The 60948-nt window shown below is 44.7% G+C and overlaps 2 protein-coding genes across 5 annotated transcripts in view; one reads left to right on the top strand and one right to left on the bottom strand.

The window, feature by feature from the left end:
* The first annotated feature begins 400 nt into the window (after positions 1-400).
* timm23a (translocase of inner mitochondrial membrane 23 homolog a (yeast)) lies at positions 401-35304 on the top strand. Its single transcript, XM_067972681.1, has 7 exons — positions 401-636; positions 3739-3797; positions 8457-8550; positions 10768-10852; positions 18822-18880; positions 21800-21910; positions 33607-35304. Exons 1-7 carry the CDS (start codon positions 504-506, stop codon positions 33720-33722), a joined length of 657 nt encoding a protein of 218 aa, XP_067828782.1. The 5' UTR covers positions 401-503; the 3' UTR covers positions 33723-35304.
* Positions 35305-47319: 12015 nt separating this feature from the next.
* ncoa4 (nuclear receptor coactivator 4) overlaps positions 47320-60948 on the bottom strand; it is a 37981-nt gene continuing 24352 nt past the window's right edge. For all 4 annotated transcript variants that reach the window (XM_067972677.1, XM_067972679.1, XM_067972678.1 and 1 more), the window contains exons 7-12: positions 60108-60218; positions 55721-56995; positions 53166-53246; positions 51874-51969; positions 51196-51283; positions 47320-49667 (exon numbers count right to left, since the gene is read on the bottom strand). In XM_067972677.1, coding sequence (XP_067828778.1) covers positions 51230-51283; positions 51874-51969; positions 53166-53246; positions 55721-56995; positions 60108-60218 — 1617 coding nt within the window. In that variant the 3' untranslated portion in view covers positions 47320-49667; positions 51196-51229. The remainder of the gene's footprint in view (positions 49668-51195; positions 51284-51873; positions 51970-53165; positions 53247-55720; positions 56996-60107; positions 60219-60948) is intronic.

Genomic DNA, 60948 nt, shown 5'->3' with positions numbered 1-60948 from the left:
GAGGGACCGCGCGCCGTCTGCCGGTACAGTGAGCACCGCAGGGACCGGAGTGCAAAATCGGCACCGGCAATAAAATTATTATTGGATTGGTTTTAGTGGTTGAGGTTATCGAGATGACATTGGTTGCCCCAGTGTCCTCAGTGAAGGGACGCATTTGTACCTAAGCACCCTTTTTTATAAGCAGCTTAAACTAAAATAAAGTAATTAATTGTCTGTAAAGCACTTTGGGACATCCTGAGGTTGCAGAAAGACATTATATAAAAACAACTTCTCTCTGGCAGCTTCTGGCCTCAAGTGTTGACCTGGTCACGTGTCCTCACCACGCCCGGGGGGGGGGGGGTAAACGTCATCGTCACGTGACCCCGGCGTCGTAAAGCGCGTTGGCCGGGCGGCTGTAAAGTGTCGCGCGGAGGCTGGTTGCCATGGTTTGAGCGGTCGGTGAGTGCGGGCCCGGCGGGCGGTGACAGGGATCCGGTTTCGTCTTTGACTCGCTCCTCCGCGGAATGGACAACTCGGGAACCGGCGGCGGCCTACGCGCCGGCTTCGGCTTTTTCGGTGGTGGTGGTGGCGGCGGCGGTGGAGCCGGAAGCGGCTCAGTCCCTGATTATTCCCAGCCCGACCTTTCCCGTGTGCCCTGTGAGTATCAGCCCGGCCCGGCCCGGCCGAGTAGGCCGCAAAACCGCCGAGCAGAACAGCGCGGTACGGTGACCGTCGGGGGTGGGGCGGAGATGGCCGGTGTTGCAGAACAGCAACGCGCTTATATCACAAACCATGTTCCACTGCGTCTCCGGGAAAGGGAACAGTCTTGGTGAGGGAGGAAACCGAGCTCAGACTTAGCCTGAGGTAGCAGCCAGGGAGGGAGATGGAGTTATACTTTGAGGAGCAGAGGAGGCTTGGCCACCATGAAGCTGCAGTCGCAGTGAGACAGTTCTTGTGCCGATGTCCCCACACAGAAGACCATAAGCAGCAGCAGGAGGTGGTCATTCGGCCCCTCCAGTCTGCTCCGCCATTCAATCAGATCGTGGCTGATCTTCTCCCTGCCCTGATCCCCATATCCCTTGATTCCCCTAGAGTCCAGAAATCTTGGCCGTTGTGTAAATGCTCTACTCACTAATCCTAAAGGAATTTCACTGCAGTAGTGAAATGGAATTAAAAGTATTGTCGTATGTGATGGATTGAAAGGAATGCTGCAGTGGTTATGTCCTTGAGTTGGCTGTATTTTGGGAAAACACACGTGGTCAGTTCTTCAGGATTGGTTTCTCTCCTCCCCCCCCCCCCCCCCCATAGACAAGCACTGTAACTTATTCTTGGTACCCTTTTCTGTTCTAATTAACAGCAGGTTTATTTGGTTTACAGCAAGCTGGACGTTATGGGCCAGAATTTACTGTAGCTGGTGAATGAACAGTGCCTGCCGTTAGTTAGACTTGCCGTTACCTGTTTAATTTCCATGAGATCTTGTACTGCAAGTTGCTGTAAGTGGGTGATTGAAACGGCACGTCGTCCTCCACAGGGCACCTGGGATCTGTGAACAGGGCAAGCAACTGTGTACCTCCTTAACCAATCAGACTGAAGGACTGTTAAATGAACAGTGTAGAGTCTGAACCAGGAAGTGTAAGTTAGAATAGTGAATTCAATGTTAAATCAGGTACAGAAAGAGAGGGAAAGATAGATTGGATTAAGTGAGAGAAAGAAAAATTTAAAACATTTTATTAATTTTAAATTTAAGACAATATCTCCAACAATTAAAACCTGAAGGAATGAGACTCCGCACTTGTAATAGTTAATTTTCAGTGCCAGAGAGGTTGTTTGGCAGTAATTAACACTTATCATGTCGTTAAAAAGGGTAGACAGTGAGATGCCGTTTTCATGAAGCTGATGGTGGAGCGGCGCAACTCGGACGCAACATCTGGATTTTCACGTTTAACCTTGCATCTGCCCTCGCCTAAAGTTGCTGTGCCATTTGTGCGTAAATAACGGTGATTTCTGTTAGCCTCACCATTATTTTGATAGGAAAAGCTAGGCCTATAGATTTTACTATGTATACATCACAAGCAGTCTCTGAGAAATGTTTTTCAGGGCTTCTTACAAAAGGTCTGTCTGTCAGCCTGTACTTTCTAGGTCTGAGGAGACTCTTGCCCTATCTGCATCTTAAGTCTGAGGAGAATCTTATCCTACTCTGGTCCCAAGTTTGGGGAGACCTGCAGCATGTTTGAGACTGAAAGTATGTAAATAGCTGGCATACCTACACCAGTGGCTTTGGAAGGCCTGTATAGGCTAGCGAGCAGAAAGCTGTTTTCCCAAAAAAAGCATGCCCAGATCCTGCAAGCCTAGGTTTTGTTTGTTGTCAGTGATGATGCGTTTGATGATGTGCCTTGCCACCAGTAGTGGCAGGTTACTCTGCTGGTTTGCCATCATCAAACTGGCAATGTAAATGTAAGATAGGTAATGCTAATGCGTACCACCTTGACTGGCTGTGAACTTTTCTCCCAGATGTTATTGCTTGGAAGTCCACCCATTGTATACAGATGTACACACACAGTTAGCTAACATTACTGATGCAGATTGGGCTATGGGAAATCTGTGTCTCACTGTTTAATTTTGTCACTCCTTTCTGTGCTCCCAGTTATCACTGATTTGCACACCATCCATTATCCTTACGGTTGCCTCTATCTGCACCCTGAAAAACAAATTCTAGAAAGAATAGTTCCATTTTAAATCTCCTGATTTCCAAATGCACAAATCAGCCAGTTTGGGGAGGATCTGCTTTTTGCAGCATACTGCTTCATAATCATTGTCAATGATTATGAACATATGCATTTCAGAATTATGAACAATGACTATTTCAAATAGGATAGAGCTGTGGTTTATGCTTCCACTGAACTATCTAGGAAACTCGAAATGCATCACGTATACAATCGTGCCAGTGTCAATCGCATCGAGCAAGCTAGAACACTAATCTGAATTTGACTGTATAACCTCCCACAGTGCAGAAGAAAGTGCTCATTTGGTGCTGAGCCTACCATCTGCCCACTGTTTCAATTATGGTGACGTCTTTATCCCTGCTGGGTCGGCTGGCTGTTAAATCCTTTGAGTGCAGCTCTCAGCCTTGGTAATGGTGCTTTTCTTAAATAGCGCTTGCAGCAAATAATCTTTTACTACTGATCTGATTTAAAATGATGTCTAGATGAGAATTGGCAGAACTTTGTCTCTCTCAAAATTATTTTTCTTTTCTCCCCCTCTGTTTGGATCTCACACCTGCCATTCCAGGCTGATGCTTGGTCCTGACCTATTTCCAGTCCTTAGTGAACACTGGTCTTGAGCCAGGCCACAAGATAACCTTAGAGTGACTCATTCCCTGTGTTTTTTTATATATTTCTGGTGAATTTTGCTGCTTGCTAAGATGAGGTGCTGGGAATGGAACACATTTTAGCTGCTATAGAATACTCCCAGATCAAGTATAATATGGATTAGGTGCAGGAAAAAGCTCCCTTCGAATTGTGCCAACAATGTCTTTTAATCCTGACGTCTGAACAGTGTCCCCTGTTTCTCCTTTCAACAGCAGCTGTCCTTATTGAGATTGCCATAATGAGGATTTTTTTTGCTGTGGACTCTCGCCCACCCACCAGGACTGCCCCATACTCCTCTCTTAGGACAGTCGTAGACGGCACAGATGGGGGGGTGGCAAAAAAAATTGCGAAGGACATTAGTGATGCTAACTTTTACCCTTGCTCCTTTCAGTGACTGGAATGAGTCCTTTGTCTCCATACCTGAACCTTGATCCTAGGTATTTGATCCAGGTGAGTGGAAATTACTTATTATTTAAAATGCTCACAGCTCCATTTGGGTAGTTGGGATAAGACTGGTCATAATTGTTCATGGGAAACCTTTTAATTTTTTTTATTGCTGCAGGAAAAGTGTTCCATTCAAGTCAATCAACTAGGTATACAGCACAACTTAGGATATCTTGCAAGACTAATCCGGATGTTTGTGATTCATTATTTAGCATTTGATACTGACTTCCACTGTCCTTTTGAGACTTGGGTGTTCTCTATGCATTCTTTGCTACACTAATCTTTGCTGATACTTTTTCAAAGCTTGTACTCCTACAGTAGACACCAAGGGATACTCTTGTTTTTTTTCTCTTTTTTTAAAAAAAAAAATTAGGATTGGGTCTGGGTGACTCAGTAGGTTAGTGCAAGGTGGGGGTTTAAACTAGGGCCACGTACAGCTCCCAAGCTCTGGTAACCTGGCCCTTGAAGTCCAGACAGTCAATTCTATTTGTGTTTATATTTCTTATTCACTGGTTTGTCCTGTTGGAATCTTGTGAAGGTTTTGAAAGGGCTGTTCTTAGTGCTGTTGTCTCATTGATGGATAAATCCTAAATCAGATCTTGGTATCAGCAACTTGAGGTATATTCAAATTAGTGGGGGGCAAGGATTTAAACCAGATATGACCCCAAGGCTTCATTGAATGCATCTCTGTGGCTCATGAAGGTATGAGATTGGACAGTCCTGGCGAGCGCACTGTTCTTTCTCCTCTCTGCTATCTGTATGGGTCTGATGTGAAGTGAGTTGTGGGGTAGCTTTAACCTGGTTCCTAGTAGGCCAAAAATTGTCCAGAATTTAACGTTAAATAAGCTCCAAATTGTTTTTCATGAGATAACTGATGAGAAAAATAACATCCTGGAGCAGTGGGGTGCAGGCAATTATTGGGGAGCGTTACTCCATGTCTGACTTGAGTACTCGATAATGTAGTGAAGAAAGAGCCTTGCTGTACATCTGATCTTTGCTATACCTGAGCTGACAGAAAGGATTGGGAGGCAGAAATTGGTATGCGTTGTGCCAGTTTTTCAGGCGCAAAACGGGTGCAACGCTGACAAATTTAGCACTGGGACGGCCTGCACCTGATCTACGAGTGCATTCGGGCCACTGCTAAATTTGTGAGTTTTTTTTAAAGTATCCTTGGCTGCTGCCTAAAACAGGCATTAGGCCCCTTGCATATGTTAATGAGGTGCCTGACCCCTGTTTAATTAGGACCCCTCTGCCAAATTGGGATGCCCTGAATGGAGCAGGCGTTGGGCCTACTCTGCCCAGGTTTCTATTGCATAGTTTGTGGCTGCCACCAAAAAGGTAAGTTTGATTATGGAGACCCCCCCCCTGTCCTTCCAGGACTTGCCTGAGTGCCTGCGAGTCAAGCAGCCCGAAATTCATCCTGCTGAGATGGGCGAGCTGCCTCTGGGAGCGTGACAGATGTTAGCAGCTCACGCAAATGATTGAAATGAGGCTCAGGTCCCAATTTCAGGCCGGTCTCAGGCCTTACGGTTGGGTGTGAAAACAGACCATAACCAATTTCTACCCCTAGATCTTGTACTTTGCGGTTAAATTGTGCTTTCTGAATACTTGATGTTGGTAAAGGATACAAGAAGTGTCCCATTACCTTTTATGTAAGTCACCTTCAATTGCCATAAAGCTTCCCACAACTGAGGGGACTAGAAGGGGTAGATACTGAGGATTTTTCCTCTTGTGGGAGAGACTAGAACTAGGGGCCACAGTTTAAAAATAAAGGGTCTCCCATTTAAGACTGAGATGAGGAGAAATCTTTTCTGAGTCGTGAGTCTGTGGAACTCCCTTCCCCAGAGCGGTGGAGGCAGGGTCATTGAATATTTTTAAGGCTGAGTTAGATAGATTCCTGATTAACAAGGGAGTCAAAGGTTATAGTAGGTAGACGGGAAAGTAGGGTTGAGGTCGCAATCAGATCGGCCATGATCTTATCGAATAGCAGAGCAGGCTCGAGGGGCCGAATGGCCTACTGCTCTTAATTTGTAAGTTCGTATTGAGCATTGCTGGTGTCACGTTGTGGAAGCTCCCAGTTTCTGTTGAACAGTACACATTTAAAGTCTTTTATGTTTACAGATCTTGAATTAGAGCAATAGTTCATGGAAAGAGGAGGTTGTAAAAGTTAGATTTTTGCGACAGAGGATCCTGATGTATCTTTTTTTAAAGTTGAGTTTTTATAACAGAGAAATAATGTAAAGCCCCATCTCTGTAATGCACTATTACTGGATAACTTGATGTATAGTGATTGCTTATTGTAGCCAGACATACCATGCCACCTAGTGCCAGAAAATCAGGACTGCAACTACTGGCTATGTGTCAGTGTTTGGGTTAAGAGAGGAGAAGTGGCCATCTGGCTGGTTGCAGCCCATCCCATCATGACATCTAAAGTATATTTTGATTTAACTCAATTAATCAGGGCAAATTATTGGTTGTAGCATAACTTCTACCCCCTTGTATTCTGGTCCTCTATATATATATATATATATAAAGGCCAGCATTCCATTAGCCTTTTTGATTATTTTCTGTACCTGTCCATGACATTTTAATGATCTATGTACACTGACCCCTAAGTCTCTTTGGACTCCCCACTGTTTCGAGCTTTTCCCCATTTAGAAAGTACTCTGATCTATTCTTTTTAGGCCTAAAGTGGACGACCTCACACCTACCCACATTGAAATCGATTTGCCACAGTTTTGCCCGTTCACTTAATCTATTAATATCTCTGTAATTTTATGCTTTCATCTACACTGCTTACAATGCTGCTTATCTTTGTGTCATAGGCAAACTTGGATATGTGGCTCTCTATCCAGTCATCTAAGTGGTTAATAAATAGAGTGAATATTTGAGGCCCCAACACAGATCCCTGTGGGATACCACTTAGTTACATCCTGCCAATTTGAGTACCTGCTATTATCTCTACTGTCTCCTGCAGCTCAGCCAATTTCCTAACCAGTGTAGATTTACTAGAATGATACCTGGACTCCAAGGGTTAAATTATGAGAAGTGGTTACACAAACTAGGGTTGTATTCCCTGGAATTTGGAAGATTTAAGAGGTGATTTGATCAAAGTTTTCAAGATATGGAGAACTGATAGGGTAGATAGAATGGTTACAGCACAGGACGAGGCCATTCAACCCATCAAGCCCGTGCCAGCTCTCTGCAAGAGCAATCCAGCTAGTCTCACACTCCCGCCCTTTCCCCATAGCCCTGCAAATTTTTCCCCTTCAAATATTTATCCAGTTCCCTTTTGAAAGCCATGATTGAATCTGCCTCTACCACCCCCTCAGGCAGTGCATTCCAGATCATAACCACCCGCTGCGTTTTTAAAAAAAAGTTTTTCCTCATGTCACCTTTTGGTTCCTTTGCCAATCATTTGTGTCCTCTGGTTCTTGACCCTTCTGCCAGTGGGAACAGTTTCTCTCTCTACTCTGTCTAGACCCCTTATGATTTTGAACACCTCTATCAAATCTTCTCTCAACCTTCTCTGCTTATCCAGTCCATCCACATAACTGAAGTCCTTCATCCCTGGAATCATTCTAGTAAATCTTTTCTGCACCCTCTCTAAGGCCTTCATGTCCTTCCTAAAGTGCAGTGCCTAGAATTGGACACAATACTCCAGTTGTAGCCGAACCAGTGCTTTATAAAGGTTAATCATAACTTCCTTGCTTTTTTACTCTATGCCTCTATTTATAAAGCCCAGGATCCCTAAAGCAGGTATATGGAGTTAGTTCACAGATCAGCCATGGTCTCCTTGAATGGCAGAACGGGCTTGAGGGGCTAAATGGCCTATTCCTGTTCCTATCTTCAATGTTTTTGGCTCTATTACTTTAGCTGGTAGATAGTGCTAGATAATTATCATTGAGCAGAATTTTTTTTCCTTGGTATGAGTTCTAAATTTACTTCTTACTAATTTCCATTTCTGCTCCTCCTTTCTTGATGTACCTTTTAAAGCAATAATCTTGGTTAACTTTATCTATAACAAGTGATATCTTATACCCCTCAGGAGGTCCTTTATTTCCCCTCCCCTTAATAACTTTCATTTTCGATCGTACAGCTCGTGCTTCTCTAACCTTATAGCTAATCCCCTCTGCGCTTAGGATCAGTTTTGTTACTCTTTCTGTACCCTTTCTAATTTTGTGGGGTAACCAAAAGTATGGTCTCACCAGTGCATCGTAAATCCTTAACGTAACATAACTTCTGTAAACTTATTATATTGCTGTATATTCCAGCACTCTATTAGCTCTTTTAATTTGCTTTGACATTGCTGGACATGAAAACCAACGTCTGCTGTTACTGCCGGCTCACTTTCCAAGCCTCCTTGAGCTAATTGGTTCCTTTCATTGTAAGCTTATGTCCTATTGTTTTTTGACCAATGTGTAACACTTTGTTACATAACCATAATCAATCTAAATCTTTTTGTAAATCCCTTTCCACGCCACTTTCCCTATTTTTCTGTTGTCAGCAGATTTGTTCAGTTTGCGATTGGTTTTGATCTTGTAATATTGAAAGTGGTGGTGGGAGACATGAGTTAAATCTGTGGCATGTTCAACAGTTACGATTACTCTGGAGGTTTTGCTGTAAAGACTGCAGATTCTCATCTTTGCCCTGCTTCTCTTTCAGGACACGGAAGAGTTTATATTACCAACTGGAGCCAATAAGACTCGAGGAAGATTCGAGCTGGCTTTTTTTACGATTGGTGGCTGCTGTATGACTGGTATGTTTGGGTTTTTTTGTTATCAGATCAGTTATACCTGCCGAGTAGACAACAAGCAAAAGTCCCTTGGCTATCACTAGTGGACTTAGCAACTAGCACATGGATAAGTCCAGCCTGTAAGTTGTCACTGAGACTCCAAAGATGGCTGGGAGAAACATAAATGATGCACAGATACGGAAGAGGTTCAGTCTTCTGAAATTGGGTGTAATAATCATTGGGTTAGAGCAGAGAGAACTTTGCATCAAATCTGTACCATATCTAAACTGGAGTGCTTTAAAGGACAGTGTTGAGAGCTTTGGCCTGCAGCAGACCTGTGCTATGCTTGCCTGGGAACACATGACTGGTACTGACTTTACCTTGTATGATATCTCATCTAATCTTATTGACCTCCCAAAAAAATCCTGCTCTTTGGTAACCCGTGCAGATAACCATTTCACTACCATTCCTGCTCACAGCCTGCTGCATTATGGCAGGTTTGCTAGAAAAGGAAGGATCTTTGTGAGTGGAGGGAAATGTTGACCGCTCAGGGTAGAGGGTGGGATGAGATCTGCATCCTTCTCGGGTTAGGGACGGGTGGAATTTCCTTCTAAATAGGATGAACGTCCCAGTTTTCTGGTTAATTGTCAATAAAATTAATTTAACCTCGATCCAGTTTGCAGTGGAAATTGCACCATGCTTCTGAATGGTTTCTAATATCTATCCCTCCTCATCCTTCTCGACCTGTCTGCAGCCTTTGACACGGTTGACCACAGCATTCTCCTCCAGCTGGGTGGGACTGCGCTTGCCTGGTTCCATTCTTGTCTATCCAGTTGTAGCCAAAGAATCGCCTGCAATGGCTTCTCTTCCCACTCCTGCACCGTTACCTCTGAGGTCCCCCAAGCATCTATCCTTGGCCCTCTCCTACCTACTGCCCCTCGGCAACATCATCCGAAAACGCAACGTCAGATTCTACATATTTGCTGATGACACCCAGCTCTACCTCACCACCACCTCCCTCGACCTCTCTACTGTCTGATTTGTCACATTGCTTGTCTGACATCCAGTACTGGATGAGCAAAAAGTCCTCCAACTAAATATTGAGAAGACTGAAGCTGTTGTCTTTGGTCCCCGCCGCAAACTCCATTCCCTAGCCATCGACTCCCTCTTTCTCCCTGGCCATTGTCTGAGGCTGAACCAGACCTTTCACAACCTTGGCGTCCTATTTGACCCTGAGATGAGCTTCTGACCACATCTCCATTCCATCACCAAGACCGCCTACTTCTACCTCCGTAACATCACCTGTCTCTGTCTCTGCCCCTGCCTCTGCTCATCTGCTGCTGAAACCCTCATCCATGCCTTTGTTACCTCCAGACTTGACTATTCAAATGCCCTCCTGGCTGGCCTCCCATCTTCCGCCCTCCATAAACTTGAGCTCGTCCAGAACTCTACTGCCGTATCCTAACTTGCACCAAGTCCTGTTCTCCCATCACCCTTGTGCTCGCTGACCTACATTGGCTCCCAGTCCGGGAAGGCCTCGATTTTAAAGTATTCATCCTTGTTTTCAAATCTCTCCATGGCCTCGCCCCTCCCTAACTCTGTAACCTCTTTCAACCCTACAACCCTCCGTGATCTCTGTGCTCCTCCAATTCTTGCCTCTTGCACATCCCCAACTTTAATTGCTCCACCATTGGTCGCCATGCCTTCAGCTACCTAGGCCCTAAGCTCTGGAATACCCTTCCTAAACCTCTCCGCCTCTCTACCTCTCCTCCTTTAAGACACTCCTTAAAACCTACCTCTTTGACCAAGCTTTTGGTCACTTTTCCTAATACCTCATGTAGCTCGGTGTCAAAGTTTGATTGATAACGCTCCTATGAAGCGCTTTGGGACGTTTTACTACGATAAAGGCGCTATATAAATGCAAGTTGTTGTTTACTAGTTGACAAGCTCTTGTACAGAGCCCTTTTAGTTGATGTGGAAATGGGATACATTACAGCGGTCAAGTACATGAGTGCTCGTCACTGAATCTGACCATGCTTTAACTGACCTGATATTTGCAAGTGCTAAGAGGACAAATGTCCCATATGCCAATAACTCACTTTGGGCAGGGGTTACTCATTTAGCAGTATGACAACAGCTCCAAAATGTTTCTTTGGGAAAGAGAGTTTGACATTTGGTTTTAAAAAAACTTGGAAGTTGTCTCTGTGTATAATGGTTTACGGCTCTTCTTTGTATTATCAGGTGCTGCTATCGGTGCAGTAAACGGCTTGCGTCTGGGCTTGAAGGAGACTCAGGATATGGCTTGGTCAAAACCCAGAAATGTTCAGTGAGTACCCATTCATTTGCAACTGTTTGTTCTGTAATGGACAGGCTGCAAAGATATAGTCTGTAGCATTCATTGTGTTTGCCGATCAATGTAAAACCAACTTGGTACAGGCTGAACTTGCGCTGTGTAGATAAAGCTTGAAACCCTATTGTCTTTTCTCTAAAACTGGAAGAAGCACTTGTTTGTCAATCAGTGTTAAATTCAGAAATAGTTCTGGATGCTCCCCAGTGCATCCCCCTGCTGTCTTATAGCTAGGATGATTGGAGTGTTTTTTTTTTAAAAAAGGGATTCCTCTCCATATCTGCTCTACCACCCTCTTTACTAACCTGTGCCATGCAGCATCCTTGGCAAGAGGGCAAGTAGCCTGATCCCAAATAAAAGTGCCTCTGCTGCTGACTTGGAAAGTGGTTTTCTGTGTCTATTCTGATTCCCTCCAGTGTGGTAGAGCTTTCTACTGTGGTTTTTATGCAATGACTTTTTAGAGTGCTGTAGAGTCTGGGATACCCTCAATTTTTTTGGATATTTGTGACTCTTGGCAAAAAAAAAATTAAAAGGCCTTGGTCTGTTGATGGATTGGAAAATGAGCGTATTCCCCTCTTGTCTCCTGCGGGTCTAAGAGGGGACTGTTAAAGCATGTTCAACCACTAGATGGTGATAGACAATTGATCAGCAAAGAATGATGGATAGACTGTTCTGTGTCTCGGAGTGGGTGAGAAGGGCATCCTAAGAATGATTTTCATGTATTGCAAGGTCACAAATTCCACAAGCTAAGCGTCCGACTGTCTGTGAGGCAGGGGTGGGCCATCATCATTTTGTTGGAGCAAAATCCTAATGCTATGAAGCAAAATTCTATGTTACATTCTTTATCTGGCTTTGCTTGCAGCTTGCTCATGTGACGTGTCTGTTTTGATAAATACAACCATAAATGCACGCTCATTATCTTCCCTTTTCTTACCTCCGCCCAGTTAAGTTGCAAACTTAAGTGCAAAATAATTGGGCAATTAAAAACACTGACCATGTCGTTAGAAAGCTGGCGTCTATAAACCATTTTTTAAAGAACATATTTACATAGCATTTTATCAATAACTAACTGGATGTCTCAAGTACTTCACAACAATTAATTACTTCTGAAATGCAATCGCCAGCTGACGTACAGCAAAATCCTACAAATGGCAAATGAGATAAATGGGCATTTAATCTGTTTTCGATGATGTTGATTGAGGAAGGGATATTGGCCAGGACAACCAGAGAATTCCAGCTCTTCTTCCAGTAGTGCCGTGGAATCTTTAATGTCCACTTGAACCACAGAAACAGGCTAGCTTAGCCTCGGTTTAACATCTCGTGCTGAAAGGCAGCATCTCCAGCAACGCAGCACACTCTCACTACCGCACGGTATCAGCCTAGATTGTGTGATCCAAGTTCTGTTGAACCCACAACTTTCTGACTCAGGATCAAGTGCTGCTGTTAAACATTAGAAAATCTGTTTTAAAAAATTGAACATATCAGGTGCTCGTTTCTTCGATAGTTTTTGCTAAAACCTACAGTCTGACTCGGGCGTGTGTAGTGTCAACTGAGCCGAGCTGGCCATATTTATCCACATTTAAAATAACAAGTGTCTGATATTCATTTTTGTAGCCAGTGTAAAAATAGTAATTGAGGTGTTTAGCCTTTTTTTTAGTGCTTATGCGTATTCCAGTAGTTTAGTTGGGTATGGTACTGATGTCCTACACTGCATAGCGTTCTGGTTTCTCCACAGTGTACATACCCGAGAGCGTCCAGATACCTGAGTGAAGAAAAGACTGAGAATGAGCTCATTTGTATTGATATTCTGTAGACTATCTGTGAAGCTGAAAAGACCAGGAGCAATTTGCCTGCTTGCCCTCTTAGTTGTTTTGTGATGTGGGGGGCTTTGCGAGGGGTGGGGAGAGCTTTGTGTGTAATGTGGCAGTGATTCAAACTGGGAACAATAAACATACAAGGAAGGAGCGAATGAATTTTGAAAACTTTGGTTTCTGTCCAAAACAGAAGGAAGTTGTGGCAGAGCTTTTATCGGCCTGTTTTTGCCACTTGTTCTTGCAGTGTTGCTGAATTGGCAGTTTCTTTTTCAATCAGACCTGCATTTGATCGCTGACCCAGTTAGGCACAAGATGTTTAAATCATCCTTAAATTTAAAAATAAATTACATTAATTTTGCTGGTTCCAAATTCTGGAACCCAGAGAAAATTTTAGTCCTGACAGGTCACAAAGTTTGGAAATGTAAACAGTGAGGAGGATAGTAGAAGACTTCAGGAGGACATAGACTGGTGAAATGGGCAGACACATGGCGGATGAAATTTAACACTGAGAAGTGTGAGCTGATGCATTTTGGAAGGAAAAATGAGGAGAGGCAATAAATGTTACAATCTTAATGAGCGGGGGGGGGGGGGGTGCAGGAACAGAGACCTGGGGGTTCACATACACAAATCTTTGATGGTGACAGGATAAGTTGAAAAGTTACTGGATCCTGGGCTTTATAAATAAAGGCATAGAGTATGAAAGCAAGGAAGTTATAAAGCATTGGTCAGGCCTCAGCTAGAGTATTGTGTCCAATTCTGGGCACTACACTTTAGGCAGGCTGTCAAGGCCTTGGAAAGGGTACAGAGGAGACTTACTAGAATGGTACCAGGGATGAGACACTTCAATTATGTGGAGAAGCTGGGATTGTTCTCCTTTAGAGCAGAGAAGGTCAAGGGGAGATTTAAGAGGTGTTCAAAATCATATGGGGTTTTGATCGAGTAGATAGGGAGAAACTGCATCCACTGGCAGGAGGGTCGGTAACCAGAGGACACAGATTAAGATAATTGGCAAAAAAATCCATGGGGGAAATGAGTATTTTTTTGCCCTGTGAGTTGGTGCGATCTGGAATGCACTACCTGAAAGGGTGGTGGAAGCAGATTCAATAGTAACTTTCCAAAGGGAATCCGATATTTATTTGAAAAGGAGAAATTTGAGGGCTATGAGGTAAGAACAGGGGAGTGAGACTAACTGGATAGCTCTTTCAAAGAGCAGGCACGATGGGCGAAAGGCCACCTTCGGTGCTGTATGATTCTATAATTCACTGGAAAATAATGGGTAGTATGTGCTGCAGTGCTTAGTCCTGCCACTAGTGGCCTAATAAAGAAACTGGACTGTCATCCTTGAGTGGATCTTCCATATCCATCTGAGTAAATTTATACTTTCAGACTCTGCCTTGGTGAGTCTATAAAAAGCCATGACACAGCTAACCAATCAGGAAGGGCTGTTTTTCAATGTCCTGAGAACATTAATGGGCTGCGATGTACCTGGAATGCCTTGGAAGGTTCTGGTGGGTAGCATTTGGTTTTCATGGCAGCCCTCCATTGTGTTTTTAATGCTCTAAATATTTTTCAAGTCTAATTTGACAGAGTCAGTAGCCTGCCACGTTTGAAATCTAATTTTTTAAATACCCTCCATATTGTGCTATTCAAAAGTTGCTCTTTTATCTACACTGCACGTGGTGTAACTCCTGGCTAATGATGTCCCTCAATTTTTTATGATGCCAATAGGACCTCAATACAATGTTGAGGTACCAATGGGTGGGCTGGGTACCAATGCATGTTCTGCTCATTGGTAGTTGTTGAGTAGCCTAACCAGCAGTGCTTGAAGGGTCTGCTGCAGGCCACTGTTTATATGCCCTTCGTTGAAATTATTTTCAATCATAAAATTGCCCCTCCCTCAGTGCCCTCTCTCTGTCTCTCTGTCTCCCCCCCCCCCCCACCCCCCCATCGATGGAAGTGGTTATATGAAAATCAACCCCTACATTTCCATACAACACCAAACATTCAGGAGACGCTGCAAGATCCCCTCATGGCTCTAGGTGAATGGTGTCCATTGTCGTCACTCGCTTGTTTACCATTTTGGTACAGTACCAAAACACAATAGGAAAAACCACAATTAAACCAGACGCCTCATGGGCCATCTGAAATTGCTCCCACTGCCAGTACTTCACCCTGACATAACTCTCTTCAGATAGAATTCCAGTCTGGAAGGATAAACTCTAATTACACTGGGTGTTTTTCACAGTTCAAATGGACACCGTATGGATGCACTTAGTGAAATCTTGGTGATAATGGGCTGCTACACCATTCAGTGTGGTCTGGACTGAATTAGGTGATCCTTAGCTGTGGTGGTGCTACAGTTAGCCTCAGGCTAGGGAAGGGAATAATCAGCGATGATCCCATGTCTGATCTGTCTCTTTCCAACTGCCCCTACTGGAAAATAAGTGCTGATGCTGGTTAAGGACAGGATTAGGCTCTGCTCTGATTGCTTCCTTGGTTTTTTTTCCCCCCCCCCACCTCCCTATCTCCACCCCCCTCCAATGGTCCAACAATCTGCCGATCACAGTCCAGACTTGTATGAAGGATTGTAAACAATTTTACAACACCAAGTTATAGTCCAGCAATTTTATTTTAAATTCACAAGCTTTCGGAGGCTTCCTCCTTCGTCAGGTGAACGATGTGAAAGGAGGAAGCCTCCGAAAGCTTGTGAATTTAAAATAAAATTGCTGGACTATAACTTGGTGTTGTAAAATTGTTTACAATTGTCAACCCCAGTCCATCACCGGCATCTCCACATCATGTATGAAGGATAGCTGGGTGAGGTACTGGAGGGCTACTGTTTGTACGATAGTATATCCGCATCAGTCACCACCTTCATTGGGGTGATTGGGAATAGTGTTTTGGGAACTGGGTCTTCCAACTTCTGAAAACAAGTGTTGGCCTAGTGTTCATTTCCTAGAATTTCTAAAAATTAGGAAGAAATTTAATTTTCCAAAGGTTAGCTGATCCTGTGTCTGGTATTATCAGTCGCTGCGCAGCTGCTTCATGACATGCAGTATGTATTATCAAGCTGATGAACCAAGCCCAGGGCAGTCACTCCCATCATTTTCTTCAAATAATCACTTGCAGGATCGCTTCATTATCTCCGAGAAATCCCTTGTTGACTGTCTTTCTCCTTTCCCTAATTAAATTTCTTCCTAATGGTCCAATCTTCCTAAGATCCAATTCTCAAAGCATTGTAAATGTTTGGGAAAACAATCTTCAGCCTTTGCAGAATGATTTTATATGGTTTTTAATTTTTAAGATTGCTGTCTAGAGAAATTAAGATACTGAATTGTAAAGTCTTCCTGTTCCATAGTCCTGGAGTTTTTTGGGGGGTAGGTGAAGCAAATGTAATTCATCTCTATCTATATAAGGCGTCTGTCTTGTTTTCTACTGCACTTTAGTGGTCACATTTTAACGAGGACTGAGGTGTGACCTGATGGATGTCTTTGAAATTATGAAGAAGTTTGATAGGGATGATGTTTCCACTTGTGGGGGTGTCCAAAACTAGGGCCCTTTTGGCCAAATGGCCTGTTTCTGTGCTTTAAATTCTATGAAATGTATCCTCTAACTCACCGTGAGCATCATCACAGGAGATCTGCTGTTAATAGATTCAAAATCTTGTATGCAGTACACCCTTTGGCGTTCCCTCAGACTCCCCATGAGCCCCCCCTGGGGAGATCTGCTAGTATTCTACTAAACAGATTTAAACACTTTAAAAATACTTTTATCCAAAAAAAAAACCCCATCTGGTAAAGTGGGACATTAGAGTCAGATATTCTTGTGCAATGTGTTAACACCATCAGCGATTTTAAAATGTGTCCATTGTAATTTCTTCAGCTTTGAGCAGATGAACAACTTTAAAGTTTAAGATTTGTAAGTGTTTGGGAATACAGTGCTTTTGTGAAATGGATCTAAAAGCAAATGTTGACCACATTTCATTTGAGTTCACTTCCTAGAATTTTTGACAATTAGGAAGCAATGTAATTTTCCAAGGATCACCTGGTCCTGTGTCAAGAGGGTTATCAGTGTTTGCGCAGCTGTTTCAGTACGTGCACTGAGGTACGTGTTATCAATGTGAATGATGTACCAGTGACAGGGGTTGTAACTCCCATTTTCCCCCGCCCCCCTCCCAAGGCCAGTTGAGATTAAGTTGAAAACCCATATGCACAGCCATCTGGCTACTCCTGTTGGGGGCATGTGTATTGAACCCAACCTCCAACCATCATGGCTGAACGTAGCTCAGGATCACTTTCAGCTCAAGTCAGTTTTCTTTTACTTTAGAATTTAAATCCATTGGACGGTTACATCTCGGGTCGCCGTTAACTTAACAGGAATCTTCTTAACCAGCTCTAGGAAAAACTATGACAATGAGGTTTTTTTTAAACCCCTAAGCATCTCCCCATTTAGGCTTCAAATTTATGGTGCTGGTATAACTGGGCTTTCAGTAATGCTGAAAGAGCATGTGCTGTTCTTGGGAAGTACAAGTAGATACAAAGGGAACAGCTTGTTGAGACTCTGACATAAAAGGCCTACCTCAGTGTGTCTTTGAAGCTGGTGCTAATCCTCAGCAGCAACAAGGATAATCATCGATCGGCCTCCTGCTGTAGAGACTGACCGTGTGAGGTGGCTGGGAATAATGTACATACTTGGTCTATGTATACCTTGTGGCCCCGGTTGTAACTGAGTTTCTTGATCACTAGTGGGAACTACTGTTTTTTAAAAGTTGATTTAGAACCTTGCAATTTTATACTCTTTGTTTACTGTAACATTTATTTAATTTCTATATAAAATGAATGGATTTATTGACTGTAGCTACTGATATTAATTTGGCTTCATAAATTCTCAGATCCATTCTCTTGCTACCAAACACTTGTATTTAAACAAAAAAAGTTGATGCGATATGTTTGTGTTTACAATCCCACTTCTAACTATAGTTTTGAGATATGTAACTGTGGTGGAGTTCACTGTTGCTGGGAGAAATATTATGGTTCAGTGAGTTCACTTTTTATTTGTAGAATGTCCTTTATAATAGGTCGGAATGTTTACTGCCTATTGAGCTGTGGGTAGAATTGTTTCTCCACCACTCGAGTTGATTGTAACTGGGAGCTTAAGAAATTTTAGAGACAGGAAGAGGCCATTGATCCCAATAAGCCTGCCCCTTTTTGATTACTCTCAACCCAAGCTTCCCACCATATCCCTCAGTCCCCTCTTTCTCCAGGAATCCTATTTTTAGTTTTCTCATGAAGCCATTTATACTACTTGCTTCAGTGACCATCCCGATAACGTATTCGATAGACCTTTACCCTTTGCGTGAAATATTTCTGCCTTAATTCGCTATGTGCTCCTAATTTTTGAAATAGTTCTTCCACCCTTTATTGATGTGATCTGTATGTATCAGCTTTATTAAAAGCTATGCTGTGCCTACCACTGACTGTATAAAGTTTACTATAGTCACTCTGGGGCGTTCAGTCCATCAGACTAACTGTTGCTGGAAGTTTTACAGCTACCTATGGAACCATTTTAAAGTCACTGTTCGTGGAACCTCGCAATACATGCCTGGTTTATCCTTTTTTTGAAGACGTCTTCAACTACTGAATTACATTATTCCTCCAATGCACTATGTTCAACCCTCACAAGGCGCTGCTCGACCATCAGCTGGCATCCTATGTCCCAGAAATCCTCACCCTCGTTTACAGATCCCTCCCACAGCCTTACTCCACCCTTTTTTTCTCCCCCACTTACACTGTCTGCTCTTCCACTGTACATTCTTCCCCCCCCCCCCCACCCTCACTCTGGCAGCCCTTTCAACCATCTCACTCCCACGCTCTGGGATTTTCTGCCCAAAACCCTCTGCCCTGAAACATTTCCAAATCTTCAGGTGCTCCTAAAAGCCACCTCTGGCTGCACTTTCAATCACTTGCCCTAATTCCTGCTCTCAGCTGGGCATAGCCTCCATTTTCTAAAATGCTCAGGAAAGTCGTGCTAAGTTAAGTGTGCTATAGAAGTACAACTCAAATATTTATAAATTTGCACATTGAAAGTTTGTTTGAATGTTTAAAGACCTCAAGTTAAAATGTCTTGTTTTGCAGAATCCTGAACATGGTTACAAGGCAGGGAGCTCTGTGGGCCAACACATTAGGCTCCTTGGGTAAGTATCTGTGCATTTACTTTTGTGATTGGTCATTTCAGACATTTTATGATCTATTCTGAAAATTGGTTAGTAATTTCTGATAATCCAGTATGCCGAAGATTATTGGCCGAGCCTTTCCCCTCAAAAATAGCCCAGAAAAAGAGAGGTTTTTTTCTCTATCGTTGGTAAATCAGTTTTATTGATCATGTGAAAATATTCCACTGCCAGCAATACCATCCCTCTTCTCCGGTACCTGGAGTAGGAGTCAGTGTGCAGCGGTCACTCTCCGGTACCTTCCCCCAAGTGAACATTCCTCAGGTGTTTAGTCTAGGTGCCTGGTGACAGGCTATTTGGCTGTGAAGGATGCCACAGCTGAGCCCATCCAAAGAAGTCGTGCTCACTCCCTGTGGAGCTCACAAGCAGAAGTGGGCTCCTAGTTTTTCCCCATCTCGCCCAGTTCCTAACCGAAGTATACTGCGACCAAGTGTAGCACCCCTGTATCTGTTCTGGCTCAGATCAGCTCACGGCACAGAGTGGGGATCGAATCTAAGACCTTCCTGGTGTGTATGGCTGACGGATGATGTCTTTACCTTTAAGCAATTGGTGGACTTCTATTTAACATCTTTTCTCCCGTACCCAGCTTGATATTGACTGCTCGATATGTGAGAGCAGCCCATGGGTGATTAATTTTTGTTTCCCTTTTCTTCCCTTACCTCATTTTTCCTATCCTGTCAATTCCTTCCTCTTCTGAAAACCTACCCTTTGCTGAAGTACAATTTCAAGTTTGCTGACAGTCCCAATTCCTCGCTCAAATGGCCATTCTTCACGTGTGAGCCTAGCACCAGTGTTGACCTTGGAGGGCATCACTGCTCAGCTTGGTCCTGTCCTTGTGCCATGTCCACACTTGTGCACTTTCCAGTGGGTTCATTGGATTGCAATCAGGTGTGAGAACAATGGCTGACTTTTTATTTCTTTCCCAGCACAGCCCAAGGGCATTGAAGGCAATTGTAACGTCTCAATTGCTGCCACACTAGGCACACCAGGAAATACATGTGACCTTCTGGACTGTGTGCTACAGTGGGGCTCTTTACCTCTTAGGCCATATCGGGAGCTTCCTCTGGTCCCCTTGTGCAGGAATAACTTAGCCTTCCTCTTCATAGTTTCCCTAAAGCATATGAGCACTACACAGTGCTGTTGTTACTTATTTTTCTTGATATCTGATTGCTGCATGTCTGCCTTTGTACTGTATGATGTGGAGATGCCGGTGATGGACTGGGGTTGACAATTGTAAACAATTTTACAACACCAAGTTATAGTCCAGCAATTTTATTTTAAATTCACAAGCTTTCGGAGGCTTCCTCCTTCCTCAGGTGAACGATGTGGAAATGAAATCCTCGAAATGAAATCGCATTTATAATTCACAGAACAATGCTTGGTGATTACAGACAGTTTTTTCAACTGCCCGTTGCCAAGGCAATCAGTGTGCAGACAGACAGGTGTTACCTGCAAGGTCTCAGAATATACAAATCACCAAAAAAAAACAACAAACAAAAAAAAAGAGAGATAGAGAGGTAGAAACATAGAAAAGACAGCAACTGACCCGTTATATTAAAAACAGATAACATTTGTTCGCTGGTGGGGTAACGTGTAGCGTGACATGAACCCAAGATCCCGGTTGAGGCCGTCCTCATGGGTGCGGAACTTGGCGATCAATTTCTGCGCGACGATTTTGCGTTGTCGTGTGTCTCGAAGGCCGCCTTGGAGTACGCTTACCCGAAGGTCGGTGGATGAATGTCCATGACTGCTGAAGTGTTCCCCGACTGGGAGGGAACCCTCCTGTCTGGCGATTGTTGCGCGGTGTCCGTTCATCCGTTGTCGCAGCGTCTGCATGGTCTCGCCAATGTACCATGCTCTGGGGCATCCTTTCCTGCAACGTATGAGGTAGACAACGTTGGCCGAGTCACAGGTAACACAGGAGTATATTCTGAGACCTTGCAGGTAACACCTGTCTGTCTACACACTGATTGCCTTGGCAACGGGCAGTTGAAAAAACTGTCTGTAATCACCAAGCATTGTTCTGTGAATTATAAATGCGATTTCATTTCGAGGATTTCATTTCCACATCGTTCACCTGAGGAAGGAGGAAGCCTCCGAAAGCTTGTGAATTTAAAATAAAATTGCTGGACTATAACTTGGTGTTGTAAAATTGTTTACAATTTGTACTGTATGTTTTGGAGTCAAGACTTTTTCATTCATTCTCGGGCTGTGGGCGTTGCTGGCAGGGCTGGCATTTTATTGCCCATCCCCAGAACTGAGTGTATTGCTTGGCCACTTTCATGGGCAGTTGGGAGTCAACCATGTTGGTGTAGGACTGGAGTCACATATAGGCCAGACTGGGGAAGGACGGCAGGTTTCCTTCCCTAAAGGACATTAGTGAACGACTTGGATTTTTACCACAATCTGACAGCTTCATGGTCACTTTTACTGGTACCAGCTTTTTATATATTTCCAGATTTTTTTTTGTTTTAAACTGAATTCAAATTCTCAAACTGCCATGGAACCTTCTAGACTGTGTGGCATAGTGCTGTACCAGAGAATGCATGTTCTCTGAATTTAATAGTCCAGGCCTCTGGATTACTAGTCCAGTACCATAACCACTGCACTACGGCTAAGGACTAAGTGCTGGAAAGTGGAATTAGGCTGGGTGGCTCATTTTTGGCCGGCGCAGACATAATGGCCTCCTTCTGTGCCATAAATTTTCTATGATTCTATCATAACCGTATAGTGTGATGTGTGCTGCTTCACGTTTGCATTGTCTGTGTCTATTCATAACTGGTGCACTCCTCAATGTGCGCTGTACTCCAGGCCTCACCGGCATCTTTGTTTGTACAGCACTGTCTGACTGTGTCGCTTATACCTGACTCTGTGTTTATGCAGCTCTTTTGTACAGCACGTTCGGAGTTGTCATTGAAAAGGTTCGAGGTGCAGAGGATGATCTGAACACGGTGGCAGCGGGATCCTTGACTGGCCTACTCTACAAATCCACAGGTAAACAAACATTGGTGTCTAGGGCCTCGATAATCTGGGACTCGGCTTGCTCACTGGCGAGTCACGTCTGGTCGGTTTCAGTTAGCAACGCAAAATTATTACAGAATTGGATTTGTACATTTGTTCCAAGGAAAGCTGTGTGTCAGTTTGTTGAGAGCTCTCATTTTCAAATCTGCAAATTGTTGGAGTTTCTTTTGGTTTGAAAAACAACTTTACAAATCAGAATTATAAAATTGAGTAAGAAATAACGGAGACCTTTTTATAGTGTTGATTGCAACGAGGCTCTGAAAATTGGGATCAAAATCTTATTGTTTATTGATTCCAGTTATGATCCATCAACCCCATCCTCAAACATTCCTTGTGCATTGTGTAACATTTATCTAGTAAAGTTCAGCTAGTCTCCTGATTCTGCTGTTCTAAAAAGAAGCAATAAAACATGAACACAAAATCATTAACTTGAGTGGTCAGGGTCTAGTCTCTCGATGAAGTGAAACTTTTTATAATCCAGGAATTTTAATGACTTTGCAAGATCTCTTCTCATGGGATACAGTCTGGTAAAGGTTGCCTTCTATTGAGGTATTATTGAGACCTTAAGGGGTACTGCAAAAAGTGGTCTTATATCCCACACTGGCTGCATTTCAGTCCTCACAACTGATATGCAGCCACTAGCGGACATAGGACCGTCTACCCGCCTTGGTTCCGTATTTTTGCAGTAGCCCTTCAAGTTGTTGTGTTCTGTTGTTTTTGAGGTTTTCAGATGCAAACTTTGAAACTGGTGCACACATCAAAAAGGCTGGTGGGTCAAAGTAATCTCACTGGACAGTGGGATATGTGTTTTTCACCAAAATTGCAGCTCATTTAGCCCACTGCATCAGTGCTAGTGCTAGCTGTTCACCTGGAGCTACCTGTTCTAATCCAAATTCCTTGCCCATTCCCCGTATCCTGTAGCATCGCGATAAAGGAGTTTTGTTCAGGGATGTTTCCCAAGTGAACTTTCTTTAATCCTTTGCTAAGGGTTCACCTCTCCCTCTTGTGAAACATTGAGATGTTGCGCTATGTGAGGATTGATGTATAAAGGTAAGATTTAATTGATGAGAAGCCTCTGAAATATCAAACCAAAGGAAGCTGCTCAGCTTTTATGGGGCATCTGTTTAGTATTTTACTCAGGGCAAATTAGAGATGGAAATCCTGTTTTGCTGCAATTTAGAGGAATAGTCCAGAACAAGTCTCTGCAATGGTTTGTTTACCTACCAGTGCTCTCTTGAAAAAACACAGCCCATATAGGGGGAATTGTTGACACATGCCACAGGATAGCTGGTCTGAGATTCTAGCACTTTGATATTACATAGATGCATAGAAATACTTGAAGCATCTTCCTAGACTCCCTTGTGGAATAGTGGCTAAATGTCTGTCATGTCCATATTAAGGAAGACACAGCAGAATATCTGTCTGTTCCAACTCCAGTCTGTGCTGGATTAGCTGATCTCGGCCAATGTGGCAATGCAGGTGCTACAGTTTATCTTCATGCTTTTTGGAATAGGCAGGGGAATAAATGATCACTATCCAGTCAACCCTGCTGAAGATTGTTCCTGCGGCTGTTGAGTGAGGACGGAATCTGGTTTAGATGTGTTGGGCCAGTGCACCTTGTCCTGCTGATGTATGAAGAATGGTCAGCTGGATGTAGTACCTGAGATCAGCCAGTGGATGTGAAACTGTGCCCCAGCCTGTGTCGTTGGGGGGTTGGGGGGGAGATTGTAGGAGGAGGTAGTCCTCTTCTGATTTTAACACCAATCCCAACCTCCCACACACTCAGTCCTGTCCTTTTAATGTACTTGAGGCTACAGGTGAGATGAATGGTGCAAGGCATTGCTGAGATTTTAACTTTTTTTTTCAAGGAACTTGCTTACATTGGTGAACAGTTAGTGGAGCTAAATATTTATTTAAACATGGATTCTGATCAGTTTTTTAAGACCATGGAGCAGTCGTTGACTGAATTGTAGGTTGGTTGTTCAGTTGTGGAAATTGTTCTGCTCTTGCCTTAAGTTCCTGGTGGTTTAAAAATCTACTGGACTTGCTGAAGGGAACCCAGTATCTCTCCACGAGCTGCTGTTGTATGGGTCTGGTCTCCAGTCGTGTTCAGTTAATCAGAAAATTGCATACAGGGCTTTACATAACAAGTGTCTAAAAAGTGTTTTGGTTTAATTTTTTTTCCCCCCACATTTTATTTGAAGAAACCAAACATTACGAACAGATTACAAGTCCAGATATAAAGACTTCTTTTTTTAAAAAAAACTTTTGAGGAAAGTTGTACTGGTTGTCATGCTGATTTACTGCTGGTTTCTCTGCTCCTTCCCCCCCCCCCCCCCCCCCCCCACCCCAAAAAAATCTATAACAGCATCACCTTCGACAGCAATATTGAGTTGCCAACTGAGAGGAGAGGGGGAGACCTGCCCATAAACTGCACCATTTCTCGTGGTGCAGGGATAACTGTTGTGCAACTCAGTGTACACACAGCTGGTACAATCTATCTCTAGTCTACAAGGCAAACCACTGACCTTTCCACAGTGTGACTACGTGCACACAGAGGCTTGTTTGTGCCTGATTACATATCAGAATTGGACACGGGTGAGGGGTGAGAATGTGTCCCATCAGCTAATTGGGTTTTAGATTGACATTCATATATCATTTTAAATATGTTTCTACCTTTTGTCCCTGGGAGTGCACAATACCGTAGAGATATAAACGTGGAAGTCGGGCGTGGATTCCATTCTGTGATCCTGTTGAATTTGCCAGTTGCTCTCAACGTTTCTGTGGCAGTTTCTTTTTGAGATAATTTTCATCCATTTGTAAATGATCGCCTCCCGTTGCTGAGAGCGGTCAGTCTTCAACTAAATAATGTGCCCTGTAATCAGAGAAGGCACTGGATCGGTAGATCACCAGAACATCCTGTTCTCCCCCCCCCCCCCCCCCCCCCCCCACCCCGGCCACAAAAGCTGGGCAGGGAAGTGGTCAACTTGCACTCTGTGCCTTCCTACACAGTATGGCTGAGATCAGGACCGTTGGTGCTAATGCGTTGCTTTTTTCACTTCTCTATCTTTTTTTGGCAATTTTGTCCCCTCATCTGAAGCCCATTGATTCATTGCTGATGTACAGTTCCACAGGTGCTGGTCACCCCTCCAGTATCTTGTGGCATTTTGTGTAGCAACAGTGGATGTCACTAGGCTATTCATCTATGGGAGCATTGCAGCTGGTCCTGCCCTCACCTGGCACTCCCTGTGGAGATTGCTGGCTACCGCTGGGAAGCGGGAATCCTGGCTAAATTGCTTTCCCCTATGAAAGTGACGGCAATGATCAGAACCCAGCAGGACGCAACACCAGTCATTCCTGCTGCCCCTGCACCCAAGAGAGGGTGAGGAGAGAATTCTTCAGCAGAGTGGGAGAAGGGTGAGCTACTGGTTGTGAAGAGTCCCTCTGAGCAATCTCCAAGCGTTCATATGGTGGGTGGCTTGGAAAATGGTGCTTAAGAAAGAATAACCCTCTGGAGGCAACCTTTACACAAGCAAGCCTAGTGACAGAGGATCCCTCACACCAATACACAAGCTGCACTTAAGTTTGAAGGATGCAGTACCTGCACGAAGGTAGGACTTGCATTTTTATAGGATGTTGTGGAAAATTTTTGACTTTTTTAATATAAGGTGAAATGTGTGGTATGAGCAGGAGTTTGTGTACTGTGCAGTAAATGAGCTGATTGCCCAACCCTTCTGTTGCTTTTTACCAGTGGTCTGATAAGGGAGGGTGTCGTCTTGTTTGCTATCACCAGTTCGACAGCTGGAAGTGAAACTCCTGTACTTGCTGACCAGGGTCTGTGCTCTCGGGGTCACTGCAGTTTGTTCCTGTTTGATTTTGTCTGCATGCGTTAGTAACCACAGGACAATGACTGTCGGTGGAGAGCATAGTGGTTATGTTACTGGACTAATAATCCAGAGGCCTGGACTAATCATCCGGAGTCATGAGTTCAAATCCCGCCACGGCAGCTGGGGAATTTAAATTCAATTAATTAAATAAAATCTGGAATTAAAACACTAGTATCAGTAATGGTGGCCATGAAACTACTGGATTGTCGTAAAAACCCATCTGCTTCACTAATGTCCTTTTAGGGAAGGAAACCTGTCGTCCTTACCCAGCCTGGCCTATATGTGACTCCACACCCACAGCAATGTGGTTGATTCTTAATTGCCCTCTGAAATGGCCTAGCAAGCCACTCCGTTGTAAAATCTCGCTAAAAAAGTCATAAGAATAAATCCAGACAGACCACCTGGCATCGGACCACTAGGCACCGGACAAGACAACAGCAAACCAAGCCCAGTCGACCCTGCAAAGTCCTCCTCACCAACATCTGGGGACTTGTGCCAAAATTGGGAGAGCTGTCCCACAGACTAGTTAAGTAACAGCCTGACATAGCCATACTCACAGAATCATACCTTTCAGCCAACGTCCCAAACTCATCTATCACCATCCCTGGGTATGTCCTGTCCCATCGGCAGGGCAGACCGACCAGAGGTGCCGGACAGTGATATACAGTCAGGAGGGAGTGGCCCTGCGAGTCCTCAACATTGACTCTGGACCCCATGAAATCTCATGGCATCAGGTCAAACATGGGCAAGGAAACCTCCTGCTGATTACCACCTACCGTCCTCCCTCAGTGATGACTCAGTCCTCCTCCATGTTGAACACCACTTGGAGGAAGCACTGAGGGTAGCAAAGATACAGAATGTACTCTGGGTGGGGGACTTCAATGTCCATCACCAAGAATGGCTCGATAGCACCACTACTGACCAAGCTGGCCGAGTCCTAAAAGACATAGCTGCTAGACTGGGCCTGCGGCAGGTGGTGAGCCAACCAACACGAGGGGAAAACGTACTTGACCTCGTCCTCACCAATCTACCTGTCGCAAATGCATCTGTCCATGACAGTATTGGTAGGAATGACCACCGCACAGTCCTCATGGAGACGAAGTCCCGTCTTCGCACTGAGGATACCATCCAACATGTTGTGTGGCACTATCACCATGCTAAATGGGATAGATTCAGAAAAGATCTAGCAGCTTGAAACTGGGCATCCATGAGGTGCTGTGGGCCATCAGCAGCAACAGAATTGTATTCCAGCACAATCTGTGATCTCATGGCCCGGCATATTCCTCACTCTACCATTACCAACAAGCCAGGGGATCAACCCTGGTTCAATGAGGATGTAGAAGAGCATGCCAGGAGCAGCACCAGGCGTACCTAAAAATGAGGTGCCAACCTGGTGAAGCTACAACTCAGGACTACATGCATGCTAAAAAGCGGAAGCAACATGCTATAGACAGAGCTAAGCGATTCCACAACCAACGGATCAGATCGAAGCTCTGCAGTCCTGCCACATCCAGTTGTGAATGGTGGTGGACAATTAAACAACTAACGGAAGGAGGAGGCTCTGTAAACATCCCCATCCTCAATGATGGCGGAGTCCAGCACGTGAGTGCAAAAGACAAGGCTGAAGCGCTTGCAACCATCTTCAGCCAGAAGTGCCGAGTGGATGATCCATCTCAGCTTCCTCCCGATATCCCCACCGTCACAGAAGCCAGTCTTCAGCCAATTCGATTCACTCCACGTGATATCAAGAAACGGCTGAGTGCACTGGATACAGCAAAGGCTATGGGCCCCGACAACATCCCGGCTGTAGTGCTGAAGACTTGTGCTCCAGAACTAGCTGAGCCACTAGCCAAGCTGTTCCAGTACAGCTACAATACTGGCATCTACCCAACAATGTGGAAAATTGCCCAGGTGTGTCCTGTGCACAAAAAGCAGGACAAATCCAATCCGGCCAATTACCACCCCATCAGTCTACTCCCAATCATCAGCAAAGCTTCCATCAAGCGGCACTTACTCAACTTGCTCACCGATGCTCAGTTTGGGTTCCGCCAGGACCACTCTGCTCCAAACCTCATTACAGCCTTGGTCCAAACATGGACAAAAGAGCTGAATTCCAGAGGTGAGGTGAGAGTGACTGCCCTTGACATCAAGGAAGCATTTGACCAAGTGTGGCACCAAGGAGCCCTAGTAAAATTGAAGTCAATGGGAATCGGGGAAAACTCTCCAGTGGCTGGAGTCATACCTAGCACAAAGGAAGATGGTAGTGGTTGTTGGAGGCCAGTCATCTCAGCCCCAGGACATTGCTGCAGGAGTTCCTCAGGGCAGTGTCCTAGGCCCAACCATCTTCAGCTGCTTCATCAATGACCTTCCCTCCAACATAAGGTCATAAATGGGGATGTTCGCTGATGATTGCAGTGTTCAGTTCCATTCGCAATCCCTCAGATAATGAAGCAGTCCGTGCCCGCATGCAGCAAGACCTGGACAACATCCAGGCATGGGCTGATAAGTGGCAAGTAACATTCGTGCCAGTCAATGACCATCTCCAACAAGAGTGTCTAACCACCTCCCCTTGACATTCAATGGTATTACCATTGCCGAATCCCCCACCATCAACATCCTGGGGGTCACCATTGACCAGAAACTTAACTGGACCAGCCATATAAATACTGTGGCTACAAGAGCAGGTCAGAGGCTGGGTATTCTGCGGCGAGTGAATCACCTCCTGACTCACGAAAGCCTTTCCACCATCGATATGGTACAAGTCAGGAGTGTGATGGAATACTCTCCACTTGCCTGGATGAGTGCAGCTCCAACAACACTCAAGAAGCTCGACACCATCCAGGACAAAGCAGCCCGCTTGATTGGCAACCCATCCACCTCCCTAAACATTCACTCCCTTCACCACCAGCGCACTGTGGCTGCAGTGTGTACCATCCACAGGATGCACTGCAGCAACTCGCCAAGGCTTCTTTGACAGCACCTCCCAAACCCGCGACCTCTAGAAGGACAAGAGCAGCAGGCACATGGGAACACCACCACCTGCACGTTCCCCACCGTCACACACCATCCCGACTTGGAAATATATTGCCGTTCCTTCACCGTCGCTGCGTCAAAATCCTGGAACTCCCTAACAGCACTGTGGGAGAACCTTCACCACACGGACTGCAGTGGTTCAAGATGGCGGCTCACCACCAGCTTCTCTAGGGTAATTAGAGATGGGCAATAAATGCTGGCCTCGCCAGCGACGCCCACTTCCCATGAATGAATAAAAAAGTGTTGGAATGCTGTTTATACAGGGAGTGGGAATACGCATCATGAGCTCCTCAGTGACCATCACTTTGCTTGGTCTTGTGTTTGGGATAAACATTACTGTTTAACTCTGGCAGGCTGGAAAAGGAGGTAAAATATAAAGAGGAAAATAGAATCATAGAATGGTTACAGTACAGAGGAGGCCCGTCGAGCCTGTGCCAGCTCCTTGTAAGAGCAATCCAGCTAGTCCCATTCCCCTGCCCTATCCCCCTAGCCCTGCAAATTTTTTCCCTGCAAGTACTTATCCAGTTCCCTTTTGAAATCCACGATTGAATCTGCCTCCACCACCCTTTCAGGCAGATTCCAGATCATAACCACTCGCTGCGTTTTTTTAAAAAAGTTTTTCCTCATGTCACCTCTTGCTTCTTTTGCCAATCACCTTAAATCTGTGTCCTCTGGTTCTTGACCCTTCTGCCAATGGGAACAGTCTCTCTCTACTCTGTCTCAACCCTTCATGATTTTGAACACTTCTATCAAATCTCCCCTCACCCTTCTCTGCTCGAAGGAGAACATCCCCAGCTTCTCCAGTCTCTCCACATAACTGAAGTTCCTCATCCCTGGAGCCATTCTAGTAAATCTTTTCTGCACCCTCTCTAAGGCCTTCACATCCTTCCTAAAGTGGAATGCCCTGGATAGGACACAATACTCCAGTACCAGTGTTTTATGAAGGTTCTTCATAACTTCCTTGTTTTTGTACTCTATGCCTCTATTTATAAAGCCCAAGATCCTGTTTGCTTTTTTAACCGCTTTCTCAATCTGCCCTGCCACCTTCAACGAACTGTGCACATGCACCCCCTTTAGAATTGTACCCTTTAATTTATATTGCCTTTCCTCATTCTTCCTACCAAAATGTATTACTTCGCAGTTCTCTGTGTTAAATTTCATCTGCCACCAGCCTGTCTTTTTGAAGTCTATCACTATCCTCCTCACTGTTCACTACACTTCCAAGTTTTGTGTCCTCTGCAAATTTTGAAATTGTGCCCTGTACATCCAAGTCATTAATATATATCAAGAAAAGTAGTTGTCCCAGTACCGACCCCTGGGGAACACCACTGTATACCTTTCTCCAATCCAAAAAACAACTGTTCACCACTGCTCTCTGTTTCCTGTCATTTAGCCAATTTCGTATCCATGCTGCCACTACCCCTTTTATTCCATTGGCTTCAACTTTGCTGACAAGCCTATTATGTGGCACTTTATCAAAAGCCTTTTGAAAGTCCGTTTACACATCAACCATATTGCCCTCATCAACCCTCTCTGTTACTTCCTCAAAACTCAATCGAGTTAGTTAAACACGATTTGCCTTTAACAAATCCGTGCTTTCCTTAATTAATCCACACTTGTCTATGTGACTGTTAATTTTGTCCCGGATTATTGTTTCTAAAAGCTTCCCCACCACCGATGTTAAACTGACTGGCCTGTTGTTGCTGGGTTTATCATTGTGATTGTTTATCCTTACGAATGGCATTGTTTTATTTTTAAGTACTTGCTCCATCGGTACAACACCTCCCAGTACATGCAAATGAAATGCTTTCTAACTGGGGCACAGTTACTTGGCCGCTCGTGACCTTCAAAACCTTCTTCCCATCTAACTAATTTTTGGTTATATAAAAAGGGCCCAAAAATACAAATACAGAGACCGGGGGTGGGGGAGGGACGATCCCTGACCAGTGGTGATTGGGACTCCCATTTACAACGTAGCGCACTCTGTTCCAACCCATGTTAAATTAAAAGGGCAAACAGAGTAACTTACCATACAAGTGGAATCCTGGAGTCAAGGCAGAGTGTTGGAGAGGCTGTGGTGAAGGGAGCACAAAACTGCACATTTTCTAGTTGTGCCCAAAGATACAGCCCTCCCCAGCAGGCAGTGGCACAGTTCTTCTAACTGCAGCTCGTTGTGTGAAGAGGCTTCCCCCCGTCACAGTCCGTGAGAGATGCCAAACAGCCCAGTCTAAGGAAACCATTGTACTCCAAGGTAGAACCAGAATAAATTTTGAAATTTGGTCCCACTGTCAGTGGCAGCCCAAACCCCAACACACACACCTTGTACATCAAGCCCCTGGCACACACTGCACCCCACCCAAATAAGGTAATGCCTAAAGTTGTTGTGGTGTGTCCAAAATCCGAGGTGCAGCTGGCAAGACTTTGCAATGAACATTCCTGAACATTTCATTGTATGTGCTGTCCCAGTGATGGCAGTGGATATGTTTTGGTTGCTGGTGTAGTTCTGATGTTTGCTCTCACTCAGTACGTGATGGGTGTGATGTGCAGAGAAATGAAAGCTTGAATATTGTACAGAATTTAAATTGTGCATCCTGGCTATCAGACCACAGGCTCTTGTGTATTATGTAATTCACTATGTGGTTATTCAACAACTTTTGGCGTTGTACTAAAGCACTCGTGATGGAGTTGAAGTGAGTTTGGCCCACGACTCCACCTAGTCAGGCGCTGCCCACTGCCAGGTCCTTGCAGGACAGCCTCCCTCTGGGTGGGTTAGTGACCTTGGGCTGGTTGAGTGTGTGCCTTTTATAGAATACTGAAAGCATCACATTCTCGGCTGTAGAATGGACTGGAAGCCATGCCTGCTAATGTCTATCAACCCCCCCCAAATCCAGGAATATCATTTTGCGATGTCAATAAACGTAAAAAATTAAGACACTTTTTAAAAATCTGGTACACTAGGGGAGACTGGTTGGTTCATCCTGTTCAGTCTTTTTGCTTTTGGGGCCTGTGTTTGACTCCAGTCCTGATTAAATGCTGCTCTTTCTCTCCCCCCACCCCCCCCCCCCAATCTCTGCCAGCTGTAAGGGTGGATTGAGTGTGGAGAATTCTCAGCCCAGTTTATGCTGGATACGGGTCCAAAGCGTTATCCCTAATTTAGCACTAAGGGATGCTCACATGGTACTGAAGTTTGGACCGTGCTGGATGGCTGGTTTGGGGATTGGAAATGTCTCACTGGTGTGTTGGGGGTGCTGATATCCCATCTGATCAAACTTGATTATGTTTTGAAGACTATTCAGTATGTTTCATAATTGCTGTGATTGAAGAGTGAGGGAAGAGCTCACTCTCCCCAGTCCATTCGCACTGAACGCAACTGCAAACCATCTTTGTAACATTGGTTAAATCAGCACAGTCCAAGGATACAAACTGAGATTGTCCTGGTCTGTGTGCCTCAGTACCAGACTATTTAGAGTATGGAGAAATGGCGGGAAATTGGGATTAAAAGGAGCAAACTACCATGGCTTAAAAAAAATGGCGGAACCAGCTTAATGGTCTGAACGCACTACTCCCACCCTGTGGTGCGTTTTATTCACTGAGTTTGAAAAGGCTTTGGAGCATCCTTCACCATTCCGATTCTTTGTTTTATAAAAACATCGACAGATAAGTGCCAGGCAATGACCATCTCCAACAAGAGAAAGTCTAACCACCTCCCCTTGACATTCAACGGCATTACCATCGCCGAATCCCCCACCATCAACATCCTGGGGGTCACCATTGACCAGAAACTTAACTGGACCAGCCATATAAATACTGTGGCTACGAGAGCAGGTCAGAGGCTGGGTGTTCTGCGGCGAGTGACTCACCTCCTGACTCCCCAAAGCCTTTCCACCATCTACAAGGCACAAGTCAGGAGTGTGATGGAATACTCTCCACTTGCCTGGATGAGTGCAGCTCCAACAACACTCAAGAAGCTCGACACCATCCAAGATAAAGCAGCCCGCTTGATTGGCACCCCATCCATCACCCTAAACATTCACTCCCTTCACCACCGGCGCACTGTGGTTGCAGTGTGTACCATCCACAGGATGCACTGCAGCAACTCGCCAAGGCTTCTTCGACAGCACCTCCCAAACCCGCGACCTCTACCACCTAGAAGGACAAGAGCAGCAGGCACATGGGAACAACACCACCTGCACGTTCCCCTCCAAGTCACACACCATCCCGACTTGGAAATATATCGCCGTTCCTTCATCGTCGCTGGGTCAAAATCCTGGAACTCCCTTCCTAACAGCAATGTGGGCGAACCGTCACCACACGGACTGCAGTGGTTCAAGAAGGCGGCTCACCACCACCTTCTCGAGGGCAATTAGGGATGGGCAATAAATGCTGGCCTTGCCAGCGACGCCCACATCCCGTGAACGAATAAAAAAAAAGGACAAGACCAGCTGGTCCATGTTTCCTAAGAAACCAACACATTAATCCTCCTGATCGATTTAAAAATGGGCATCCCCACAGGACAGCGCCTGTGGTGCAGTGTCATTAATGTTTGGGGTTTGACTGTATTGGGCTGACATCATTCTGTAGTCTATGTAAACGCAGTTGGTGCTCCCTGAGGATGTATGGGTGCCATTTATTGACCTGCCTTACGGGCGCTCTGTTAACGAGCTGGTGTATAGGAAAGCCGTGTGACTCGCCAGCAGGAGGCCTTTGCAGTCCACATCCAATGTAACATTTTTCTTTTCTTTACCTTAGCTGGACTTCGCGGGGCAGCACGGGGAGGATTTGTCGGCTTTGCGCTGACTGGACTCTACGCTCTCTACAACAACTGGAGCCATATAAAGGGTGTGTCAGTGCGACATTCCCTCTGAGACAGCATTGTGGGAAGAGCCATCGGAAACATTTGAATAGGTGTTGTGCAGTGAATGAGACCTGAACCCAGTCACATCTGATTTTTAAAAAAATTATTAAATACTTTATCCCTAAATTTGGTGATGATTTGAAGGTAATGATCACAGATGATGAGTGGATGATAGTGCAGTGCAGTGCTGGCTGATTAATCCCAGTCTCATTGTGACGTTGGACCCAGATGAGCAGAGTCAGTGAAGGGTGCAAATTCCACTAGTCGCAGGTCTGAGATCGGCAGGAATCCAGAGTCTAATGGATCAGTGCAGAATAAACCATAAGGGGTCGCTAGAGCAGTTGGCTAGCTAATTAGCCGCATTCTTCGTTGGCAGAAACTGGGTACTGCTGAGTGGAGCAATGCAGTCAGACTTTGGATCAGAATCCCCACACCATTGGAATCCACGTGCCTTTAACCCATTTCCACAAAGCCATGTGGGTTAAAGATAGAAAACTGCTTTCAATGGCTAATATTGTTCTCTAAATCTGCAATAATGTAAGTCTGAGCTCGGTAAGAGAGATGTTAATATACCATGGGCTGCCCTTGCCTTCTATTGTATATTAAATTCTGACAATAGGCAACATCTCAGTCTCCATGACAGACTACAGAAAGTTTCCTCCCCTCTCTGCCCCACGCAAGACCACACCCAAGACAAGTGTCTGTTGATCCATGTGCAGCAACCTTGTGGATTGGACTGGTTGCTCGCTAATTGTGCTACTGGTCCAATGCAGTAAAGTGTATTTTCATTTAACTAATCTGGCAAATAATTATGGCAAAGGAGCTGATCAGATGGGCTGAATGGTTTCCTCTTATTCCCTGTATCTTATAGCATTTGCTGCGAATAAATCGGCTAACCTCATGATTTGTGCAATAAAATCCAGCACTACCCCTGGGTGGCTGAGAGTGGAATGTTTTATGCCGTGGTCAATGTTGATAACTGTGTTCTGGGGGTTGGGAGGGAGGGGGAGTTGCTGGTCCCAACCTGCTTGTTTAATTTGCCACCATCACTCTCTTCACCGCGATCATCCAATTTTTCCCAATAAAGGTGAGAAATCTCTCATTGCCATTTGTATTACTGATAGACTTCCCGTTGTAATAGTGCTGTTATGAATACTGAGAGATAATTATGTACACGTGGACTTGCATTGAAGAAACGAGGCAATACCTTTCTGAAAAGATTAAAACTGCGGCCAGAGATGGGAGAACCAAGATTGAGAGTTGTGAATGGAAAGGTGTCGAGATTGGGGGGGGTCCAGGCAGATTATCAGGATGACGCAGAGGAAGCCCCACATCTGCCCGAGCTGTGCGAGTGCTTAACCTTGCAGGAGTGTTGGGAAAGGGCACAGAAGGCATGGATTTGGAAAGAACATGTCGACTGGTGATCTGATCACTGCCCGAGCTATTTAGGTAGAAGCGTACCACTCTTCAACTATGTCCAATTTGTATGAAGTTTTGTCTTTTATCAAATTATTCTGTTGGAGGAATCTGGTCACAAACTGTATGGACAAGTGCAGCATAGAATAAAGAAAAGCTATTTATTGTGTAATAAACTGCTGTCGTGAAGTTTTTATAAGCAGATTGTTATACAAACACTTGGAGCTTAATAAAAGTGACATTGCGTTCCAAGAATTACATTTCTTTAACATCTTATCAGGTTAAAACATCTCAAAGCACCTCATGGTGAATTGCTTTATGGGAGGCAGTGACCTTTATATAGGCGAGCATAGCAACCACCCTGTGTCAGCAGGATTCTGCAAACAACAATGAGATGACTGAGTTGTTTTTTTTTGTATTGCTTGGGAAGAAATGTTGGTCAGGACACTGGGAGAATTCCCTGCTCTCTCTCAATATTGCAGTGAGATGTTTACCATCCACTTGCCTTCAGCTGCCTAGGCCCTAAGTTCTGGAATTCCCTCCCTAAACCTTTCTGCCTCTCTACTTCTCCCCTTAAGGCGCTCCTTAAAACCTACCCTTTTGACCAAGCTTTTGGTCACCCATCCTAATATCTCTGTGGCTGTCAAATTTTGTCTGATTACCCTCCTGTGAAATGCCTTGGGCCATTTTACTACATTAAAGGCGTGATATAAATGCAAGTTTTTGATGTTGTTGAACAGGCAGACATGGCTTCCAATAAGGCAGCTCTCCCAGTACTGCATAAGACTGTTAGCTAAGATTGTGTTAAAGTGGGGACCAAACCTGCAAGCTTCTGATCAAGAGATGGGAGTGGTACTAGCTCAGCCAAGCCTCTAATGAAGGTTATGTAACTGACAATCTGTTCACTGTGCTGGTTATTGGGGACTCAACACTGGGAGAGGAGGGGAGGGGAGGGGAACCTCCCTGATACAGTGCTACCTAAACCATAAACAGCCAAAAGCATCCATTTCTCCAGGTCTCTGCCCAGAGTTATGGCAGGAGATAGTTAGCACCTAGAAGAAATTCTCCCCCCGATTACTGGATGGACTAAAAAATAAAATAGTATTTATTATCTCTAATAAATGGACTTGCAGCAACCACAAGCAGAAATAAAATTGGCACAGTGTGTTTCAGACTGATGAAGGTGCCAAGTGCAATTAAAAAAAAATTTGGAGAATGGCAGACAGGATCAAACCAAATGTATTGATCAGGGAAGAATGAAGTTTGCAACTATCAGTGCAAATTATAACATCAGTCATGTCACTGGAACGATCAGCAAAGTAAAAGCATCGGGCCTGTGGAAAAATAGAAGCCATAACTCAAGATAAACTTATTGAGCATTTAGAAATGCATAGGTTAATATGGACAATGGGTTTGTTAAAGACAAGTCACATTTGACATTCAATAGAGGGTTTTTTTTTGAAGAGATAACAGAAAGGGGAATGCAGTAGATGAATATATGTATTTTCAGAAGGTCTTTCATTATGTGTCTCATAAGAGGCTTGTTAGAAAAATTCCAACGTATGGTATAAAAGGAAATGTGGCAGCACGGATAGAGAGTTGGTTAATGGACAGGAAACCGAGTTAGGATAAATGGGTATATCTTGGACTGGAGCAGGGTTGGAAGTGATATACTCCAGGAGTTGGCAGCTGGTCCACTTTTACTCTTGGTATATAAAGATGATTTGGACTTGAGCATAGGGAACACAATTTCAAAATTTGCTAACAACACAAAAGTAGAGGGGTTTGGCTAAGTGAGGAGGGCTGTAAAAGACTTCAGGACATAGGTTAGTGGAATGGGCAGGCAGGAGGAAGATGCAATTTAATGTAGATAAGTGTGAGGTAATACATATTGGGAGGACAAACAAGGAATGGGAGTGTACACTCAATGGAAAGACACAAAAGGTGTGGGTGAATAGAGCAAAGTACAGGTTCAAGTACATAATTCTCTGAAATTGCCATAAAAAAGGCCAACAGTGTTTTGGATTTTATAAAGAAGGGCTGTGGTGCAATCGGTTAGCGCGTTCGGCTGTTAACCCAAAGGTTGGTGGTTCGAGCCCACCCAGGGACGATAGGGTAATTTTTAAGGGCTGATGGCCGGCGCGGACACGATGGGCCGAAGGGCCTGTATCCGTGCTGTATAACTCTATGACTCTATAATGTACAAGAGTAAAGAAGTAATGACAAATATTGTACAAAATATTGATTAGATCACAATTAGAGTACTCTGTGCACCTCATTATAGAAAAAAGGACATTAAAGCAGTGTGTACAGCATAGATTCACCAAGATGATACCGGGGATGGGAAACTATAGTTTGTAGGAGAGACTTGAGATTCTGTGAATATTTCCACTAGAGAAAAATGTTAGCTGATATTGTTAACGGTTCCCTCTCAGGTACTGTCCCCCTCCCCTTCAAATTTGCCGTCATCACCACTGTTCCCTCTAAGCTGCACACGCGCGCGGCTGTGCAGCAGTTTATGTGCCGCATACGTCATCGTTCCGTCCGCACACCAAACCAGTGCTCTCTGCTGAGGTGACATCAGCTACCAATCACTGCAGCAAGGGTGGGAGTTAAAGTTAGTTTGGACAGGAGTGTTGTACTGTGGCTGTCGGTGTCAGTGGTACAGCTGCTCAGAGACCACCGTCCACAAATGGTATACTGTCCGATGGATATATATATATAGTCATCAGACAAAGTGTAAATGTATATATATAAAATATATTAAAGAAATAGTGTAAGTTTTATATATATTTATTTATATATATATTGGATAAATAGTGTAAAGGTTTATATATATATTCATTCATTGGACAAATAGTGTAAAAGTTTATATATATCTACATTTCCATCCCTTCATGATGTAACTGATTTGAGTTTCCAATCACAAAAATTCAGCAGACGAGGATTCGGTAAAGATTCAGTGAGGAGATACATTCAATTAAATGAAAGCTTTTCACCTCTCGTGCGAATTGTTGAGAACTGTTACTTTAGTCTAAAGACAAACATATTTAAGGCATTGGTAGCAAATAACATTGGAGGGAGTCTATGATTAGTGTAATTAACAGTTTTTGTCACTATCCTATTCAACGTTAGCTTCTCAAGTAAACTACAAATGAACCCAAATTACCCTGGCATACTGTAATAATCGTTCATCAATTTCCATTATTTCATATTTACAAATTAAGTACTTCTGACACACCAGGTTATTAAACATCCTTCTATAATTGCGCTAAAATATACTTTCCAATCACAATGGCACATTGTAATCAAAACAATGAAGATGATTTAAATTGTTTTATATAACTGCTATCCAAAAGCCCTCAGTTGCCCCAAGGATTGTCTCTTTTTATCTTTGTCCGTTGCCTCCCTCAGTTCAGGTTCTTCATGACCAAACTGCTCCCTGCCTTACACAGAAGCAGCCAAAACTAATGAGACCTGCAAGATGTACAACTGTAATGCAATAATTTTTAAAACCCTGCTGAGGATTCAATTGGGAAGGGGGGGGGGGAGCTTTAATTAAACTGTTCCCTATCGTAAAATTCACACTGACTGCTTGGACAGCTGTTTTGTATTTCTGACTCAATTTAAAAATTCTGATTGCACACAATTTATTTCTGTTTGAATCAGAGTCATTAAGCTGATTCAACAAAAAGCTGATTGGAATCATTTCTATCAGATAATTTTTAATAAAATTTAACGAGACTTGTCTGCTCAATCCTAATGCAACTTAAGAAACCCATTTCATAAATTATATAAATTTATCAGCCAATATAACATTAAATTGTTACAATTATCTATTATTTTGTGCATTTGTTCTTGGTTATTTACCCTGAATAATGTTTTCAAAAAGATGTTCTATTTAAAGTTGTGATTTTTTTTACGGTGGCGTACATGGCCTTTATATCAGTGCACAAACCCAAATTCATTCCGCATATGGCCGAAAAGAATTAGAGGGAACATTGGTCGCCACCCCCCTCAAAAAAACCACCCTTGACCCCTCTGTTCTTGCAACCTACCGCCCCATCTCCAACCTCTCTCCTCCAAAGTCCTTGAATGTGTTGTCGCCTCCCAAATCCGTGCCCATCTTTCCCGCAACTCCACGTTTGAATCCCTCCAATCAGGTTTCCGCCCCGCCACAGTACTGAAACGGCCCTTATCAAAGTCACAAATGTCCTCCTACGTGACTGTGACCATGGTAAATTAACCCTCCTCATCCTTCTCGGCCTGACTGCAGCCTTCAACACGGTTAACCACACCAACCTTTTCCAACGCCTCTCGTCTGTCGTCCAGCTGGGTGGAACTGTGCTTGTCTGGTTCCATTCTTATCCATCCAGTCATAGCTAATCATCTCAATGGCTTCGCTTCCCGGTCCTGATTTTATTCACTCCACCATTGGCAGCCATGCCTTCAGCTGTCTAGGCCCTAAGCTCTGGAATTCCTTCTCTAAACCTCTCCACCTCTACATTCCTTAAAACCTGCCTCTTTGACCAAGCTTTTGGTCACCTGTCCTAATATCTCCTTATGTGACTCAGTGTCAAATTTTGTTTGATAATTGCTCCTGTGAAGCACCTTGGGACATTTTACTAAATTAAAGGCCCTATATAAATGCAAGTTGTTGGAGCAGAGCAGGCGAAGAGGAGATTTAATAGCGTATTTTTAAAAATATGAAGATTTTATGATTGACTGAATAGGGAAAGATTATTCCCTCTGGTTGGGAGTCTGTGATGAGGGGCCATCAATTTAAAATTGTTACTAAGAGAATGAGAAGATATGTCAGGAAAAAATTCTTTACACAGGGTTGTTGGAGCATGGAATGCTTTGCCCTAGGGAGTGGTTGAGGCAGAGATCAGATACAGGGCGAATGAGAAAGCAGAGCAGTAGGATTAGTTTTGAATTGCACTGGTAAAGAGCTGCCACAGACACAATGGGCTGAATGGCCTCCTTCTGTGCTGCAAACCCCTATGATTCTTGGGAGGAGGGATGAGGGACTTCAGTTACGTGGAGAAGCTGGGATTGTTCTCCTTAGAGCAGGGAAGGTTAAGGGGAGATTTAACAGAGGCATTCAAAATTATGAAGGGTTTTGATTAGAGTAAATGAGGAGAAACTTTGCAGTGGCAGAAGGGTCAGTAACCAGAGGATACAGAGTCCAATAGGAATTGGGGATACTCAACGTGGCTTTAGGAGGCAGAGGTCACATGCCTCATTAGCTTGTGGATGAAGCCTGGTGGGGATGTCGTCTACTTGGATTTTCAGAGACCACGAATCAAAAAAATTAAGAAACTGTCTTCTTGGAGAAAGGGTGGATTGGAGTGGGTGCTGATTGCAATTTCAGAGTGGGCGTTGACAGGAAGGTCCTAGCATGGGGCCTGCTGCTGAGTGGAGCTGCTTAAGCTGTACCACCACCTACACTGTTCATCATTTCTGTAAATGATCTTGAGAAAACATGAATAGTATTTCTGAAGCAGCAAATTATAGGAGCCTCTGGGTCGTGTGGAGTCGCTATCTGCTAATTCCTTTATGGTGTACATTAGCTCATTTTGACTTTATACTAATTTCTTGTCCTTTTCCTTGTATCTCTTTCCTTTTATTGAAGCTCTGTCGGCTGAACTAAGATTTGCAGGTCCACCAACAGACAAATGTTATTTTCATCCAAGAGTTTTGTTGCTTAGGGGCAGGGGTTTCCCGCCCTTCGGAAGAGCAGCCTATTTTTCCCGGGATTTCTGCAGCTCTTCCATTGAAAGCAGACAGACGAGTGGGAGAAATCCCCCCCACCCCCGGTGGAAATTCACCCCCTTAGACTGTAAGAAATAAGTTTGAAAACGTGCATTTTAACCCCTTTCATTGTTTTTAAGCACTGTGCTGATTCAGAATCTTGCTGCATCATTTTTCGTCTGGACATTAATAAATCTAGTCACGTAGTTTAGCCTGTTCTCTTTGGTCAGTCAGTGCAGTATTTTCTATTCTTAGTGAGACAGTACAACATGGTGGGCATCCCATGTGACCTCTGGCAAGCTAGTTATTATAGATTTGGGGGGAGGGGGGTGGTGATGGTCATCGTTAACCCCGGATAAATAGCAACAGTAACCTTTATACACATACAAGAGCACTGTTCCTGGAGTACAGGACACTTGGGTCTGCATAGAAAAGTGACCTTTCGCCAAACATTAGGGGAAAATCCCAGACTGTAACTGATGGCAGCAAAAGTGGGACAGGTATAACTCAGACTGTAACAGGTGGCTTCAAATTTAAGTAAGGAAATAGCACTGAGTGCAAGGAAATTGGGCAGGGATTTAGAATTAATATAAGAGTTGGAACAGCTTCCAGAAAATGGTAACTAAGTGACTAAACAGTACGGCTGCTTGATCAAGAACTCAGAACTCCTCGTCGGAAGACCGAGGGAGACAAAGAGGGAAGGAGCAAATCGACCAGCGAGCAATTAGCAGAACCCAGACTCAATCAGCCCAGATTACAAAGGGGTAGTTCCAGCAAAAGAAAGTTATGAATGCCAATGCTACCAAGTGGGATTGGGGATACAGCAAGTAGTTTACAATCCGGAGGAAGGGGGTAGAAGTCCAGGACATAATTGTGGGCTCCAAGTACTGCTGGAAGACAAGAGACTGACATGGAATATTTTTTTTATATTCGTTCACGGGATGTGGGCGTCGCTGGCAAGGCCGGCATTTATTGCCCATCCCTAATTGCCCTCGAGAAGGTGCTGGTGAGCTGCCTTCTTGAACCGCTGCAGTCCGTGTGGTGACGGTTCTCCCACAGTGCTGTTAGGAAGGGAGTTCCAGGATTTTGATCCAGCGACAATGAAGGAACGGCGATATATTTCCAAGTCGGGATGGTGTGTGACTTGGAGGGGAACGTGCAGGTGGTGTTGTTCCAATGTACCTGCTGCTCTTGTCCTTCCAGGTGGTAGAGGTCGCGGGTTTGGGAGGTGCTGCAGTGCATCCTGTGGATGGTGCACACTGCAGACACGGTGCGCCGGTGGTGAAGGGAGTGAATGTTTAGGGTGGTGGATGGGGTGCCAATCAAGCTTTATCTTGGATGGTGTCGAGCTTCTTGAGTGTTGTTGGAGCTGCACTCATCCAGGCAAGTGGAGAGTATTCCATCACATTCCTGACTTGTGCATTGTAGATGGTGGAAAGGCTTTGGGGAGTAAGGAGGTGAGTCACTCGCCGCAGAATACCCAGCCTCTGACCTGCTCCAGTAGCCACAGTATTTATATGGCTGGTCCAGTTAAGTTTCTGGTCAATGGTGACCCCCAGGATGTTGTGGTGGGGGAATTCGGCGATGGTAATGCCGTTGAATGTCAAGGGGAGGTGGTTAGACTCTCTCTTGTTGGAGATGGTCATTGCCTGGCACTTATCTGGCGCGAATGTTACTTGCCACTTATCAGCCCAAGCCTGGATGTTGTCCAGGTCTTGCTGCATGCGGGCTCGGACTGCTTCATTATTTGAGGGGTTGCGAATGGAACTGAACACTGTGCAGTCATCAGCGAACATCCCCATTTCTGACCTTATGATGGAGGGAAGGTCATTGATGAAGCAGCTGAAGATGGTTGGGCCTAGGACACTGCCCTGAGGAACTCCTGCAGCAATGTCCTGGGGCTGAGATGATTGGCCTCCAACAACCACTACCACCTTCCCTTGTGCTAGGTATGACTCCAGCCACTGGAGAGTTTTCCCCCTGATTCCCATTGACTTCAATTTTACTAGGGCTCCTTGGTGCCACACTCGGTCAAATGCTGCCTTGATGTCAAGGGCAGTCACTCTCACCTCACCTCTGGAATTCAGCTCTTTTGTCCATGTTTGGACCAGGGCTGTAATGAGGTCTGGAGCCGAGTGGTCCTGGCGGAACCCAAACTGAGCATCGGTGAGCAGGTTATTGGTGAGTAAGTGCCGCTTGATAGCACTGTCGACGACACCTTCCATCACTTTGCCGATGATTGAGAGTAGACTGATGGGGCGGTAATTGGCCGGATTGGATTTGTCCTGCTTTTTGTGGACAGGACATACCTGGGCAATTTTCCACATTGTCGGGTGGATGCCAGTGTTGTAGCTGTACTGGAACAGCTTGGCTAGAGGCGCAGCTAGTTCTGGGGCACAAGTCTTCAGCACTACAGCTGGGATGTTGTCGGGGCCCATAGCCTTTGCTGTATCCAGTGCACTCAGCCGTTTCTTGATATCACGTGGAGTGAATCGAATTGGCTGAAGACTGGCTTCCGTGATGGTGGGGATATCGGGAGGAGGCTGAGATGGATCATCCACTCGGCACTTCTGGCTGAAGATGGTTGCAAACGCTTCAGCCTTATCTTTTGCACTCACATGCTGGACTCCGCCATCATTGAGGATGGGGATGTTTGCAGAGCCTCCTCCTCCCGTTAGTTGTTTAATTGTCCACCACCATTCACGACTAGATGTGGCAGGACAGCAGAGCTTTGATCTGATCCATTGGTTGTGGAATCGCTTAGCTCTGTCTATAGCATGTTGCTTCCGCTGTTTAGCATGCATGTAGTCCTGAGTTGTAGCTTCACCAGGTTGGCACCTCATTTTTCGGTACGCCTGGTGCTGCTCCTGGCATGCTCTTCTACACTCCTCATTGAACCAGGGTTGATCCCCTGGCTTGTTGGTAATGGTAGAGTGAGGAATATGCCGGGCCATGAGGTTACAGATTGTGCTAGAATACAATTCTGCTGCTGCTGATGGCCCACAGCACCTCATGGATGCCCAGTTTTGAGCTGCTAGATCTGTTCTGAATCTATCCCATTTAGCACGGTGGTAGTGCCACACAACACGTTGGATGGTGTCCTCAGTGCGAAGACGGGACTTCATCTCCACGAGGACTGTGCGGTGGTCACTCCTACCAATACTGTCATGGACAGATGCATTTGCGACAGGTAGATTGGTGAGGACGAGGTCAAGTAAGTTTTTCCCTCGTGTTGGTTCGCTCACCACCTGCCGCAGGCCCTGTCTCGCAGCTATGTCCTTCAGGACTCGGCCAGCTCGGTCAGTGGTGGTGCTACCAAGCCACTCTTGGTGATGGACATTGAAGTCCCCCACCCAGAGTACATTCCGTGCCCTTGCTACCCTCAGTGCTTCCTCCAAGTGGTGCTCAACATGGAGGAGGACTGATTCATCAGCTGAGGGAGGACGGTAGGTGGTAATCAGCAGGAGGTTTCCTTGCCCATGTTTGACCTGATGCCATGAGATTTCATGGGGTCCTGAGTCAATGTTGAGGACTCCCAGGGCCACTCCCTCCTGACTGTATATCACTGTAACGCCACCTCTGGTGGGTCTGTCCTGCCGATGGGACAGGACATACCCAGGGATGGTGATGGAAGAGTCTGGGACGTTGGCTGAAAGGTATGGTGCAATACCAACAATGAACTAATGATATATGGTGTAGCCTGATCTTTGTGTGAGGGATAGTTACTTTCTAGATCAGTGATATTTCAGGGTCATAGGGTATACCCTTTTTTTTATTCGTTCATGGGATGTGGGCGTCGCTGGCGAGGCCAGCATTTATTACCCATCCCTAATTGCCCTTGAGACGGTGGTGGTGAGCTGCCTTCTTGAACCGCTGCAGTCCGTGTGGTGAAGATTCTCCCACAGTGCTGTTAGGAAGGGAGATCCAGGACTTTGACCCAGCGACGATGAAGGAACGGCGATATATTTCCAAGTCGGGATGGTGTGTGACTTGGAGGGAAACGTGCAGGTGGTGTTGTTCCCATGTGCCTGCTGCTCTTGTCCTTCTAGGCGGCTGAGGTCGCGGGTTTGGGAAGTGCTGTCGAAGAAGCCTTGGCGAGTTGCTGCAGTGCATCCTGTGAATGGTACACACTGCAGCCACAGTGCACCGGTGGTGAAGGGAGTGAATGTTTAGGGTGGTGGATGGGGTGCCAATCAAGCCGGCTGCTTTGTCCTGGATGGTGTCGAACTTCTTGAGTGTTGTTGGAGCTGCACTCATCCAGGCAAGTGGAGAGTATTCCATCACATTCCTGACTTGTGCCATGTCGATGGTGGAAAGGCTTTGGGGAGTCAGGAGGTGAGTCACTCATTGCAGAATACCCAGCCTCTGACCTGCTCTTGTAGCCACAGTATTTACATGGCTAGTCCAGTTAAGTTTCTGGTCAATGGTGACCCCCCAGGATGTTGATGGTGGGGGGATTCAGCAATGGTAATGCCATTGAATGTCAAGGGGAGGTGGTTAGACTCTCTCTGGTTGGAGATGGTCATTGCCTGCCACTTGTCTGGCACAAATGTTACTTGCTACTTATCAGCCCAAGCCTGGATGTCGTCCAGGTCTTGCTACATGCGGGCACGGACTGCTTCATTATTTGAGGGGTTGCGAATGGAACTGAACACTGTGCAATCATCAGCGAACATCCCCATTTCTGACCTTATGATGGAGGGAAGGTCATTGATGAAGCAGCTGAAGATGGTTGGGCCTAGGACACTGCCCTGAGGAACTCCTGCAGCAATGTCCTGGGGTTGAGATGATTGGCCTCCAACAACCACTACCATCTTTCTTTGTGCTTGGTATGACTTTAGCCACTGGAAAGTTTTCCCCGATTCCCATTGACTTCAATTTTACTAGGGCTCCTTGGCCAGAGTGTGGCTGGAGTACCAATGTTGGGACAGGGAGTTTCAGTGTTATTGCAGTAGGATGCATTGTTGGATAACAATGTAAATGTTAACAAGGTTAGTAGCCTGTGCAGGCTGGGTCTGGAACACAGCCAAACCATTGCACCATCAGCATCGCCGGCTGCAGATGCCGACAGCATTGGTCAGCTGTCCTGAGAAATCACGAGCTGAGTGGGACTGATGCAGCTTCAGCACGCTGCGCCTACATAAGGCCGTACAGAGGCAGGTGGAGAGTAGACCTTGCAGAGCAGCATAGAAAGGGTTAATTAGACGGTTTTGAAGTAATCGTAAACTAGGCCTGCTTTATTTTATTACTATAGACTGCAGTGAAGGGCAAAAGTCAGTTTGAACAGTGAACCTAACTACAACACTCCAGTAATTCTTTAAGTTTCGCAGGATACATCCACACCATCCTTTTCAGGTGGGAAAAAGAACCAAAATTATTCCAGATGCAGACCAGGCACAAAAGCTTTCTTTGTTCACTCCAGCCTTGAATAAACACCTGCCTGAGAAAGACGATTGATTTGGCACATTGGGGAGAGAGTGTCAAATTTGGGAGTATGATCTACGTGCTGCAAGGACAGGTCAATCAAATCAGTGTTGAATTAATTAATGCTACGGAACACACAAATTTTCACGTAACAAGATGGAAAAAATAAGGTTTTAAAAAGTGGGTGTTAGAGCAGATACTTTGGAATTCTAAGGTCTGGCCACGAAGTACACAGAGCTCGCAACTGTAAAGTGTTTTGAATTTCCTGGCTAAAACTCGCAAGATTTTGTCGTACGTGTTGCTGTTGAGTGTATGTTTTGTCAATAATAATATGCTTAATAAATCTGAACGTCTGACTTAAATGCTGTGAACTGTATTATTTTGAGTAACTTATAAGAACCTCCATCCTCTAACAAGCCCGCCGAGCCCTTTATCACATCATCAGTCCATGGGGGGTGCTCGATGACACGTTAACAGCTCATCTAGTTTCTGGATTTCTCAAGAGGAAGATGAAGTGGTCACATGACTGGTGCAATAGGTTAGAACAGAGTAAATTTCTCAGTTGTGATTTGGGAGAGGGGGAAGAGAAGGAAAGGGAGCAGAAGCTTCTCTGGTTGGAGGATTCAGCAGGCTGCAAGTGCACTGTGCAGCTTTCAGATCAGTCCCAATAACTACCACTGACCCAGGCCACGCTGCCTGCATAACCTAGCCATTTAAAGACATAAAGAGGATATAACTTGAGTAAATTAGATGCGGAGAGAGATGCAGCAGGACCCCAACAGGCGCTCGAGATCCTGACAGGGGGACTGAGGGGGTGCGGCGAGAGGGATGCAGGGTCAGAACTGGAGACAGAGCGAGACAATTTTTAATGTGAGCAACAACGTCAGATCTATTATCATACAGGGCATGATTATGTACAACTTCATTGGAATGTGTTGCATTGTATAAAACTGGCTTGTATATTATACTCAGGCATCATCCACTACAAGCACAGGAACAACAGAGACACTTAGTTTTGCTGCAGCAATTTATTGAGACGATTACATATTTTAAGATCACCAAAACAATATCCATAAATAAGGATGATTGAGGAAGCAATGTCCTAGTAGGTTTTTAATAAAGAGGAAGAGAAGAAATGTAATTTAGGTTCACTGTAGCTTTCATTTACCTCGATTACACGACAAAAGCACAGTGGTGGTTACCTTAATGGAACAGATTATAGCAAAGAGCACAGGTCGAGTGTGAACAAAGACACTGCTGATCCAGGAATCTGGGAGTCCTGTTGGACCAGAAGGACTTGTGTAATACTCGTTTAAAGTCACACCACCAAACCCCAAGGACCTGGCCGTGGGTCATTTTTTAAAATTTCAAGTTTTCAAAAGTAATTTCACCAAAAAAAATTTAGCAGAAACAGGAAGGAAGAAAAGCAGGTGTTCACCTCTATACTGAAGTTGGCAATGATCATAGATTTTATTCAATTAAAAATGATGAATGCTTGTTAAACAACACACGCTCAGGACACGCGCTCACTGAAGAGTTAGAAGCTGCACCAGCCTGTGGCAAGGCAGCAGTACTGTGACTTCCATTACCTGCCCATCAGCATCTGCAGGGTACTGACAGATCTAACCAGAGAATTTTCAATCCCATACTTCAAGAATCCTGATCCAACCATTTATCAGAACTGAACAGCACCAAGAAGAGACTGAAGAGGTCGCACACGGAGCTGGAGTTGTCAATTGCAGCACAAAGACCCAACATTTAATCGGATCAATACCACCTCCCATACTCCGTGAAATAGTGATAGAAGAGACCAATACTGCAATTGGTGAGTTCCAACATTGGCTTCACATTGCAAGACAATTTCTCTCCCCCCTCCCCCCAAGGTTCATCATATATTTAGAATTAAAACAATGATAACAAGCATCTTTCATCAAAAAAAAGTCCATTAAAATAAACAAGTTCAAGATCTCCACATCAAGACATGAGTTTAGGGGATCGCTGGATTAAATGTTACTGGAATTTTTACATTCCAGTTATTGTATTGAAACTACCCACATCTCGAAACATCATCCCCAGCCCAAGGATCCTCAGTGGGTGCAACTGATGCAGTTTCAAATCGAGCATCTCATTTGTGCCAATAGAATAGTTATCTGGTTAGGACTGACCAGTACATTGGTAAGGATTAAACAGAAAGGTAAGCAATAAAACTAATGAGATGGGTCATCAATCATTGCAGGGAAAGGGAGTTTCGGAATAGGTTAACCATCCTGTGCTCTTCTCTACCATACACACTATTAAAACTTTGCTGGTAATTGGTCTTCGTGGACTGGTCTGTTTTGCAGCTTTTCCTTTCTAAAGATCCAATTTTACTTGCAAGGAAATCAAATCCTGAAGCACTTAAATTGAAGTTTCAATGCATCAAAACGAGAGATCCAAAATATTTCAATTTCTGTTCCAAAACTTAACACCTGCATACGAACAGCATGAGGAAAACAGGGAACTGTTACACGGGAATGAAGCCCCCCCAAGGGTTGGGAATACTTCCAGCTTCTGTATAAGTGTCCCACGCACAGAACAATGAGCGGCTCTGGGCAATGGGATTATATTGCATCAGTTTTCAGGGTTCAATCACTGGATTGGGATATTATCTTGTAATACGGTAGTGTAGGATCGAGCCAAGTGTCTCCAAGGGACAGCAGGCATTTCACGGAGCCATCTCAGCAAGAATTCAAACATTTTGTACTTGGGCTGTCAATGTGAAGAAAGATTGGTGCACTACTGATGTTCTACCGCTACAATTTACTGTATTTAATCATACACCCAGTACCCTAGCGAGGCAATTTGAGGCACCACATATATTGTTCCAAGTATAACATTCACAAAGCCTGCTGAAGACATCTAGGAGCAGATCATTAATGCACCAATTTCATCCGCTTGTATTCTGGACTCCTTGTTCTAACAGTGTAACTAGTAGTAGTGCTAATCAAATCAGCCATCGAGAGCCCTGAATAACAATACGTTGAACAACATAACCTATCCAGTGATCCCCCCCTGCACTGGAGGGTGTTAGCAGTGGGACAGGCTGCATATCGCCACCAAATCTAGGATGGAAACGGTCGCGTTTGAGGGGGATGAGGGAACACTGTTCTGAATACACAGATTTCCCTATCATGTTGACTCTACCCAGCTTCACAGTACAACTCACACACACCAGAAAGGATTTGAATACAGAGTAGTCTTCAAGGCAGAAGCAAGAAATTGATTCAGCAGAATCTCATCAGAAGGGGTTAGTGTGCGTCTGATGCAGCTCCAGAATTAAAGGCAGGTCAGCCAACTCATCTTTAGCAATGGTGGTTCAAAGCTACAAAAAGAGAGAAAAGATACATTTAAAACAAAGGTAAAACATCATTTATCAGATGCAAGGTCTGTGCAGTCCACTGAATTTCAGGAAAAACATTCAGCACCCTTGCTTCAGAAGAACTGCTCTGAATCCCAGTGGAAAGTTTTCCCTGTCACCTTCTCTTATGAACCAATCACCACCACGTAGCTCCACAATACATTTCGGATATTTGCTCGGCCCAAAGTGTCAGTGTTACAGTACCTGACATATCAAATAGGCTGAGGCAGATAGCTGCAACCAGAGGCTGAAGGACTGCTGTATTCAACATTTACCTTTAATAAAGTCAACTGCTCGTCAACTTTAAATTACACAGATGCCTAAAACAAATTCAACGGCGTCAGACTGACCAGTGAAAAGGGAGAACACGGAAAATCTGTGTCACAGCAAGGAAAAAAAGTCTTGTGCCGAAAACTACAACCTCCATCTCCCCACCAGCTGATTGCAAAATTTTGCAGATAATGATTTAAGTTATTTGTATCAGGTAGTGGAGCAGATAAAAAAAAGTGAAATGAAAGCATCCATTTTCCTACATAACTTGGGGGGAGGGCAACCTGATAAATATTATTTCAACTTGGAGAATCAGTACTGAATGTAATAAACACAATGTGACGAATGAACAGTAGCCTCTTCACCTGTGCTGAAAATGGGAAACCATTGCTCTGTATGGAACGGAATTAAGGACTCTGGAAAAAAAAAGCAAATCTGGTGACTTGTCAGCTTCTTTGTGGAATACCAGATAATTCTTTCAGAGAAAAGCTGCTCTGAGCACAAGATCTGATGTTAAATACAGTAGATTTATAGAATAGCCAAACCATAATATACCAAACCAAAGAGCTGTGCAGAAAGAAAAACGCTGCAAATCAGATCAACTGAGAAACCCAATATCGAGAGAGGGGGGAGAGAAAATTGTGTAAATGGTGTGGAATACAATATGCGACTGAGTGCAAATCTTTGTTTTAAAGGAAGATGAGCATTTATTGATGATCCCTTACTTCAGCTCAGAAGTAACAAGACACTGTGGTTGTCATTAAGGCACGGGTTGCACAAAGATATTTACGTAGCATGCAGCTCCTCCCCTACTGTCCTTCATATTCATTTAAATGCATCACCTCCCCCTTCAGATTGGTCTCTGCAATTCTTGCACTGGCCATTAGGACGAGGGCATGAATAACGCCACGGAGTCTCTCTCCATTCCTTGACTCCGTGTGAAAGCAACCTCGTGTCGGCAGAGATTACATGAATCAGACACTAAACTGTGTATGCCATGCTGTGCCACTCCCAGGTGTATTGGGTCACGAAAATATCCTAAAATTAGGTATAAAGTACAAAGAAAATGTATAAATGGTTGAAGTCCCAATTCCTACCTTCTGCTTCAATAGCGGGAACGCTGGTGCACAAGACTTGCATTGCAACGTTGCTAATGGTTAAAAGCCGTGTGCACCCTTCTGTTCTAGCTTGTATTAACAGAAATATTGTATGTGCTACCAACCTAACTTGAGGGCCCTTGTCCAGTCACTTCTCCATCAACAGACTCCATTGACTTTTGGGATATAGGCTCCCAGGGGGCCTTGTTCAATCTACACGTAAAAGACACAATCATTAGACAAGAATTTAAGGATTTAACAGCCACCTCATTCTCAAAATAGACTAAAAACAGCATTCGAATCTATTACTTCAACTGTCAAGATAACAGGAACAGGAGTAGGCCATTCAGCCCCTCGAGCCTGTTCCACCATTCATTTAGATCATGGCTAATCTGCATCTTAACTCCATTTACCTGTCCTGGTTCCCCTATCCCTCAATACCCTTGCCTAACAAAAATCTTTAAACAAAATAATAACTTCTTGTTTTTAAAACTGCTCCATCAGTACATTTCCTCCCTGGCATGCCAGAAATTCCCCATGTGCGTTTATTTGGCTGTGCAAAACCATGCTCTGCACTGACCTTATGTTTGGTGAACATGCAGCCACTGTGCAAACAAACCCTCAGCTGCTGCCAATTCCAGACTCCCTGGGCTGACCAGTTTCAGTTTCCATCTCTTAATGCAGCAGAAACAAACTCTATATTACGTCTGTAATCCTGGACATGTGGGAAACTGTTCCAAGCACACAGTTTACATACCAGCTAATTCTCCCCTTCCCTAGTCCATTCAAATCCCATTACTGACCCTGCGAGGACCTTTGTATAGCCACTTCTCTGGATCAAAAGGCTCTCTAAAGTGAGCAAACAGATTGCCAAACGATTTGGACTGGCTGGATTGATCCTAAATGGAAAAAGAAAAAAAAAGAGTTTATGAATCAGAGTTTTGACGGCATCAATCAGAAACTGTTGCAAATATTTCTACAGTTCAGATTACTAAGACTTTGCTCCAACCCTTAAAAAGAAAATGGCTTTAACTGCACCAGATCCGATCCCTCCCTATTACAATGAAAATTACAGGGCTCTTTTAGTGCACCGTTAAGGAGAGGTATATCTATGCTGGAGAAAGGAACAATATCCTCACTTTTTCACCCATACAAGCACCAAGCACTCAGAGCTCTGGTACAGTACAGATCAGATACAGGGTAAAGCTTCATTTACCCTAACCCCTCCACCCCCTCCTTTCAAAGTTTTCTCATCTCCCTTAACACTCAACCGTGGTCCCACAGGTGCTGACAACCCTGGCGCTTAACCAAGCAGCTGTTCGTCACGTGGTCAGTCAGCAAGTTCGAGCAGGCTGTTCAGCCACATAGGGAAAGAAGGTAACAGCCGACCTGGCTGCTGTACTATCACTGGATAGCAATCAGGATTGGGACCCATCTCATCAGCCTCCCTAGCACCAAGACCAATTCTGGTGGTTCACCACTGACTCAGCTGAGTTCAAGTTAACTCCGGAATCAAACCTGGTGTTTTCCTACTCTGTATAGTTCAGTATCAAACCGGTGAAGTGTTGAACAACATGTTTTGATCTCACTTGAAAGTGTAACAAATCAATTTCCCTCACCAGCCATGTCTGCGTCTCTCCAAGTATGATAATTTAGTGTTAGAATAGAGGGGGGGGGGAATGAAACACGAACAGCTTCATCCCATCGGTCTGGGCTGGTTTCAAATGGTAAACTGCTCATTTACTGTGTCACCGTCCCCAGCAGTAAATAAATGCTTGGTCATGGAAATGTCTCACCCAGTGAAGCCATTATAAAAAGTATAATGCAGCCACATCAGTGCACAAATTGGTTAAACGCTACCCAGTGACCCCTGTAGTAAAAGTATGCACACGGACAGCAGACGAGGGCAGAACTGGGGTCGGTAAGAGGCTCTTTTCGCTTTCCACTACATGGTGGGATAGCCTCCAAACACTTGCTGGGTAGGTTCTTCTGTTCAGTTGCAGTAAATCAGTGAAATTAGCTGCACAGTACAGTTTAGCTAAGCAATACACATCAGATAGCCTATTTACACTGACTACATTGTACAGGTACTGACCTTCACAGGAATCTTCTCTCCATCAGCAGAAAGGTTCAGATCAGAGAAAAGATTGGACACTTCGGGTATACCATTCAGTTCCTATGCACAAAGACAGTTCAATGGATGGTGAAACATCAAGGATTGCAGGCTACTGAATATCAGAACCTTGAAAGGTAATTTTCACTTTGCCACTAATGTCAAAGCTGTATTGCACTAGCCTCAAGCTCAGTTGATTACAGGGAAGAATAGGCCAAAACAGGCAGTGCGGTTAGATACAAGTTGTGCCCATGTGCAGTCGCAGGGAGTTGCTAATGAAACTGCTGCAAAGAAGCACAACTCTACAATAGACTTCTCCTGTACACCAACAGTTGGCTCATGGATAGAGGCCCAGGAGTGAGTCAGCCACACCCAAGAACAACCCCAATAGCTGAGCAAAATGGTGACTTTAAATGGTATTGATTTGGTAGAGCTCAGCTCACATGGTGGGCTATCCCAACACTACCACTCCACTCCTAGTACTCCAGTCAATAGCAGATTACTGATAGTCACCACTAGACCCAGGGGCTCTGAAAGTCAGAGTTCATTTACACCCCCATGTTCAATTTTCAAAATTCAAAAGCTAGATTCAAGGAATCCAAATGAACCCACAGTTGGCACTGAAAAGCTGCATCCTCCTACTGGAGAAGTTTGACAAAAAAGCACAGAGATTCCATCGTGACAGGTCGACCCCTTCTAATTCAGAGTATATTCAACTCAATTCCTTGTGACCTTTGCCCTATGTCAGCTGTCCTATTCTTTGGGGAGATGAACTTGACAGACGATAGCAACTATGTCAAAAATCTCTCAGGTATCAACGAACAACACAGACATATGAGTAACCCTATTTACTGCAAAAACTACTCTACGATCAACGCCATCTGCCAACAGCCAGCTGGGGTATGGTTTAATGCTCTATGAGCTATGCATGACTTGTCTTGATGACTACAAGGACATACCTTTAAAGATTGAAAAGTGCTGTGAGAGAGAGATGTAAAATGACTAAACCAGTCACACAAAACTTCTCTACATAATAAGATTTGATGGGAGTTCAAGTGGAGGGGGTCAAAGTCCGAGGTTAATTCTATCCAATAATGTAATGGACAATTTGTAACCATAGCAGCCCAAAAACGAAAGAAGATTTTAGCCTGCTGGAACAGAGGCAGAGAGAGCCTTCATCTGTTAGTTTAGAATCCAGCTCAATGAGGTGAAAGCATAGCTTTCTAATCACTGACCTCATAAAACAGGGACCTTTGGAGTTGTTACTCAAGATCTTCTACCCATTTAATGATCTTTAAGCAATGTCCCCATGGCTAATAAGCTATAAAGCCCTGATAACTTTCACACATGAACTACAAAGTTAGATATGTAACAGTATATAAATTACATATAAATGGATAGGAGTAAAACTGTAACCTATGTACCACTGCTGGGAACTGCTTCCATTATTAATGGTGTCTGAGACCTCAGTCAGGTCTGTTTGGTTGCAGTGGCTTAGGAGGCAGCAGGGTTGAGTTTGAAAAAGTTTGGAGCTTGTTTTCATCCAAGGCGGCCGTGCCTTCAGCTACCCAGGCCCTATGCTCTGGAAATCCCCATCCTAAACCTCGCCCTTCTTTTCAGATACTCCTTAAAACATGCCTCTTTGACCAAGCTTTTGGTCACCTGTCCCAACATCTCTATGTAGCTCGGCGTTTGGCAACACTCGGGAAGCTCCGTGGGACGATTCACTACGTTAAAGGCCCTACATAAATGCAAGTTGTTGTAGGTACCAATAATTTCAAAACTGTGATAACTCATTGGTTCAGCTAAAAAAAAAACATGTTTATTCAGTGGAGTCACTCACCTAGTTCCAATCTCTCCAACACTGTTACTACCCAGAATGTGCCAAAAGATCTCACCAATACTTGCAGGCTAAAACCTGCCTGCTAGTCCAATTTACCACAGTGAAACCCAATGACTACTTTCTGTAGTGGAGATTTCAGAAATAAAGTGAGGGTGCATGAACTCCTGAATTTATTCAGTGCAGTAAGGGACAGTGAGCCAGGATTAAAATTGAACCAGGCATAAAAATGGTAGCCTTCTAATTGTCACTGGTTGCAAAGGGAGGTGGAGCCTGCTCAGATTGCTGGAAATATCCACAATCACTGGGAACCTAGCAGAGCTCCAGCCCCCAGGAAAAGCAGCGAGGCTGTGCAGAGGAGGAATGCTACGGCATTTCCAACGCAGCTATGGTTATGGCTGACATTGACTCTTTTGGAGCTTTCTTTGAAATTTGTTTCTCTTGTTGTTACAAATGGTCAATGGTTCAAAAAGCAATATGGCCACCGTGAGAAGTGAAGCAAAGGATCTTCTGAGCGATTTGATTGCTGACTAATGATTTTCCCCCATCTGGTGAATGGAACTGGTTCAACCATTGACCCACATATCCGAATAACAAAATATGAACCACTCTAACACGATTAAATTAATAGATAGTAAACAAATATGATTCAAACTAGTTTTGGAAGGGAGAGGGTGGGGTTGGTGGGGATTCTTACTTGTGCTTTCTTGCGTAACAAAAATTTATTCTCCACGTCAAACTCAGCTCCCTTCTCTGTGCTCTCCGACTTTATAGAGGCCATCGACTTATGAAGGTTCATGGGAGTGTCGACTGGAGTGTTTGACTTCACATCCTCAGGCGACTGACTTGGTGCCAGCCCAGCCGATAGTGGTGGGTCACCGAATTTCACAGGATTCTCGACAGAGGACACGGAAAGCTGCTCTCGTGTGGATTTCGACTGGGGATGCAGCCATTGGTCTAATTCAGTCTTCTGCTGCTCCGCAGTACGTTTGCTTGGCTGGCCTATCTGAACACCATTCTTGTCCTTCCCCCCTTGTTTGAGTAGCCACTCATTGACCGCCTCCTTTTCACAACTCCGGCCACACACACACTCCGAGAAGCTGCTGCACGGCTCGTTTGCTTTGCACGCGTCCTCCACTCGAACTGACAACTGGGGCTGCTGAAGATGGCGGGCATAGTTTGGTGAAGCAGGTGGTGACTTCTTGGCACTATGGTGCTCACTCAGACACTTCAGCTTGCCAAGGTTTTCAATCTCGATCGCTTTCGTCTGAACGCCACAGCAACTACCACAGGATTCAGCCTTGCCAGGCTTCAAAAGCCACTCGCTGGTGGTATACTTCTCCCTGAAAGGCTGAGTTATGGATTTCCACTTGTCTTCATTGATGCTGCTACTGCTGCTGCCACTTGTTTTTTCAGAACACACATCAGTGACACTCGTTTTTCCAGAAGGTGGGTTCATTTCTTCCACTTCTTGGTCCACAACCTCCATGTCAAATTCTTCTATTAGCTCAAAGGTGGAAGAACTACCAGATGACTCAGTACGCTGGCGTGCAAGGCTATTCTTGATAGGATCAGATTTTTGCTTGTCAGGAAGTAGCCAGTACTCAAGGTCCTGCCGATGCCCCCAGGCCTGCAATTTGTAGTAATTTAGGTCTGTTAGATTCCCATTAGTGGAACTAGTGCATTGGTGTGCAGTGGTCTTCTCGATTGGGTCATCTTTCTGCTTGCTGGGAAGCAGCCAGTGCTCAAGGCCCTGCCGATGCCCCCAGGCCTGCACCCTGTAGTAGTCTGGGTCCTTTGGGCTCAGGTTACAGCTGGTGGAGGTGTGGGTGCACTGTTGACCAGTGATGTTCTCAGCTGGGTTACTCTTTTGCTTGTTGGGAAGCAGCCAGTTCTCGAGGCTCTGTTGATGTTCCCAGGCTCGCATTTTATAGTGGTCTGGATCTGTTGCACTCGAGTTTGATGGTGACCCCTAAAGGAAAAATTAAATATTGCAGTCAATTTCAGATGAATATTCCTAATAGATACAACATATACCAATTATCCCTGTTCACAAAAAGCAGGACAAATCCAATCCGGCCAATTACCGCCCCATCAGTCTACTCTCAATCATCAGCAAAGTGATGGAAGGTGTCGTCGACAGTGCTATCAAGCGGCACTTACTCACCAATAACCTGCTCACCGATGCTCAGTTTGGGTTCCGCCAGGACCACTCGGCTCCAGACCTCATTACAGCCTTGGTCCAAACATGGACAAAAGAGCTGAATTCCAGAGGTGAGGTGAGAGTGACTGCCCTTGACATCAAGGCAGCATTTGACCGAGTGTGGCACCAAGGAGCCCTAGTAAAATTGAACTCAATGGGAATCAGGGGGAAAACTCTCCAGTGGCTGGAGTCATACCTAGCACAAAGGAAGATGGTAGTGGTTGTTGGAAGCCAATCATCTCAGCCCCAGGGCATTGCTGCAGGAGTTCCTCAGGGCAGTGTCCTAGGCCCAACCATCTTCATCTGCTTCATCAATGACCTTCCCTCCATCATAAGGTCAGAAATGGGGATGTTCGCTGATGACTGCACAGTGTTCAGTTCCATTCGCAACCCCTCAGATAATGAAGCAGTCCGAGCCTGCATGCAGCAAGACCTGGACAACATCCAGGCTTGGGCTGATAAGTGGCAAGTAACATTCGCGCCAGATAAGTGCCAGGAAATGACCATCTCCAACAAGAGAGAGTCTAACCACCTCCCCTTGACATTCAACGGCATTACCATTGCCGAATCCCCCACCATCAACATCCTGGGGGTCACCATTGACCAGAAACTTAACTGGACCAGCCACATATATACTGTGGCTACAAGAGCAGGTCAGAGGCTGGGTATTCTGCGGCGAGTGACTCACCTCCTGACTCCCCAAAGCCTTTCCACCATCTACAAGGCACAAGTCAGGAGTGTGATGGAATACTCTCCACTTGCCTGGATGATTGCAGCTCCAACAACACTCAAGAAGCTCGACACCATCCAAGATAAAGCAGCCCGCTTGATTGGCACCCCATCCACCACCCTAAACATTCACTCCCTTCACCACCGGCGCACTGTGGCTGCAGTGTGCACCATCCACAGGATGCACTGCAGCAACTCGCCAAGGCTTCTTCGACAGCACCTCCCAAACCCGCGACCTCTACCACCTAGAAGGACAAGGGCAGCAGGCGCATGGGAACACCACCACCTGCACGTTCCCCTCCAAGTCACACACCATCCCGACTTGGAAATATATCGCCGTTCCTTCATTGTCGCTGGGTCAAAATCCTGGAACTCCCTTCCTAACAGCACTGTGGGAGAACCGTCACCACACGGACTGCAGCGGTTCAAGAAGGCGGCTCACCACCACCTTCTCAAGGGCAATTAGGGATGGGCAATAAATGCCGGCCTTGCCAGCGACGCCCACATCCCGTGAACGAATAAAAAAAAACTCCCGTTATACAATCTCTTATTCACCTTCTGTTTATCTCTAACGATGGGCTTATTTCCAGGGTTACTTTATTGGTGTCAAAGCATGGGGGGGGGGGGGGGGGGAGGAGGAAGAGCAGTTGGGTTTGCTGCCTATATCTTCAGGTAAGTTCCATTGGCAGTACATGTCCTTGGGGTTTGACTGGTCCCAAACAAGCTGAGCTCACTTCTGGCCTGTATGGCCCTCTCTCAACTGCATGGAAGGTCCCACAATCAGGTGAATAGAAGATTGCAAAAATAACTTTGCAGTAAGTTGCTCTGGTGTTGCTGAATCCACCCTGCAGTATAAACAAGGCCAATTCAATACCAAGGGATGCAACTCACCCTTAAGACCATTCGCTATGAACCGAACATTAGTGTTCCTCAATTACATCGTGCTTCCCATTTAAAACCAGTTAAGAGATTGCCACCCAATTGTAGACTCACATGGTTTGTCATTCCCAAATATACACTTCCCTGTGCTTGTTTAAAAATGATCTAATGAGCATTATGGTTTGATAAATTGCTAATTAATGATTAGATGGGCTAGAGTTCAAGGGTTTATATTCTTTTTTATTAGCACTTTATGGAAACTTTTAACCAAGCAAAAACATTAAGAGTAATAATGTACTCTAACAGACCAATGTACCACCTCACACCCTATTTTAGTTTACCATTAAAACAATATTGATTAAAACTTTATACACTTTAAAAAAAGCAAGTCATGCAAATTTACATCATGTTAGATCCAGTTTTGCCCTCAGAAGTACCAACACTAAATCAAAAAAAAACTCGGGTGATGTTCCTCAGCAATTCCAATTTAAGCAGTCTAGCAAACAGTTGCGTCTTTAGTTTCAAGCCAGTCAGCTGGTCTCCACTTTTAGGTTGCCCCTGGATTAGAAGCAATGAAGAACTCCCTTTAGTTTTCCCATCTTCAAGCATTTCCTAAACCCTCTAATGTTACAGTCTTTGGAGAGAAAACACTGAACTAGAGGCATTTTCATATTTTTTCTTAAACATGCTTAATCAAATTCTGCCTTATATGAAAGGTTTAGTCAACTGCCCAAAAGCCACACACTGGGACTTGTCTTTGGTCTCATGAAACATCTCTGATGGCCCACCAGAAAACCTCCAGAGTTGAACAGAGATATAAATGGATTCTTTCACTCGGGCTTTACAATGCCTTTGCACAAAAAAGGAACTATCTGTATCACAATTGCTCTTTGTTGCAAGTTACTTCAGAGATTGGAAATTATATATAATTACATATAAAAAGAATGAGAAAGCATGTGGAATCTAGGTCTTTACTGGCATCTCAGAACAAACAGTTCCACAATGTCACCATTTAAAGTTCAGGATGTTGTCAGAACGTATTGATAGATCAATGTGTTATACGTGACAGGAGAAAAAACACATTTTATTACTATGCAAAACTCTTAATTCATTATCACAAATTGCTCCTAGCAGTGACAGACATGTGACAAACACTAGTAGTGAGCTATGTAGAAATAGCGACAACAGTACCGACTGCCCCACCCTAAAGGGGAAACCACAATTTTTAGTATTCAACAAAATTTGCAGCTCCAGGAAGTATATCGATACACACCTGGCTGGACTGTTTCAGCAGACAATCTTGCAGGTTCAGTGTTGGCATCCGCACAGGAGGGCTACGCAGCCAGTCAGCGAGCGGGCATTCCTTTCCGCTGGGAAATGTTTTCTGTAAGAACAAAGCTAGCATTAGTACTACTGCATTGTTAGGGATATAAAGTAAGACACAGTCAGCTTCTACAGATGGCTCATGAGATGGTCCAGTGACTCAGACTGTCACACTTGCAGTGTGCTGCACACGTGCAGAGGCACCAAAAAACAACAGGCCCAACACAATGGTTCCATGGGACTTCAAGATCTCTGATCCCTGGTCATTCCACCATGCTTGGGACAGAAGAGGGTCGTTACTTTTCTCAAGGTGAGAGTTACAACCAGGTTTTCCGCTGATCATCACACACCCACTGCCTGAATGAAACACACAATATACTTTGCCCACAGGATACCCATCACTGAAACGCACAATATACTCTGCCCACAGTATACCCATCACCGAATGAAACGCACGATATACTCTGCCCACAGTATACCCATCACCGAATGAAACGCAGGATATACTCTGCCCACAGTATAACCATCACCGAATGAAACGCACGATATACTCTGCCCACAGTATACCCATCACCGAATGAAACACACAATATACTCTACCCACAGTATACCAATCAACGAATGAAATGCACAATATGCCAAGAATACATTTCATACCTAAGGTTAAAGCTGAATATCACCGTTGTACAGAAGCAATTCTATAATGCCACAAATCTTACACGCACGCTTGCATATAATCCACAATGCCACGATTCAATTGCGAAGACATTTATATATAGCTCTTTGTGCAA

This window comes from Heptranchias perlo, chromosome 36 (genome assembly GCF_035084215.1).
Source record: "Heptranchias perlo isolate sHepPer1 chromosome 36, sHepPer1.hap1, whole genome shotgun sequence".
In the NCBI taxonomy this organism is placed as follows: domain Eukaryota; kingdom Metazoa; phylum Chordata; class Chondrichthyes; order Hexanchiformes; family Hexanchidae; genus Heptranchias; species Heptranchias perlo.
This window is presented reverse-complemented; position numbering and strand designations above follow the sequence as displayed.

Coding starts and splice junctions, on each gene's coding strand:
- timm23a (XM_067972681.1), top strand. CDS start 504: ATGGACAACTCGGGAACCGGCGGCGGCCTACGCGCCGGCTTCGGCTTT. Junction 637..3,738: donor CGACCTTTCCCGTGTGCCCT/GTGAGTATCAGC, acceptor TGCTCCTTTCAG/TGACTGGAATGAGTCCTTTG. Junction 3,798..8,456: donor ATCCTAGGTATTTGATCCAG/GTGAGTGGAAAT, acceptor CTTCTCTTTCAG/GACACGGAAGAGTTTATATT.